Source organism: Pavona decussata, unplaced genomic scaffold, assembly GCF_977016875.1.
Source record: "Pavona decussata unplaced genomic scaffold, jaPavDecu1.1 SCAFFOLD_58, whole genome shotgun sequence".
Taxonomy (NCBI): Eukaryota; Metazoa; Cnidaria; class Anthozoa; order Scleractinia; family Agariciidae; genus Pavona; species Pavona decussata.
In genome coordinates this window covers 6364458-6436546 of record NW_028145480.1, presented here as the reverse complement: position 1 = coordinate 6436546, position 72089 = coordinate 6364458, and the positions used below count along the sequence as shown (strand labels likewise).

General features: G+C 39.8%; 3 long non-coding RNA genes and 3 pseudogenes across 4 annotated transcripts; 3 read left to right on the top strand and 3 right to left on the bottom strand.

Annotated features, from left to right (window-relative positions):
* LOC146479935 (uncharacterized) lies at positions 1-11935 on the top strand. Its single transcript, XR_014864837.1, has 3 exons — positions 1-127; positions 3533-3752; positions 11843-11935. It is a non-coding gene; the product is annotated as an uncharacterized LOC146479935 (long non-coding RNA).
* Positions 6697-8211, top strand: LOC146479936 (zinc finger protein 862-like; annotated as a pseudogene).
* A 1081-nt stretch (positions 11936-13016) lies between the features above and the next one.
* LOC146479931 (uncharacterized) lies at positions 13017-64619 on the top strand. Of its 2 annotated transcripts, XR_014864835.1 has the most exons (4): positions 13017-13647; positions 13739-13818; positions 14595-14753; positions 64519-64619. It is a non-coding gene; the product is annotated as an uncharacterized LOC146479931 (long non-coding RNA). The 2 variants fall into 2 exon arrangements; XR_014864834.1 differs by lacking the exon at positions 64519-64619 and having other exon boundaries at positions 14595-14875.
* LOC146479934 (uncharacterized) lies at positions 29117-30647 on the bottom strand (annotated as a pseudogene).
* On the bottom strand, positions 31651-35469 carry LOC146479933 (uncharacterized; annotated as a pseudogene).
* LOC146479932 (uncharacterized) lies at positions 44414-48366 on the bottom strand. The gene is made up of 2 exons (XR_014864833.1): positions 46870-48366; positions 44414-46476 (listed from the first exon to the last, which is right to left on the bottom strand). It is a non-coding gene; the product is annotated as an uncharacterized LOC146479932 (long non-coding RNA).
* Positions 64620-72089: the final 7470 nt, after the last annotated feature.

The following is a 72089-nucleotide window of genomic DNA, read 5'->3' as shown; positions in this document are numbered from 1 at the left end:
TGGCGGCAAAGTCTCTCATGGTTCGGTGCTGTCAAGAAGCGAGCAGTTCGTCATGTAAATTCTTTCCTGGGAGCCGGGCTTCTAGAATATTTCTCCTCTGAGAGAGAATCACAGTTTTCTAGCGATGGTGAGTAGAATTTTAGCTTGTAATGTTGTCGCGCTGGTACACAAGCGTTCGCTTGCCACCTCGAAGCTGCAAATAAATCAGAGTAAGCTTATGTCGAAACGAAACGTACTTTGGCCGTCTTTTCGCTTCGCCGGTTGCAAAGCCCTTCTAAATTTTCTATTATTTGGCTGGGTTGCGAGAATGTTATGGCTGTTTTTTGTCGAATTCGGTGAAATGAACGCAGATTGCATTCTAACAGTTCCTGGCAATTTGACACTTTGTACAGTTCATAAGTTGAATGAATGAATGAATGAATGAATAAATGAATGAATAGACGTTACCCCAAGGTCAAAAGGATTTAGCAATTCTGCTCTTTGGCGACACTTGTAGCAAGGTTACTAATTACAACGATTTTTAGTGGAACTCAAATTTGAACCGTTGAAAATTTAAGGTGGCTTTATAAAATTCCCCAGGAGGGTACTCTGGGTTAAAAGTGACGTGGAGGTGCGAAGAATTTTTTTTGGTTTAAAATGTTCACGATTTCAAATTCTTTTTGGTAAGAAAATTCTGGCTTGTATTTTTTGGGTATTAAAAAAAGTTGGGAAGATTCGAAGAAAATTGTATTCAATATTCACTGACTGGCTTGCATTACCATGTTTCTGTTCTTGAAACCAATCAGAACTTAAGCTACACAATAGTCCAGGACAAAGCCCTAAATATCTCTGCCACTAGACATTTCTACAACACGTTTTCTATTTCTGTGCATCATCAAACTCCACTTGAATTCTCTTTTGTTGCAGTGAGCGCTTGTGTGAATGTGACCTTTTTCCTATCCTTACAGTATGTAATTGGGAGGGTTGACAGTAATTGCAATTGTTACATATACATTACTTGCACTTGCAAGCAAACACTTGCAATTAGATTCCAAACAATTCTTAGTTTATGTTTGCATAATTGTTTTAATATTTAAGATCATTCTTCCACCAATTTTGAACCCTATGTTCTTATTATTAACACAGTGGCTATTCGTACGGCACCCGTACGGATAGCCACTGTGTATTATTAATTCAACTTTGTACTTTACAATAAATATTTAAAACTGAGGATGTCAGTAGAGCTGCCACAATATGTCTTTGAAAATCAAAACTGTTGCCATTTTTGTAAAATTATTTAAGGGAAAAAATTGTGGGTTACAGTGTATGAAATTGTGTACTTCAAGAGTATTAAACATGATCAATCAAATTATAACTGAAGGGAAGTGCTGGAGTCACCTTAAAATTAATTAATGTATTATTTCTATTCTTTGGTCTGTTCAGTTGTCTTTCAACTGATTTGATTCAGTGTTGCCTGTAATTTAGGAAATTCTTTGCATTTGTCCCCATGCTCCCCTGAACAGGCTGTTTTGTTGTCTCAAGGAAAGTGAAAGCAATCAGGATGCCCCATTACATGTATAATGTATCAAAGGGACCTTAAAAATCCCACCCACATGTACATGTACTTCAGTAATCACTTTCTATAATTAGTCCAAGCAAAATGACTGATGACTAAAATTCACAGAAAATGTTAGTGGATTGTACTCATATTGTCAATATTGATTGTCGATATTGAATTTAGTGTTGACCCGTAGGATTTATTCCACAGTTGATGTGTTTACAGTTATTTGCATGCGAAATAATGCAATCATGTGAAAAAATTACCACCCGAGTTACCTATTGCCTTCCAAATGGTTCATAAACAACAAATTAAATTAAACAGGCTTGGGTCATAGCGAGCAAAGGCGAAAAAGTATTTTGATTCATGGACATGCGCAGAACCATGAACCCCTACCTTTAAAGTCTCAGGGTGTACAAGAAAAAATGTTTTGTCATTCACCTCAAGATCATATTTTTGACACAAAATGTCAGCTACTTTTTTTGCATGCCCAATAGTTCAAGAGAATATTTTTTGTCTGCCAGTGAAAACCTGGGCCGGGTTGTTCGAAAGCCGATTAACGCTTATCCACGATTTGAAGTTAATTGAGGCTTTTATTTCACTAATTAAAAATGGTTTTAAAGGGTAATTTCCAGCTAAAGGTAAAGATAAGTGTAAGTGAAAACTGAGGGCCAAAAATCTTTTAGAAGAATCTTTATTGATTACCAATTAAACTTGAGTCAAAGTTTGCGTTAATCCAGGATTAGCTTAATCGGGCTATGAACAACTGGGCCCTGATCTAAATCTCTATAAACAACCTTTACAACTGCATACAGATGAGGCAAAATGGTTTGCATGGATCCATCCGCAAATCAAAAATGGAATGCATTTTGGCCAGGAAGAGTCACAGTCAATAGCACCTGAATGGAAAGCAGGCTAGGTTGAAAAACTTTTTAGGTTACTTTAGTTTTTGCAAGCCTCCTTAGGAAAGCCTCTGTGAAACAATCCCTGACAGACTTCTTTTGAAGTTTGAATACAAACATACATACGTACGTACGTACGTACGTACGCACGCACGCACGCACGCACGCACGCACGCACGCACGCACGCACGCACATACATACATACATACATACATACATACCACTTCCCCAAAGAGGATCTTCATTAGCAAAAATATACAGTTAAGCTAAAAATTAATCTTCAAACTTAAAAAAATGCTCTAATAATCATATAATAATTATAATAATAGTCTAGTTGACTTAAATAGAGCAAATAACATAGCATAATCAAGTGGAAGTGCAAAAGTTACCTAAGAGGCAAGGCCTACTTAAGGCTGTGTTTAAACACAATAACCAATTCGCAAAGTTTAAGATCGTTTGATAAGGAATTCTGTAAAGTAACTGCTCCGTAATAAAATGGCATTTGGCCCCTTGCTGTTCTAATTCAGACTAAAGTGAGGTATGTTAAGCATTTGAGAACTTCTTGTTCTATGATTTGTGACATCACATCGTCTAATGAATTGTGTGGATAAATAACCAGGAGCACATACTGTCAAACACTTACGTGTAAATTACATTACGGCATTACAGTAGTAAAGATGCTCCTTCACTGTCAGCCAGCGCAGTTCCTTTAAAATTGGAGATGTGTGATAGTATTTATTTTATTTTATTTATTTATTTTATTAGCTTCGCCAACATAATGTAAATACATTCAGGTAATCAAACAAAGTAACAAAGAAAAAGTGACAGGGATTCCGCAACAGCGTGAGCCAGTAACAGCGGGCCCAGAATATGAAAAATATACATGTAAGAATAGTTAAAATACATAATCACAAAATTAAAAGCAACATAAGACAGGCTGAGCAAGACTACAGCACTTATTACATGTACATTCTTCTTCCAGTCAAAGCACTTTTCAATGTCACCATCCTTACTTAAGCTAACCCATTTGAGTTTACTCTTAGAGTTTCTTTGGGTCAATTTAGAACAAGAAATCCTTTTGTCTTATTACAGTGTTGTTTATGCTGTCTGCCTCCTTCGACCATTCAGGCAACAGTGCTGCCTCATTCACAGGCCCGAAGAGGCCCAGGACGCCCTAAAGGAGGTGGATGGTAGTCCACCACCAATCACCACCCACATGAAAGAAGTGGAATTCTTTTCAGCTGCCTTCCTGTCATCTGTCTGCCTCAATCCTTCCCTTCATTCAGTTTGTGTGGATTATCACTTTATACAGGTATCATTTTTTTTTGTGAGTATATGATTGTGTGTGTTGGTGAAGTGTCAGAAATAGGAATGTTTCAGATCTCCAAAGAGCAGTTACAGCTTTAATCATATCTATAACAAAATTCTCGAATCTGATTGGCTATCTGACAGGGCTCGAAATTGCGCCTGTATCGGGCGCATTTGCGACTAAAGATTTTGCTTTTGCGACTAAAATTTGTCCATTAGTAGCGATTTTGCGACTGTTTTACGGCCCAGCATATAAATAAATTATATTCAACAGTCTTGTGTCTTACTTGTAACTGGTAGCTGTAATTGTATCCGAAAAATTCTGCGAAATTCAAGTTAGATGTTACGTGACTTAATCGTTGATTTCTTGCTCCATTAAACGCGGTTTATCTAAGAAGTGTATCACGGGCGCACTTTTTTGAGATACTATGTCGTGTAACGCTCATGAAATTTAGCCATACTCGGAAATTTCCGTTCTCATTTCCGGTTCCGGTAGTAGAAGGTTGAGCAATATTCCCCTCTTGTTTGCAATAGACCCTTATCACAATGTATGCAAATGACCAGGAGTTATCCGCTTTTAAGGCCCTTCTTATTAATGAGAATTTAGAAGAGGCAAAGAGGATATTCACCAGTAAGCTCGACATATTCAGGAACGAGATTAGAACTGCAAGTGACCTTGTTCTTCAAAATCTTCCCCGCGACGACTTCGCCAAGTGTTTGATCCCAGCAGATGTCAACCAGGTCAAAGGTGAATTTTTTTCTGCACTCAAAGCCACAGCAAACGGAGACTGCTTGTTTAACTCCAGTTCAATTCTTCTGCACGGGAATGAATCTCTTGCAATATATTTGCGCCTCTTAGTTGCAGGTGAATTATATTTTAACGCGGAGTTTTATAGTGACCATGACGCTTTTAAAGAAACGAACAGAATTAACACGGATCTTACCTTGGGAACACTGTTTTCAATTGCTTTAACCAAAGAAGCCATGGATAAGTTTTCCGAAACAGGCAGCAGGGTCGAGGCAGTCAAGGCTGAAGCGCTTGTTGCCTGTACCAGATATGAGTGGTCTTCTTTCGTACATTTTTTGGGGCTTGCCTCTGTCGTTTCAAGACCAGTACATTCAGTGTATCCTGACGTGAATTTCCGTTATCGGATGCTCATACACAGAAGCCTATATCCAAGAACATCTCCCGCGTCTTTCCAGCCTCTGGTAGATGCAGCGCCCATGTACATCCTCTGGTCAAGAGATGGAAATTTTAACAATACCCCAGGTTCATGGTTTGAACCTAACCATTTCGTTCCTCTCATTAGCGAGAAGAAAGAGGTTACAACCTGCCCTACGACCTGCCCTAAAAAACAAGAAATCAAGGACTGCACTGGACAGAAAGCCAAACAACAAGCGACGCTTTCATCCTTTCTCACGGCAAAGCCCACTGGTGAAAGCAGTCAGGCCAGTAAGTCAACTTCTATAGGAAGTCCATCTGGGCAAAAACGAACAGCTGCAGCTGCTAAACTCAGCAAAGAAGTTCAGCCAGATGCCAAGAAATCACCTGCGCCACTCACAAAGCACATTGACAAGAGTAAGATGCTATACAAGTGGAAAGAAGAATTTCCATGGCTAACTATAAGGGATGAAGACCAAGCCTTCTTGTGCAGCCTGTGTTGTAAAGCCGCAGACGTAGCAGGCAATACACAGTTTTTGACAGGCTGTTTTTCCATCAAGGAGGATTCCATGCAGAAGCACGCAAAAAGTAATGGCCACTTGCGCGCAGAGACTGCTGTACTAGCTATGCAGAAGCCAGTGCGCGAGACTGTTATAGCCCAGAGTCTCAGCAAAGGCAGGAAGGATGAGGAAGAAAGAGATCGGAGAGAGGTAGCAGTGAAGATGACAACAGCCTACTTCATTGCGAAGGAAGAACTTCCTTTTAGCAAGTTTCAAGGTCTTATCAACCTACAAAAGAAGAATGGATTAGAGATATCGTCCACTTATGCCAACGATAAATCTTGCGCTGAAATGGTTTCTGTCCTCGGAAAGGTGTTTAAAGAAAGAACGACTGCTGAGATACACCAAAGTAAATACATCAGCGTGATGGTAGATGGAGCCATGGATGCAGGCGGCCTCGAAAACGAAACTGTTTTCTGTCGATATCTTCAAGATGGCCGCCCAGTTAATCGGTTGATTGGACACAAGGCTGTCGAACATGCACATGCAGAAGGTAGGTAAAATAAATAACGAACTCAAATAGGCATGGTGATGAATTCAGGCAGTCTGCTAGCCAAGTTTAACACTAAAGACTACAAACCGAGTACCTGGAGTTAAACATTACTCTACAGTTTTTCTTGTATTGTTAAGTCAATACATTGGCTTTAAAAAAGTAAAAATTCCAGTTCTTAAAAGTGTAGTTCTTAATAGTCTGCTTTCTTCAAAACGTCAGGATGTTTAAAAAAATTACTTAAAAAAAAAAAACGCAGAAACGTCACGGCAATTGGTGTGTTCCAGTAGGTGGTCGAATATCATGAAAAGCTCGTTTCTATTCCGTAAGGTAATCGATAATTTTCAGTGATTTGGTCCCACAGGATTATTTAGTCAGTGCAATAATTATAGTATTATCGGTAAGAGTACATTTAAGTTTTCAACTTCCATCTCACACCCACTAGAAGACGTCGGCCGTTATACACTGATGTAGTAACTCGGACGGTTCGTTCTTTTCTTGTCTTTGGTGTATCAGCTAAATAATAAGCTCGGCAAGGCCTGTATGTAATTTTCTGTTATTTTTAGGACTAAAGGATGCTATCTGTGCTACGTTCAAAGACGCTGACGTGAACTGGGAGCAAAAACTCGTTGCTTTTGGCGCGGACGGTGCATCGGTAAACCTAGGCAAGAAAGCGGGGCTTGCTGCTCTCCTGCGAAAAGAATTGCCCTTTCTTGTGGACTTCCACTGTTTCAGGGTCGAGCACGATATGTTGTTGAAAAAATGAAAGATGTTCATTTCGCTGCATTTTGCCATTTCTTAGCCGATTTATTTGCTATTTTAAGTCGACTAAGTTTACAGATGCAGCGGAATGACATTATTCTTCCGACTGTCGTATCTCATCTGAAGGAAACCAAGCTGCGCGTTGAATGCCTCACCAGTCGTCCTGTTCCAGATGGCCATTTGGAAAACTTTCTAAAGAAGGTGAACGAGAGCCAGTCATTCCAGGGTGTGGTTCTCAGAGGCACGCTTGGGGAAAAAATACACGTGGGGGGAGTACGACAGGCAGCCTTCAGTCTGAAATTGACACTGCAGTGAATCTCTGCATTAAAGGCCTAAGCGAGAGGTTTGACATTTTGCTGCAAGCAACTGAGTGTCAACGACCCATTAAAACGCCAACAACTGTTTATGGCCCCAAGGAGGTTGTCAGAGATATGCTGGTCTTCAATGTGGATGTCTGGCCTACACGCAGCAGTGACCTAATGGACTATGGGAGGGAGGAGATCCAACGCCTGACCAACTGGTTCAAAGTGCCCTTAGAAAGATCAGGCTGTGATGTCCAGAACATCCACGACCAGTGGGTTTCCCTGAAGATCTCAGTAAACAGCCAATTTCGCAAGATGGATTACGCCGCCCTTTGGGAAACCTTGTTGACCAAATTGCCATACAAGGAGGACTTCGCAGATGTTTTACATCTAGTGGAGATTCTTCTTGTACTGCCAATTTCGGCAGCACAATGTGAACGAGCTGTGTCATCGCAGAATCGGATCAATCCAGTACCCGAGCAACCCTTAACGTGGCGGTATTAGAGGACTTGATCCGTCTGTCTTCCAAGGGCCCGCCTGTGGCTGACTTTGACCCAGCTCCTGCAGTTAACCGTTGGTTTGAACGGGACAAATCAAAGGGAGAACGCTCGAGGAGACCTCACTTTTCGGTGAAAAAGTTGTGACTTAAACTGTGAAACTGAACACAAAAATCTTGCTTTCAGGTTTACTAAAAGGCACTTTGCCAGTTTAGAATGCGAGACGGCTCAACTGTTTGGGATATCGCGAACGATGCCGGCTTTACCACCTTGCAAACCCAGCATTCGCGCGCGATAGTCATACCCTAAACAAGGTTAAATTGCACTTGATCGCATTTACATGAAATGCTCGTGGCATTGTTATTATTTACATAACTATGTAATCATTTTTTAAGGACGGTGCCTACTAAAGAGAGGTATTTTTTTGCGGTTTGTGACCATGCGACAAAAGCAGATTTTAGCAAGAGCTATTGGATATCCAAAAATAATTGGGGCAACAACGCATTTCTCAGAGATAATTAAGCAACAATAATTAAAAAAAAAAAACAGTAAAATACAAAGCAATGTATGGTGGTTTTATTTCCATGTTAAAACTTCATAATCTCTGAAAAATAAATGGCTACCTCCAATTTTCTTTTTTAGGATACCAAGAGCACCTGCTGAGTTCTGCTTGCTCTGCATAGTTTTATACCGTTCAAAAATATCCCTGTATTGTGTGGTTCCAGAAAATATCCATACCCCCACCACGGAGGGAATTTCACATAGGACCCCCCCACCCCCCTGGATTTTCCATTTTCAAGGTATTTTCTTAACCCCCCCACCCCTTCGGAAATTCCTCAAATACAGAATACACCCCCACCCCCCTTTGGAAAAGTTTTATTTCAAAAGAACACCTCAAAAATCAGTTTGATGTGAACATTTCAGAAATATCAAGAACTGCCTACACGAGGAGAAAATATGCGTTATCGAAGAGCGCGCGCGCTGTTCAATTTCACCGGTAGAGTTTGCCAAAAAGCTCTTGATACTGAAATAATTGTTGTGTTTCATATTTACCTGTGGTCATTGACATCAAACTTTACCATTAGCTTCACGGAAGATTTTAAATCTAAATTGTTGGAATAAGTCCGGCAATGCAAAAATGTGTTTTTCATTTAATTTGCATATGTCATGTTTACGTTCCTATGCAAATTTTAGGAGATCAAAAAGATTATCGCTTTAGTTCTACTCAATTGATGATTTTTCTCCTGGTAATCATTCAGTCAAGTTATTTTGGTCAATAGTTTTCCTATTGAATCGGAATAGCATGGACAAAATAAGCATAAGCATGCATGCAGGGCAGGGAGACAAATAGAGATTTCAGATCGTAACTTGAAACCGCAGACGAAATGGAGCCGCAAAACGAAATTAGCATGTTCACGTTCTTATGCAAATTTTGTATGGGATCAATAACGCATTAAAAGAATGTTGAATTGGCTCTATTTTGTTGAATTTTGGCATAGAAGTTAAGTTAATAGTTTTGGACTTTAAGTTGAAATACTTTGGACAAAATAAGTTTTAACACGGGTCAGTTTTGACAAACCATAATTGACCCCGGGAATTGACCTTTGCCCGTAACTCTACACAGCATACAAAAATAACAAACAAATATTTCAATGTTTTATGTAAAATTGTGGCTTTCACTTTATAGCCCTACAAAATTTTCCCTTTTAAACATTGATACAAATTCAATTGTTGCCAGTAAACAATATTTTCTACGCAAGAAAGTTTCACAAACAACAGTTTTATAATAACTGAGTCACGCAACGCAGACATACATTTCTTGTCTCAGTTGGAGTACTTCGCTTACAAAGGCTTTTCGGAGAAGAGAAACATGTTTTTAATGTAACAAGCAAGGGTTTCTTTAAAACAGTTAAACTAAGTAATGTCTTCAAGAAAGATCTACGAAGTTGCAAAGTTGGTAAGTTACAATTTTGAACATTTATGTCTGACATGAACGTGAAGTTGACCCTCTGGAAACTTATCCAACCATTCACCCCTCCCCCCCTCTGGAATTTCCTGGGCCATTGACCCCCCCACCCCTCTGGAATTTCCAATTCCCTCTGTGGTGGGGGTATGGATATTTTCTGGAACCACACATTAGTAGGCACAACCCATAGGAAACCCGAGTATCTCGGGATGCGCAGAACGTATGCGCAGTAACAAAAGTAGGGAACGTTTACTGCATTGTAGTCAATCTCGTTGCATTGTAGTTTGAAATCAAGGGGTGATGCGTCGCACGTGAACAACGAAAAGTATTGAATCTTCCATTTTAAAAGACAAATTTTACCAGCTTGCAATTTGGCTTTTGTTCTAATGTTTCCTTTATTCAATTTCTAATTTCGTAGCTATGTAAATGCTATCACGTAAAGTTTCCGTTCACGGTATGACACGAAAACAAACATGGCGCTGGTTGTTCGGCACATGTCGGAAACTGACAACGAAAAGCGCTGAGTCGTGGTTACTGTAGGAAAATTGATATCCTGACTTTGACAGGTACAAAAACATTCGCAATATATCTTCATGCTTTAAAATAATTAGTTTTTGTGGAAGAAAGAGTAAGTTCGTCATGTTCGCACCACGAGTGTTCGTAAATATTAAAGCTAAAAAGTTTCGCGCGATTGCGTTGTACATCATGTAATTTTTAATTGATAAACGTTATGATTCTATGACTACTGAATTGTATTTTTTGTCTTGTTTACTCAAGTAAGTAGTTTGCCTATGGCTGAATTGTATGCTGTTTGTTTAGCTGCTGAAGGCAGGTTTGGATGTTTTGTTTTCGAGACACTGGTGCGGCGAGTACTGGATATTTAGGTTATGTTCTTGTTGAACTGGGAACAATTCAGATGATTGCATTTGTTTATTCAGCGAGTATATGATTAACCCTCCTTTGATTGTGATTTATGGAAGCTGTTGAAGCAATAAAACAAAATGATGTTAACTTGTAAATAACTGTCTAATTACTTTTATGATATTTTTGGTTTGGGTTAGCTATTTTAGCGACTAAAATTTTCGAACTTGCGACTAAATTTTAGGAATTACTCGCAAATTGCGATTGAGAATTTTTTTTAATTTCGAGCCCTGTATCAGCAGCCATGATTTGAGCATTAATAGGACAGTGTACGCGTCATGCCTAAGTAATTGGACAGTACGCATCATTTACGCGCGCTGTAATTAAATCGATCTCGAAACTTAAGTCAACTGTTGTCCTCTATTTATTTACCAAAAAGTTAAATTGTAGGCTATTTTTTTGTCAAATTTTGTTAGAGTTATGATTAATTGATAACAGGACTTCATGTCGTCCAATTCTGTCTGTAATCATACTCGTGATTAAACAAATCGGACTCCCGCTGCACGGTCGTCCGATTTTGTTAATCACTCGTGTGATTACAGACCGAATTAGACTCCACACAGTCCTATTACCATTATTAAGCCAAAAAAGTTGAAGGTTGTCAATATTATTTCCGTACCTCAATTTAAGTAGAAAAACAACCACAGTCAACTCTCACCTTGCAGACATAAAACAAGCAAACAAACACCCCCCCTCCCCCCCCCCAAAAAAAAGAATGAAAAAGAAAAAAAAGAAAAAGGATTCAAGGGAATTTTTTAAATATAAGTTGCTACAACCCTCATTCACCACAGGTATGATTAATTATTTTTGTGACTGTATGATTGTGTACTTTGGGCAAGTGACAAAAAGGAATGTCTCAGATTTCCAAAGAGCAGTTGCAGCTCTAAGCCAAAACACTTGAAGGTTTTCAAGAGTATCTAAATCATTTTCAAGTAGAAAACCAACAATGTTTGTCATCCCAGTTGGGATTTATAACAAAATTTGTTATAAATCCCATAACATTTAATGTTATGTTCAGTTTGTATATTTAATTGATTTATAGTGTCCCCAGTTAGCACTACAGTGCTAAATACTGTAAGACACTCAAATAAAGTCATTAATTTATTTAAAAAAATGTTTATTCAACAACGACAACAACAACAAAAAGAAAAAATTAAACCAAAACAAACAAAAAAAAGAAACAAGAAAGGGAATTTTGCCAATATACATGTAAATTGTTACAACCCTCCTTCAATAGCCCCATTGGAGTATCTACCATAACTTAATGCACTTTAATGAAACAAAGATAATAATAATCTTTATTTGTGCTTTTTTTTTCAATTTACATGTTGATTCTTACAATCTTTTAGTGGTGTTGTATAAATTAAATTAATTATTTGTTAGAATAATGTGCAAAGCAAGGAAGCTAAATGAACCATTTGGTTATCTTGTTAGCTCCCTAACAAGAGGGCAAAGGCATGGTGTTGTACACACAAGCCTTGGAGGAAGTGAACTACATGTACAGTGTATGCATAAGGAGGAATTGACTATGGGAACTATGTATTTGCAACAGCTTAATTTACAATGCTATGTTTTATGTGAAACACAGAAAAGCAGGTGCTGGGCAGATAAGATAAGTTATTATGGATAGTAACGATGTACTGTACATTGGATCCGTCTTATTCAGAATGTATGAAAATTAGTCTTCTGCTTCATTACACCACAGTCTCCAAAGCCTGGTGTGCTCTACAAGAACTCCCCAGCAGATTGAAGAAATACCTTTCCTGTAGTTTTGTAGTAGACCAAAATACTATTCTGTCTCCTGATTTCTTTTCCTCTAAAGTTAAAAGTGTTTTACCCAAAGTATTTGCACACTTTTTAAGTCCAACAACGTCATGCAACCAAGGCTACTTACCACTTACTCACGAACGTTAGTTTTGGATGTACACCTCCGTTACATGTTTGTGCCTTTCAAAGTTCATTGTATAGCAATATCTCTTTAGGCATTCTGATGTAGACAAATGTTCAGAGCCTTTGGTGGTTTCCTTGGTTGCCGCTAGCTGAAGGGTGTGGGTGAAGGGTATATAAGCCACATGAAGGGTTTAATATTAAATGTGAATTAGGGAGAAACAAAGACTTGGAAAAAATCCAAGTCCCAGATGGGATTTGAACTGACAACCCTCCGTGATCTAGTCGGATGCTCTAACCAATGAGCTACAATGTACTAACGGAGAAACAACAACAACATGATATTAAATGTGAATTAGGGATAAACGAAGACTCGGAAAAAATCCGAGTCCCAGATGAGATTTGAACCCACGACCCTCCGTGATCTAGTCGGATGCTCTAACCACTGAGCTACTGGAGACTCTATGGTGAGCAGGGGTCAAATTGTGGGTATTGACTGGAACCGCATCGTGCGGCTACACAGTCACATACTGACTCATATGAACTCACTAACAGCATTGTGCTGTCACATTAAGGCATGTAGAAGGGTTTAAGGTGACATAAGGCAGTCCAATTGAAAAGTCTCTACAGTTTTCTTGTTTTTTGGTTAGGAAAGAGTATTGTTTCCTTTAAGTTTGCTCATTTTCTTTTCTAATTGCAGGAGTAACAAGACATGACTGGAACAAAATAGGCCTTATCACGGTTTTCGACGCCATTTTGACGAGTAGGCAAACAGGCGTGAAATAACAGTGTTTGTATGGAAATCTGATGTCAAATAATTTTCATAAAACATCGCTTCTGAAAAATTCATGAATTGGAAACTTTTGGCACTTGGGAAAGGATTTTAAGAAAAAAAATTGGAGGGATGTAGCTGTGCCAGAACGCGTCCAGTTGTGTATTGAACTTTCCATACATTTGTCTGTATAGCGAACCAGCCATAAACTGCTCTAAAAATAGCTCGCGGGAAAAAAATACAGGGAAATGTATGGAAAGTTCAAAACAGGACTGGACGCTTTCTGGCACAGCTACATCCCTCCAATTTTTTTTCTTAAAATCCTTTCCCTAGTGCCAAAAGTTTCCAATTCATGAATTTCTCAGAAGCGATGTTTTATGAAAATTATTTGACATCAGATTTCCATACAAACACTGTTATTTCATGCCTGTTTGCCTGCTCGTCAAAATGGCGTCGAAAACCGTGATAAGGCCTATTTAATAAAGTTAATGATGCCTCATGTTCAAGAGGCATGTCTACTTTTTGTGGACTTCTGCAACATACACTGTACACAGGATAAAGGATTGCTTACATCTAAAAGGTTCTTTTCCCATCTCTTGCAAATTTTAAATGCTGATGTAACCTTTGAAGTTTTTACAATAATGTTGTTGCTATTATGTTTCTCCCTCTAGAATAAATGTGTAGAGACAGTGAAAAGATTGACCAATGAGAGGTGTTACTGATGGCATTGAAAAAGGATTGAATGAATCAGGTAACACATTTCATGAATTGTTTATCTTTAAGGTGCTGTTACACTTTGTCTAGGCAAATTAATTTTTCTTGCAAGTTGCCTCGCAATTTTGCTGCAACAAAATGTACATGAATAAATTGTTGCCTAGTGCAACACGCCCCAAAATGAACATGTCTCTAAACTTTTTTATTGCTGCAATTGTCATGTGAACTAGAAGTCGGTTCTACTTTGTGCAACAGTGACAACAGCAAGAACATTGCTGGGCACATTCATGTGGAACAAGATTTTTTCACGGTTTCGTGCTACTCCTTGAAGTTCTTGAAAAGCCCTGGAATTTAATTTCAGATTTCAAGGGCGCTTGAAAAGCCCTTGAAAAGAAGAATTTTTGCTGAAGGTGCTTGAAATAATTAAAAATCCTTGAATTTTTGTTCAAATGGAAAATAATGTAGGATTGTATCAAAGTAATTCAGGGATTGAGCGCAGATTTCAAAATCGGGGACAGATTATATCTGGAGGAGCTTTTTTTAAAGTTGCTATTGACCAATGAAAACAGTTCGAAACATAGTGCAAGACAGAGTAAACTTGCTTTGAATACTCCTTGAAAACTCGGTTTTTAGTGCTTGAATACTCCTTGAATACTGCTTGAATTTTATGTCCAAAAACCAGCTAAGACTATGTTTTTTGTGTACTGTTTAACTTTTTGTTTTTATTTATTTATTTATTTATTTTTTTTTTTTTTAATAAACCTTATTTCAAACACATGCAACACATAAAGCCTTGTGTACTGTTTTATGCAGGTTCAAAACATGATGGCAAGGACCACTTGAATGGCATAAGGCCATTTATGGTGGGATATCAGAAGCCTCCTGACCATTGCTGGGGACAAAATAAATCCTTCCGCCTGGACTTGCACAAGCAGCATCGTGTACCTTTTCCTGACAGGCCTGAGTACCTGGGTAAGATTTGCATGTTAGTGTTTTAGAAACGAAGCAGGCAATAGAAGGGGCTGTAATATTCAGTTGATTGGTAAATAACGATCTTGTGACTGTTTTTGGTTTTTTCTTTTAATACGTGTACATGTACTCGCCAACCTTAAGAAGTAATGACATTTTTTTGGTGCACCTTGTGTCACAATGGCAGAACAAAAATTGCGAGACAAGTCGTAAGAAAAATTACCTCGTGTAACAGTGCCTCTCAGCCAACCAAATAACTTTATCCCAGACACTTCTTTTTAGTGAAAGTGGGTTAGTGGTTTAGGCACGAAAAGGAAGGGACTAAAATAGCATGATAAACTGAAGTATAACTTGCAAACAGTCACATTATGGTGACAACCTACTCTCTAAGGCTATCCCAAATAACCTTTTCTCAGGCACTCCTTTATAGTGATAGTGGGTTGGTGGCTAAGACATGAAAAAGAACGAACAAAAATAGATAAGCTGTTCAGTATAACTTGATGGCTCTATATTTCTCACATTCAGAATCACAGTCAGGTAACTTAAACAACCTTCATCACACAGATAACTCTGAAAATTGTGAACATTTTGGGCTAAATGATTTTTTTTGCAGTTTGTCTTGCTTATTAATTATCAATCAATCAATCAATCAATCAATCACTGAAAACAAAACAAATATGTTCAACATTTTAATGTATGCTTAGCAAGATAAAATTCTAAACAAAACATGGAATTGAAAACAGTTACACGTGCAATTGTCAAAGATTAAATTCTAAAAAAATGAAAATAACTGGAAGAGTGGAACTGTAATAATTATTGAGAACTGTACAGTACAAAGAAAAAAAAGGGAGAAGTACAGTAAAAAGAATAAATTCACTTCAAGAAAAAAAATGAACGACCAAAGATGTTTGAGAACATTTCTTGAGCATGCAGTATCCACACGTCTCAATAATCAGGAAAAGGTAATGATATCACAAGTACATGTATTTAATTAATTTCAATAAAACAATACTGAATAGGTCTTGTTAGCAGCAGGCTACAAATAATTTTATGTCTCTTGTATGTTAATATAAATATTGAAATTCACTCTCACAGTGTAACTGAGGATGACAGTTGGTTCTGTCGAAACAATAAAACAACAGTTAACAATAAAAAAAAAATGGGAAATGTGATGCATGCAAGGCTCACTTAGTAGCAATAAATAATATTGTAATAAAATGTGTCCTTGCATTACCATTAGGGTAACTAGGACACATCAAAGTACAACAGTTTAAATCTTAAATTTGATGGAAGATACTGTTCATAAAAATCTTTGAACACTCCCTGGTGGTAGAGAAGGAGATCACCTTGTTGTTGTCCTTTTTGAGTCTGGGAAAGACAAGTCCATCAATGGTCCAGGTCTTGTGAAAGAGGTCTTTCCCTCGTTCCTTTAAGAGCTGCAGAGTATCAAGCCTTTTTTTGTGATATCTTCATATACGTTACGTACATTTTGGGACCTTTCGTTTTGAGACCATTACTTTTCTTCAGGATTTTAACCTGGGTGTTATGGTTGGTAAACTGTACAGTGATCTGTTGTGGCTAGTTGTGCGTTGTTTCTCATTTTGTGATCTACAGATGTTGGGTTCCAGAATTGAAATACAATGTATTAAATTCTACTTAAAACTAAAAAAAAGTTAAGAAAGATAGCGAATCAAGTCCAAATGAATCAAATTAGAGAGAGTTTACGGACTGTTTCTAAAAAATAAAAATAAAAAAATAATAAAAAATAAGTGCTTTGTTTATAGTGGAAATGCACTTAGCTACCCAAAGCTAGTTTACAGGCATTCCACTCAGGAATAGTGGGAAACAAATAATAATCAAATCAAACATAACATGTTAAAAATCCCAACTGGCAGGAGGCAAACCAGCTGGCTATTTACAAGCGTGGCCGAGGCGGCACTTGAACCCGGGACCTCCGGATTTCAAGTCCGGTGCCCTTACCACTGGGTCATGCCGCCTCCGCCTCCTTCTTACTGTTTCTAAAGGTTGTAGTACACAGTCCAGATTAGTAGCAGTGCAATTGATGGATGTTAGTTATGGGCAAGGTGATGTTGATCTTTTTGGTTTTTAGTGGGGCTAGACCTTTTGTTATGGTTCATTAACTTCGGTGATGATTTCTTCATTGAGGCCATTTGACAGTGTCATTGGCATCTTGGGTTAGTGCATAAGTTGAGAGTGAAGTATGCATTCAGGCAATTTTGATGAACATGCCTTGGCACTTTGAGGGCCGACTTTCTTTTGAGGCTACCACTGCTGGGATGTTTTGTCATATGTCCCAGGAATTTTGGAAAGGTAATTAAAAATCGGTTTACAAGATCTTGTCCCTGGTCCAAAATTGTTGTAAGCTGAGCAGGAAACAGGACCTGTGTTGCTTGAAATTTTTGCATGCCTATTGGTTACATACCTGTACAAGGCTTCCTCTCCAGAAACCATTATTGACAGAGAACTTGCACGTCTCCAATGGGGTTCTCTTCATCTGACTTCAGTTATATGAATAGGTCGTCATAGACTGTATCAGGTAAAGGGAACGCTAGCCCTTGTTGTCTGTGACTGTCATGATAAGTCCAGAGGATGTGCATTTTTGAATAACAGTGTTTGCTGAATCCGTTTCACTGAGAACTGCAACCACTGCAGACACAGCACATTCTTTAACCCGCTTGTGGCTTTCCAGTTGTTTTGGGGACCAACAAAGATAGCGTAAAGATTCACAGGCATTGCTTGTGTTTCAGTTGTGAGTGTAGCTGAAACCCAGCACATAGCTGATCCAGCTATGAAGGCCATCATAGTTAAGAGGCTGGTAGATATGTATCCTGGATGTTTGCTTAAGGAATGGGACTTGTGGACAATGAAGTTCCAAACTTCTGGTGTGAACAGTTTTTGAAATGGCTCAGGGAGTGCGATTAAGCGCTTTTGAAGTAGTGCTTAAGTGCCAAGCCCTGTCTGTTTGTTTCCGAAGCTTCGTAAGATGTGAGATGTTGTTGATCTATTTCTTTAAACTCTATATTGAGCTATATGTAATAATTTATTAATTGTGTGCGAAATGGAAGAAACACACTAATCGTGGTATTAGAGAACATAATTATGTAAAAGGAGTGATTTGAAAAACGAGTTTAAAATAAAAAAAAAAATTTGAAAAGATTATAAAACTCGAAAAACCCATGACGTTTCAACGCTACTTCACGTCATTATCAAGTCAAAAAGGTAAGATAAACGCAAGAATATATAGGAGGTGAAACAATACAGAAATATTTGATGTTCCTATGAGAATAATTAAAAAACTTATACTATTCTGTTAAAAAAGTAAAAAGTTTCCAGTAAACAGTTTTGTGCAAATCAAGTTACATGTAGTTTGGGTGTTAAGAGAAGGCTTTGATGTCCTTTATCAATCATATTAGTCCTTCAGCAATCATACTTGCTCCTACATTTCTTTACTACAGTATACTTCAAAAAGATGGTCAGTCTGTGCTTTTCCATGCAATCCATGTTGTGTTGCAAGATGTTTCCTGACGACAGAAAGACGATGTTCGGTGATGTGTTGGTGCATGTAAGTGTCGGGTAGTATACCCAACATAATTTGCATCACAAATTACATTCAAATAAATATTTCCATTGTGTGTTCACAATCGCAGGCTTGTTTTCCTTTACGCTCAGAATTGGTGAGAGTTTTCTTCTTATGAAGACAGGTTTTATGTCAACATCAGTCATGGATCCCAAAGAATGGATTTCTTTGCAAACATGATTGGTTGATTGTTGATCTTTGAAAGGTAAAAACAGGTAAACAGGTAGATCTGGTGGAATTGCGTTTGGCTCTCTGTCAGATTGCTGGCTGAATCCATGTATCGTAGAGTCAACTTATGTTTTTGGATAGCACAGTTTCGAAAACATGGCATGTAATTTGTGACATTCTTTCGAAAAGGCTCCTTTTGTTGAGGATAGCCTATTTTATATTTGTTGTCTTTTTGGCTTTGAAAATGGAGTAGGAGCCCTGCATCAGTTTGTTTTCTACAGACTTCTGTAGTTAGCGTGTTGCCACATCTCATGATGGTTGTGCCAAGGAATGAATAGAACCCACATGTTCAAGTTCCATGGTCAAACTGGGGTGGATGTTAAGCACTTGGAGAAAAGCTGTCGCTGATTCTGTGTTTGGCATTTGCGACAAGGGTGTCGTCAACATAATGTCGATGGGAAGATGGAATCATGTTTCTTCGTTCCAGTTGGTTCTCTATTATTAGAGAACAGAAAAAAAAACCTCATAATTACGAAGAAATAGAAAGTAAAAATGAAAAGATGTTAGTCTTGAGATTTTTAATATTTTTTTATCTTCAGTTCTTGTTACTTTTTCTAAGTATTTATCACAGCACAAAAATGTTTTTTGTTTCTTTGCTATGTTCAGGCATTTAAATGCTTTTTATTGCCGTTTGAATGGGTAATGTCATTTTTTCAAATGGTTGAGCATAACTATTTAAACTGGTAAACAAAATTTGCGATTGGATGCGAAAAGCCATTTAAATGATCCAAAAAATTTACGAATGGATGGGCAAAAACAATTAAACGGGCAAACAAATTAAACAAACGATAAATAACGGGAACTCCTAAAGGAGCTGTTTTGTCTTGTTCTGGTAGAAAACGTAACTGTGCTGGAGAATGGAGGTCCTCTGTTCCAGGCTTGCAGAATTCTCGAATCTCATGGTACAGGTACTTTTTGCATTTTTGATCCAAACCCCTGAGCCTGAGCTGAGGTGGGAGGACAGATCCAGGCATCAGGATTTAACATTTCTTCAACAGCATCAGGGACTGTTCAGGAGACGTACTGAATTCTTTAAAGTAATGTTTAGCAGGCTCATCTTTCAACAATCTGCAGTAATGGTACTTTCTGATGTTTCAGTTTGGTACTCTGACGAAGTATTCCTTAAGAAATGGGAACCAATAATTTGTATACTGGGACACTGATAACTCTTCTGTCGTGTGTTCCAGTCAGCTGAGCTTTGTTGACTCCAGCGGTGCTTGAAGTCTCCTCCATATCAGCAAGGTCATATACAGATGACAAAAGTCACTTTGTATGGTCTCTTGATTGTGCTGAAGCAGCGATCCGGGCCAACCTTCGTGTGTCAATTCAATGACTCTACTTACATTGACACAATGTCGATTGTCTGTAGTTCTTTTGCGGGAGGGATTCTACATGCAGCGGAGTGGTCCCCAATGATGGCACTAAATTATCAGGATCTTTGATCTGCGTAATGGAGAAGAGTGATATAAGTTATACGAGTGTTAAGACCAATAACTTGAAAAAAATCGCTACTTTCTGGCTTTCCTTTGGCTGCTACCGACTTTTGTCGTGTTGACGTCAGTAAAATAGCAATATGACGCCAATCAAGGGACTTTGAACATAACTAATTGTTGCATTTCCTCCTTTTCCAGCTGAAGAAGCTTCAGCAACAGGAAATTGACCTGTTACAGGATTGCTTCAGACATTATTCCAAAAATACTGCATTTCCGGGGAGTTTTAAAGTAAATGGGGCCTGGTTGCATGGGGTTTCTTGGATAATGTACTTGCTGTGCATAGTCAAACGAGTAGTGCATTGTTGTGTTTAATGAACAGGCATTTCCATTTGCATGGTTGAAGGCTGCATAACCTCCCACCGCCTCCAGTGTTTCCTTAGAGTTCGTGCAAAAGTTCTTGTAGAATTCCCTTTCCACTTATACACAGTTTATGTGATCCTGGTGGGCCCTGATACATTCTGCTTTCTCATCTTCCGAAAGATTGGCAGCTCGTTGAAGTTTGTTGTTGTTCTGGTGACAAGTCATGCATAGGTCAGTCATTCGCTTTGAAACCACAACATCAGGCAGGGCTAAAAATTAACTCCAGTGCTTGGTGGCCAGTCGGGTTAGTTTCCTTGAATTCTTTGTGGTCCATCCCTAAATGAAGTAGCCGTGTATAAATGCCCCATGGCTTTTAAAACTAAAAGGAAAGAAAACAAAAAGGCAGTGCCCCCAGTAATGCCATGAGACATATTTCTTTAACATTTCGGCCATCCATTTGGCACTATAAAATTATTAGAGGTGTTGAGTGTTTTTATTTATTCAAGTAAATAAACTAAACTGAAATAAAGTAACTTCAAGAATTTATTTGCACTTGTAAAAATAATTGTATAAAAAGCTGGGTTTTTTTCAAGACATTCTTGCATGCAGTGAATGTGGTTACAGGTATTTCTGGATAAGCCTATGAATAAATTCTTCCTCAAAGTCACTGTGATCATCAGAGTCACGTGGCAATCACAAAATCAAAATGGCGTCCATATGTTGTGATTGTGGATCGCTTGTGAAATCACTGTTAAAACGGCTCGGAATCTCCACTTCAGAACTAAAAATTCACTAAAATAGATGATGTTAAAGTCCAGGCAAAGAAACGTGGAGAAAGGTAGTCCGATTAAACTACATATTGAGTTTTATTGGTAACTTTGTACTTTCCTTAACTTACATTGCAACTTTTCGAAATTCTGTGGCATAGTCGCACATCAGCATTCAAAACCTTAACTTTTGGTGGCCCTGGTCAGTTTCAACTCGCCAGTGCGAATGTGCAACCACCAATTTTTAGCCCTGTATTTGGGGTGAAAATTTCCCCATACTTCAAGGAATTTAGAGTTGCTAACAGCGCGCCTATTGCTTGCCTGACAAGCTGACTCGTACACATGCCAAGCACTTTTCTTGGTCTCACGGCTAGCAAAGGCTGTCAGGCTTATTGGTTTATGAGAAAACCAGTCCTAAAGTTGGAAAATGGAAATTTTTGTAGTCGCATCAGGATTTATCACGTCACCGAAAATAAATTTTGAATTTTGTAAAAAAGATGAACACACTTTGGCGCATTAATATCTGAGGAACATTTTGGGCAAATTTCGTTGAAATCTGGCAAATCTACGTACCATATTAATTCATTGGAAGATGCGGAATTCACGTAGAAACAAACGCTGTGTTTTTGGCCTTGAAACATTTTCAGAGTTTTTGCACGCCATTAAAATTCTTGTCAACGCGCTTATGCTGCCGGCCATTGAAACAAAAAGTAGCATTCCCTGCTGACTTCTATTACAAAACAATAATTTAAATTTGCGCGAAAGCATTCAGTATTACTGCAATCGTAAAGTGATATCGTAATGGGAAAAGTCTGGTGCGAGGACGTCAGCGGCTAAATGAATTACATCCATTAGTTCTGCAAGCTGAAGTTTGCTACTAATTTTTGAGTCAGCCAACAACAGTGAAAGTAGATGGATCGTCGCTGGCATCTTCGAATTTGGACTCACCATGAACACCATGTAAACAAAATATGCAAATTTGCCGGTAAGGTGTGCCTTTCTTGCCATCCACTGTTTCTTTTGGGATGTGTTCTTTCCATGACAGCAGATCGTACTTCAGCTTCTTCCATTCCGTTTTAAATTCCTCTGCCTCGCTGTCATCATGAAAGTAATGGTGGGCTAGAACCTTCTGTATCTCAGTGGCTATGGAATGCAGGACTTTGCCTGTCTGGTATCAGCATGGGATCAAATGTGAAAATGCACTGAGCACTGGCAGAGATGACTTAAACCTCTTGTCAACGGTCTACTTCACAAGGACTTTGATGTATTTCTGGAGAAGTCTCTGTAGATCTATGACATTACTTTTGCTGCAAACAAGCTCAAGGGTCTCAAGTCCACCAACACTACTATGATCTTGCTTAAGTTGCTTGTTGGGTTCTTCTGCGATCTTGATGTCATTCAGCCTGTCTTTGCTGTAGTCATTTGAGGGCTTAATTGAGGCGTAATTGACGACACATTTCTGAAAGGATTTGCTGAGGGTCGCCAATATAGGAAGAACCCACTTCAAAATGTATACTGCACCACTGAATTTCACTTTGTTGATGTTCAATAAGCCATATGCTGCAGGTTGATCTGGGTCTTGTTTCAACTGCTTCAGGGTTTGAAGAACAGCAACAACACCAGCAAACAAAGACTGGATTGTGCTATTGAATGATAGCCACCTTGTATCATAGGCTACTTTTAAAGCTCAAGTTAATGTGTTCCAAACTGCTACTAATGCTGAATTTAAAATTCTGAAAAACCAGTCTGTAATGTGACTGTAATGATGTCTGTAACTGTAATGTTGAAGTGGATGTTTCATCATCCTGTAAACTGTATCGAAGGTGCACCTGTTAAATCTTTCATCATCTTGTAAATGTTTTTATGAAGATACCCCATAAGCTTAAAAAAGCATCTCGTTGGAAAACAAAAATAATTCTATCATATTTTACACACCTGACATTGAGCTGAGATGAATATTGTGTTTTGCAATTTGTGTTTCTTGTCCTATCTTCTTCTGCACAGTAAGTCTGTCACCCTTGAAGGATTCAGGGCCATAAATTCTTAATGCATTATTTGCATCTGTCAGCGAATAGATTTTGTAGGCAACCAGCCCAATGGAACAAAGAAGCTGCTCAGTATTCCTCATTTCAGGGTTGTTAGTAGGTTTCTGAGTAACAGGTTTTGTCCATAAAGTAGGCGGCTACAGGAAGGCATGCACATCGTTCAGGGAGGGTATGGAGGGATGTCGGTCCCCTTCTATGGGGGTTCCTGTGGGGCCTCCCCCTGGAAATTTTTGCCAAAAATTATACTCTGAAATGCAATCTGTGTATATTTTCAGCAAACATTGTGTAAATTTCTACATGGTTTTCCGACTGTTAAGTTGATCTTATAGTTCTGGAATCCACCTTTATGTGATACCTGAAGTCATGTATAACTGGCATGGACAGCTGTAATTCACCATGCCTGCCATTATCTTTATTTTCTTTACATCAACATGCCATGTGATTAAAATTCCTGAGATACTACAGCGCACAAGAAGGAGACTTCTATTCTCTCACACTGTATATTGTCTTCAACACAACTTTTCTTTTTCACAGTATTGTACGGTTTCTGACAGTGTGTACTCTTTGAATTCCCTGTTTGAAACGTAAATTACTGTAACATACAAAATATTGAAGAAACCATGATGCTTCAGATTAGACTTATTTCATTACAGATTAGATTGCTCTAATCATCTTCAAAATCACTGTAATAATCAGATTCATCTGATTCATGATCATCCACTTTATCATCATTATGTAAAACCCGGTGAAAATAAAAAGTCAAGAGCCCACAAAAATGAAATGACTCTCTTAGTCCTTTGAGCCCCTAGTGGGGCATAGGGCCGCAGCAATGACTTCTTTCCACTTGTCCCTGTTCTTAGCGGTTGCCTGCGCCTCTCCCCATGATAAGTCCATCTCCTTTAGCTCATGTTCAACTGTCTTCCTCCAGGTGGTCTTGTGCCTTCCCCTCTTTCTTTTGCCTGCTGGTGTCCACCTAAGGGCAACCTTGGGTATCCTCTCTGGTGACATATGTAAGACATGCCCCAGCCATCTGAGCCGGCGTTTCTTTATTTCTTGCTCCATACTTGTACACCCGGTCTTCTGATACAAGTCGTTGTTAGAAATTTTGTTGGGCCAGAAGATGTTGCAGATCCTTCGCAGACAGCTGTTGTGAAAGGCATTGACTTTGTTTATGTCTTTCTTGACAATTCTCCAGCATTCAGAGCCATAAAGTAGCACAGATTTGACGTTGCTGTTGTAGATGCGTACTTTGGTACTAAGGCTGTACTGTTTAGACTTCCAGATGTTTTTTACTCTACTAAATGCGCACCTGGCTTTGTTGAGCCTGGCCTTGATATCCTTCTGGGCACTGTTATCTCTACTGATCACACTCCCAAGATAAGTGAACTCTTCAATGTGGTCCAGTGGGCAAAAAAAAAACAAACAAACAAAAATGAAATGAACATCTTACTAATAAACAGAGGCGCTGTCACGTCTGGCGGATAAATTTGGCAACTTAACATGCATTCGGCTGCAAGTTTCGTCTTGCAAATAAATCTCAACTTTTTCTAAAATTATCCTTCTTCGTTTCAATATTAGTTTTAGCCTTGGTATTTCTTTTTCATTGCATAAGGGGCTATTCACATGATACCGGAATGAAACTGAGTTTCGTTCCAGAATGAAGTTTGTGCCGCATTCGCATGTGAAAATCGACCAACTCTGGCTCATGTGGTTTAAAGTTCCCGCGCATCAACAAACAAAGATGGCGCAAGTCTTGCACGAAACATTGTTGTGCATATTAATGGCAATAGCTGCCACGATTTCGAACAACTTGACCACAGGGCTGCTTCTTTGGGCCAGACAGAAAACTCAATCACGTATGTTGGCGCTGAGTCCAAACTTGGCTTCCTGTAACCCAACTTTTGCCTTTTATAGCTAATGAAAACGTCCCGCAATTTTCTGTTTTCGTTGCGTCCCATTTCCATCTGCAAACCGAATCTCTCTTTACTTAAATATCTGCCATCTTGGAAAAGATACGCATGCGCTGCTCGCCCCAGGCGATTTTTCATCTTGGAACGAAGTTCGTTCTCACTGTTCATGATACCAGAATGAAATGTCATACCAGAACGAAAATTTCATTCGGATTTCAAACCGGAATGAACTCATTGCGGAATGACTTGTGCCAGGGCAATATTTCGTCTTGGCATCATGTAAACAGATTTAAAGAAATATATGGAGAGGGAATGAACTCATTCCAGAATTATGTGAATAGCCCCTAAGAGACACTCCAGCACAAAAAACGTAAATGTAGTGAGTAAATTTATTCAGAGTTTACAAAATTTTCACACTGTCATAATACACAAAAGTGTTTCTAAGGCGACACAAAAGAAAGGATAATTTGAATGTAAGAAAAAAAGTATCACGAAAGTAATGTTACTGTTAGTGCCAATACTCAACAAGATAACCAGTGAACCAGAACGACTTTTCTTTTTGCCGTATCGGCGTATTGAATCCATGGTCTGTCCACTGACTGATATTGTTTTCCTAGACAATGCGAAACGTGCAAAGGACAAATTTTTATCAATGCTAACCTTGTTCCCCGTCGTCTTGCTCATTCTCCTCATCTTCTCTCATCTTCTTTTTAATCAAATTGAAATCAAGCAAAGTCCTATTTTGTTTCGCTCTGCCGCCTCCGCTCGCCATAAGTTTGTTAAACCTCGAGCATTGACTGACGCGTTCCCAAGCGCGGCCAATCGCGTCGACATCTGTGTCACGCACACAATTTATTGTACTTTTTAGGCAAAATAACTGTTTTATTGCCTCTGTTCCGATTTGGCTTCCAACGCATTATTAACTGAACAGCTTTTGCGCTGGTTGGCGGCTTATTTTGACAACCCTGCTTATTTCCATATGTAAAGCACAAAGTTGGATACTTCTCAGTTCCTCATCAATTGGAAATGATAAATCATCATGGGTTCCTTATAATTGTGAATAACAACACCAACCTTCCAATGTTTGCCTTGCACTTTAAACAGTCAGTGCATGTTTCATTGGGTTCAACATCACGACAGGAACATCTGTTGGACAAAAGAGTAAATTAAAGTTGCTATAAGTAACTTCATTGTCCTTATACATTCTTATACATAAGTTCTTAAGGGGTTCATGGTTGATAAAGGTCCGTACCTGAGTAAGCTAAGGATTCAAGGAGGATTACAACAAAAATGGTAAATGTTGAATGACTCCTATTTTATTTATTTATTTATTTATTCACCACGACATACAAACATAGAAAGTTACAATGAATAATAGACTAGGATTGTACATAAGTTTAGAGTACATAATAATAGTAAAAGAAGAAGTAAGAAGTGGTGAGGAGACCTCAAGAAACCCCCGGGCTTATACTGAGAGGTCTCCTCGGAGATATGTTAGGACTTTAAGACCAGTAAAGACATTGTATTGAGATTTTTTAACATACGGTGGTAAGACTATAAAGGATTCAAGGAGGATTATAACAAAAATGGTAAATGTTGAATGACTCCTATTCAAAATAACCAGATCTTTTCCTTACCAAAATCATTGGGTTCAACATCATGACAGGAACATCTGTTGGACAAAAGAGTAAATTAAAGTTGCTATAAGTAACTTCATTGTCCTTATACATTCTTATACATAAGTTCTTAAGGGGTTCGTGGTTGATAAAGGTCCGTACCTGAGTAAGCTAAGGATTCAAGGAGGATTACAACAAAAATGGTAAATGTTGAATGACTCCTATTTTATTTATTTATTTATTTATTCACCACGACATACAAACATAGAAAGTTACAATGAATAATAGACTAGGATTGTACATAAGTTTAGAGTACATAATAATAGTAAAAGAAGAAGTAAGAAGTGGTGAGGAGACCTCAAGAAACCCCCGGGCTTATACTGAGAGGTCTCCTCGGAGATATGTTAGGACTTTAAGACCAGTAAAGACATTGTATTGAGATTTTTTAACATACGGTGGTTAGACTATAAAGGATTCAAGGAGGATTATAACAAAAATAGTAAATGTTGAATGACTCCTATTCAAAATAACCAGATCTTTTCCTTACCAAAATCATTCTGCTGCCAAAGTCAATTCAATCTGTTAGGTAAGTAATCTAGTCTCCTAGATAGCAAAAAGTGGACAGGTAACCAAGTTGTATTGTGTCACAATATGTAGCCATAAAACTCCACACAAAAAGATGAGCATAAGACAGACTTTAGTTCCAAATCACCAGCAATCATACATGCTCGATTCATGCAATTGCTGTAATCATAGAAGATAAAATTCGTGATTGAGTGCACGAGCAATGCCACGTGCTGTTATAGGGTAACGGTATAAGATTACCATCCTAAACAGAAACAAACAAAACCCCGGTTCAATGTTCAGTGTTCAATGAGAGTCTCAATGCAAAAGGCAATAAAAAACAATGTTCAACGTTCAGTGTCCATTTTAGTCTCAGTACATTTTGATAAGCCTGATGCCAAACAGGTGGTAGCCTTCTGCAGTCCGATTGCGGTGATGCGTCTCCAGTGGCTCTTTCTCCGGTCCTGTGTCAGCAACGGTAGTTCCTGCCACATACTTCTACTTCATATGACCTATTCTTCAGAATTCTGTTGCAGGTCCCCAGGGCCCATTCCTACCTCCCAGGAAGTCTCATCTGGGTAGTCTTTCCACATTTCAAAGGTTCTTATAGGCGACACTTCTTGTTGTACTGGCGCACTTGTCTTGACTTGTTTGGCGGCGGTACCCTTGTGAGATGGGTGAATCAGGAGATTTTCATGTGTAGGCAGCAAATTTTGAGTACGGCATCCCATTAACCTCTGCACTGGTGATGTTTCAATGCCTTCTGTTGGAGTGTTCCGCCAATCTAGGAGGGCTAACAGGGGATCCTGCCCATCTGCTTTCTCTTTCTTCATTAAGTTCTTGCAAGTCTTCACCACATTTTCAGCACAACCATTTGAGTGAGGGTAGTAGGGACTTGAAGTCTGATGCTCAAATTGCCACTCCTCAAATCCACTGAATGCCGTTGATGTAAACTGAGTTCCGTTATCGGTTACAAGCACGTCTGCTATCCCATGTCACGAAAACTGGACTTTGCATGTAGTAATGATTCTCATAGACTACATAGACTTCCAAGTATGTACAGATTGAACTTGTTAGTTGACCACACAATTGCTAATAATTCTTTTTCGATTTGGGCATAAAGGGTTTCCGTGTCAGTAAGTGCCCTGGAGGCATAGGCGATGTTTTACTTTGGTGAATGCTTTCTGATGCTGCTGTAACCAGCACCACTCCACTTCCTTGTCTTCAAGTCTTCGCAACGGCTCAGTCATATCAGACAAGAGAGACAAGAATTTGGCCAAATAATTGACCATTCCAAGAAAGCTCTTCAGGCCTTTAAAATCAGTTGGCGGGGCATAGCTAAAATGGCTTCAGCTCTGGCAGGGTCAGCCTTCAGACCTTCAGGGGCTAGGAGATGTCCCATAAACCGCACTTTGGTTAGTGCTCGTTTCATCTTGGCTTTGTTGAGCTTCAGATTCCACTCCCGAAATTTCTGAAAAAGGCACGTTTGTGTCTTTCGAGGCTTGTGTTGATCTCTTCATCGGACTCACCAAAACCAGCTATTAGAAAATCATACACGATGAATTCAGCACCCTTTAGCTCTTCTACAATTATGATATGATACCCACTCGGTGGGTTCAGTGACTGGCACAATTACTTAACGATCAACCAGTTCATCTAGCTTGGTTTTGATGCGAGTTTGCAGGGCTACTGGCAGTTGTCTGGGGGCGCGAACCACTGATGGTACAGTTTTGTCAACTATGATCTTGTAATTTCCTGCTTTCTTGCATAAATTCTGGATTATTCTTGATTTCTCTCGCTCTGACTGAGTTAATTTGCTGGCTGAGCAGATGCATGGCTTAACAGCTACTCCCATAGCTTTCGTAGTCCAAAAATCAGATATGTCAACAGGAGTGGTGTAACTGACAATAATACTCTGTTGACTTCTTGACTTTTCCCTGGTGTGGCTCCGAAGATCACACATCCGAGAGGCGAATTTCTGGCTACTAGATGTCCTGATTGCTTCGTCTCTCCTGTTTGCATACGAGCGTGCTCTGTGCCGATAAGGAGATCCACTGCTCCTGTGCCTGTAATTTCTGCGACATCTTCCTTTGTGATCCTGACAATATTATTGCTGATTTGCAGAATTCCAACAGCCTTTATGACAAAACTTTGTTTGTTTTCCAGAGACGTTACTCGTACTTTGAACTCCTTTGTCTTCATTTCTTCTTCCTCTCCGCCAATCTTGGTTATCGTGATTGAAACATTCTTTCCTTCTAATCCAAGGGCTTCTGCAGTGTCTAAATGAATCAAACTGATTTGTGCTCCCGAGTCAAGAAGTACGTTGCCACGCTTGTAGAGGCCATCTTGTCCACCGATGTCTGAGGAAATAACTGGGAGCAAGGCATCCTGGTTGTCAGTGACTGACGAAATGGTTTCTTTCTATTCTGTGCTTTTATGTAATAGAGGATGGTGATAATACTTGCGGCAAGTACCGTTGTCATTTTCTGTACATTGTTTTCTTCGGCTGCAGTTGGACATGCTGTGATATCTTCCAGCTCTTTTAAGGCAGCTAAACAGGCATGATTATCCTTCACAGCTTTAAGACGTTCGTCTTCATTTAGGGTTGACAATTTTTGACACTGATCTGGCAAGTGGTTCATACTTTTGCACATCCAACACTTTATCCAGTTAGGAGTTCTTTTTCCTTTGTCATTTGCTTTGTTTACTTAATATGCGGTGTAATGTGTAGTGCTTGCTGTCCGGAGGGGGGCTGTGGCTTGCATACGAGATTTCATTTCCACTGTCATCCATGTCATCAAATTTTGTAGAGTAGCGGGCTGTTTGTTCCTCTCGAGATCTCGTGACCACACTGTCCTGTCATCCGGGCACATATTTTGCTCAATAATGGATAGCATGCGACTTGTCAATATCGCTGGGAACACCCACTTCTTTAAGAGTGTTATAACACCGCTTAACTAAGTGTACTAGATCGCAGAATCTAGTGTCTTCTCCATTCTGCAGTGTGCGAAACTTCACTCCATCTTGCGTTATGGTGCCTGATACGAATCTTGGATCCCCATAAATGGAATCTAGATATTCCCACGTGGCATCATAGTCTGTCCCAGTCCCTTTAATTAGATCTAGGGGCTTCCGTTGGAGACATGTACGTAAAAAGGCAATCAAGTCTCGTTTGGTATACCAGCCTTCGATTGCATGTTTAAAATCAGCTTTAAAATTGCATATTCTCTCACGTCTCCAGCGAACTTTGGTGACTCGGTTTTTCCATTTTAAACCTACAGGCGTTACTTGGAGGACTTGGATTTTTAAGACCGGGATTCGGGACTTGAACATTGTCATTGACACCTTCACAAGGCTGCAAATAATTTTTTTTCATAGGCAGGTCATTTGTCAGGTGAGAGACCAGACCTGACCTGACCTGACCTGACAAAGAAACAATCTGGTCGAACAAAAAAAATTCCAAGTGAAAGAGCAAAATTAAGAATTCAACAAAACAACCTATTTAACTGCTTTAATTGCACGATATTAATCACAGACAGGAGCTGTAACAGTTGTATCAGTTCACCGATCAGTCTTCACTGACGTCGCACTTAAAAAGACTCTCCTCAGATGATTCTTCTGATGAACATTCATCACAAGAATCTTCGTTGAGGTAAAGGCATTTTGTTGGGACCCTTTTTTGTAGGCTTTCCTTTTTTTCTGATTTGCCTGTCTTCCTTTTGCCCTGTCCCACTCCTTGATGGCATTGGTAGGGTCATAGCTCTCCATTGGTGGCCCTTCAGCCTGAATCCTTAAGATATCTTCAAGAGTTTGTTGGGAGAGTGAAGCTCTCTTTATGCTCTTCACTCGTCTGAAACTGCTGAAGAACCTTTCCAACACAGCATTAGATACACGAACGCTAAGCAATAAATGAATCAGCAGCAAAATGTTTTGCCATTCAAACTTCTTGAAGAGTGGAAAATTTTAAACCATGTTGTTCTGTAATGATGGCATGATGGTGACAATTACTTTACAGTGTAGTCAAGCATGTCATGCCATTTGTCGACTACTTCGATTTGTGATGCCTGGAGTCGTTGGTGTGTGAGAGGTTCTTCAAAGTGGCAAAGGTGACCCAGAATGACTTGATCCATGGACTTGTTTCCACTGCTTTTGCGGTCCCATGCTTCGCAATTCGGGATGTCTGCCATTGTTGCTATGTCATTACTTCCACTAAGGCGAATTTCTATTGCATTTTGTAGCAACTGCACAAAAGATGCTGCATGTTCCTTTAATTTTGTCATAGCTGTTTCCAAGTTTAGAAGCTCTACACCTTGATATTTGTCATTGTCAATCTTTTCCAAGTAGTGCCTAAGTGTTTGGAGGTTGTCTACTTCTTTTTCCTAAACATTGTTAAGCTGTTTCTTTGCTTTCGAAATGGCAAGTGAAACTGTCACAGCATCGACATCTTCAACTTGAAATGCCTGGCTAAGAGGAGCTGCTGGTTGTAATAGAGCAACAAAGAAACAGGAGTAGACGAACAGCTCTCCACTTTACCATTTTCTTAGGTAGCCTTTCAACTTTGCTTGGCCGATTGGTTTTACGGATTTGTCACAGCTTAATGTTTCCAAATGTTCAATAAATAAACCAAACTTGTCAACTAAGAATCTTTAAAGCATCAAGCTTGTGGCTGATCCATCTTGTACCAGTGGCTCTCTTCAGTTTTAGAGAACCCTCTTCAAATTCAAAGGTCTGCTTGTATGCAGTATGGAGTTCGTAAAGTCCTCTCAGCCTCTTTGAGCTGTTCTCATACAAGTAATGCAACCTCCACAATAGTTTGTCGACCTCTTTGAAATACGTATTGGAAATTCTTTCTTAAACAAAGCTTGTACGCCGCTAGTTTGACCCCTGTTTGTGCTACAACCGTCCCCTCCAAGGCCAATAGGGGTAGGGGAGATTTTCCCTTCCTGTGAAATTCCCAAGTTTTCAATTGACATCTTCAGTGCAGCTAGTACTCCCAGGGCATCCGGACTTCGTAAGTTTTGTATTGATAGGAACCCTGTCTTTACTTTAGTCATTGGCTCTGAGTCATTACTTAATTTTGGTTCATTTGGAGCAGGATCGAAGTAAAGGACAAATACTGCCTCTTGTTCTGCAACAGCATTGTCAGTGGCTGAGTCAAATAAGATGCTATAAAACTTTGACTGAGAAATGTCCTTCGATAGCTTGGTAAGAACTTCGTTTGACTGAAAGGATATAAACTCTGTTGCCGCTGTTCGGTTAGAGTACAAAGTCCCATGCGGAACACCATGTTTTTTCTCAAGCGCAATTATTTTTTCATATTTTGAGAGAGGCAGTTCTTCTTTAACCACACAGTAGGAAATGTCAAATTTCTTTTAAGGTCTTCAACCTGTTGTGAGTTAGGATAAAAATCCAACTTTTGTTGATTTGGCTCTGCTGCCAGTGACGTTTCAACCTTTCTGCTTATTGTAAAGAGAAAATGCTATCTCGTGGATATCCGAGTTAGCATGGTCTATCACACTTGTTAGTCTAAAGGTGGTTGAACCATTGATAAATACTCTTGAGAACTTCGGTCTGTTCTTGATCATGGGCTCAACAACAATACAACAACAATACTTTATTTACCCACGCTACATCTAGGAGTGATAAAAACTCATTAAAACATGTGCGTGAAACGAAAAGCATTAAACTTAGTGCATACCTTGCATTTCAATGCAGAACAGTAATTTCCCTTGCCCGTTTTTTTGCTATCGTAGGTTAGCCAGAACTCTGCCTGGAAATCAGCTAAGTCTTCGCCCTTCCACTTTTCAACTGTGGCACAAGTCAACTTTCTTGATGATCCTTGTGGTATCAGTCTTCATCAGAGTTTCAGAGTTATCTTGCACTTGGAAGTATGTCGATGACGTATCGTTGTCTGAAGGGCTTGTAAGAAATAGCAACTCAACTATCCAAGCTAGCCTCGATACCATTGCCTCTTGGAGCTCCAGTAACTGGATGAAACTTAACGCTAAAAAATGCAAAGAAATGCGGATTTGCTTCCTAAAGGATCCCATAGAACTCCCTCATTTGAAGATCGATGATCAACAATTAGAGCTTGTAACCTCGCATAAAGTACTTGGTCTGGTCATTCAGAATAATTTAAAATGGAACAATCACATTGAATCTATTTTTACCAAGGCTTCTAAACGCCTTCATATACTCCGAGTACTCCGTCGAGGGGGCGTTGAGATTAATGATCTAATTTCTATCTATTCCGCCCTGATACGATCCTTACTAGAATATTGCTGTGTAGTATGGCACCACGCTCTTCCCTCCTACCTCTCACAAGAGTTAGAACGCATACAGAAACGTGCGTTCAAAATCATAGTTCCCACGCTTTCCTACTCAGAAGCTCTTCATTTCCTAAATTTAAGAACATTAGACGAATGACGTAGTGAACTTTGTGTTAAAACTCTTGAAAAGATCTCAAGAGGAGGACCTCTTGTTAAACATCTTCCAGTAACGAGAGAGCACATGCATCACTATCAAACGAGAAGCGCTAATAAATATACATTAATTAAATGCAGGACAGAAAGATTGCGCCATAGTTTTTTCCCAAGCACTATTTTAGCTTTTAACGATCTTTAGATTTTGACTTTATACCCAATTTTTAACTTGCATAAGTATGAATTTATTTGTAATTTTGATATGAAACTTATTGTAACCCAGTCCCTCATTGATTGATTAACAGTATGTAATTCTTATAGTTGTACAATATTTATTGTAACCACATTGTAATTCAGATTAACTGCGATGATGATGGAATTAAACTTCTTTATTATTATTATTATTATCATTATCATTATCATTATTATTATTATTATTATCCACAGTGACACCCAACTTAATTTTCTTCACACCTGGGGAGTTATCCAAGTAACTTGGCAATTTCACCTCATCGCATGGTCTCTTGATCGCTTTTTGGTGCTCTCCAACTTCACTTGAGAAATAACTGGTGATAGTTCCCTTTGTTGTCCCTTTCTTTATGAGAGATGGCTTGGGGTTAGCTACATTTTGGGAAGATCCAGGTGTCTTTGACTTTGAGTCTGCCGGTTTATGAAAGACCCTGAAAATAGCAATGAAATGGTTCGGTTCGTACCAGGTCCCAGGAGTTGTATCTAGACTTCCATCTCTTGACCACATTATGTATACAGGGCTTTGTGCCCCCTCATTCAAAATGCGTGGGAGAATCTTTCTGTGAAGAAAATCCCTTATTCGACTGCCTAGGTTCGGATATACTGAATACAGCGGCCTTCCCAAGCCACTGGTGAGTGCCATTACATGAAACATACCACATCACACTCTCCCCTTGCAACCATTATTTGCCTCTGCTCTTATCGCTTTAATCCGATCCCGTCCGAGGGAAATGGCGAATTTTTCTAAATCGCTAACTATGAACTGGGAGACCACATGTGATATACCATTTAAAAGGTATTTTCTGGGGTGTGCTATAAATCACAACAACAGAGATGGAGGAGGTCACATGTGAGAGTGAGAAAAGTCCAAAACGAAAGAAGAAAAACATTGAAAATTTTCTTATTCATTGTACATACTGGGTATCCCCCTAAACTATAGCTTAATGTACAGCTCTCAGTACATTGCTTGTTGTAAGATATCAACTGGACCCTTAACGTACAAAGGAAAAAAAATCCAAAAGTTTGAGGGGTGGTAAATCAAGTCTCATATAGGAGGGGGGCATGATTTTATGCCTTCAATTTATAGATCTTTCAAAGATCTTTTGGTTGTGCAAATTTCACACACATTGACCAAATACTGAGCTCATAATTGTGTCTTGTGCCATATGGCACTCTTGGTCGGGAAAGGGTTAATCCGATCCTTGCCATCCCAGGAACCCATTCCACCAGCCGTCAAACACATAGTGAACAGTATTTGTTCATCATGACTGTTGGCTATACCAGCGTTTAAATACTCTTGAAAAGCAGAGTGCTGAGAGTAGAAATTGCTATTGATGTAAAGCTCAAGAGTCGTTAACCGTCAAAGAAAATGAGACAAGGACTGATCACCGACCAGAGTATGTGAGGCGGAGTGAAACAAACGTCACCATCTCCAGTCGCGTTGCAAGCAAGAAATCCGCTAGTTTCATCTTCCAAAATAATGTCCTCCAGAATAAGTGTTTGGCCAACCTCATCCTTGTCGATCATTTCTGGATTTTCGATTGATGCCTTTTGTTTTATCCAACTGGAAATTGATCGTATTTGTGGGAGAGAGATTTACAGTAGCCTTGGAAACCTTCGCCGAAACCTTGGTCAAGATGTTTCTTCAGAGATATTAAATCAGTTCGTGGGTCGCACTGTAAGTGCAAAAAATCCATTTTTGCCGTCGAACTCAAACTGAAACTCAAACAACCAAGTAATAAGATCAAGAAAACAATACTCATATGCAATCACTGACACAATTTTCTCTCGCACTCTCTGTTTTCCAACGCAAATGGAACAAACGGCTGTAATCGAATATGCTGGGAAAAAACTGAGTCAGACGTTTAGATCGTGCAGATTTGCCACAAATATCAGCATGCAAAGAAAGTCGTGTCCGATAGCCCGGGGCTAGTGGATTCTGACCATCACTTGCCCGACGGGCAAGTGAGGTTTTTTTGGGAATTAAAATTACAAAATTACTGTGAACCAAAAGCCGTTTTTCAAGCTGATCTCACAAAGGGAATTTTTTTGAAAAAGTATCGCATTACATGTACATAATGCATGAAATTTTTCCTTTGTAGTCTAGTCCACGCAATTCAAGTAAAAACAATTTGAAATATGACTAACCCTTGCTAAATAAGAATTATTTCAGAGAAATCTAGTTGTCTGTATTATGTTTCATCATGTAATGAACGTTCCATAAAGGTTTTGATCCTTGTTATGAACGAAAAACGACAAGATTTATTCCCAAGAACATGTGACTACAATATAAGATCAGGTGATAGATCCACACGCGATACACTCACGTGGGTACACGCAAAAGTCTATAACACTCCCAGGGGTTCGATTACCGGAAGGAAATCTAATGCAAAAATGTTGACACAATGAATTACAATGTCCATAACAACAACAATGAAAGGCACCAATAAACAAGTAACTGTTTCAAGAGACAATGCCGAGTCTGTTCATAAGTGTCTCTAATCAGTCTTGACTTGTCAACTTCATAAACCTTCTGAACAAAAAACTAGTATGTAACGGTTTGAACTGTTCAACTCTGGAGCAACCTTGAAGACAATGTTCACTGTTCATGTCTCTATGAAGCTTTAACTTCCAGTGGTATCAGGTTCTGCATTGCACGTCTCAGGATAACTGGTCTCCTTTGTGATTCAGCTTTGTTAAGGACTTGAATTTTTGCAGCTCTGACAACATTGTCCTTGCTCCTTAGCAACTCCGTAACTTTAGCTACCTTCCACCATGAACGTGCTGGTATGTCCTCCTTCACAATCACAATGTCACCAGCAGCAATTGACTGCTGGCTGTTTGTGTTGGTTGTTCTGTGGGTTTCGCGTATTCCCAAAAGGTACTCATTACGCCACTGCTTAGTAAAGCCCTCAAGTAATCTGAAATGGTACTTTGCTCTCCTTGTCAGCGTCTTGAATGTACTGATGATATTGCAATGTCTCTGACATGAAGTGACGGCAATTTGATGGCCATAGATCAAGTCAGTTGGGGTGAGTGGGTATGAGATCCCACCTTCATCATCATAGATGTACGTCAGAGGCATATTGTTCAGCGTAGCTTTAATCTCTACCATTAAGGTACGAAGCTCTTCAAACTTTAACTAGGATCTCCCAATAGACTTCTTCAAGCACGGCTTAACGCTTCTCACCAGTCTCTCCCAGAAGCCTCCCCACCATGGGGCTTTCTCCATGATGAATTCCCATTCAACTTGTGTATTTGTCAGGTACTGCTGCACTTCGGCAGAAGGAACAATCTGCTTGATCTCAACAGAGGCAGACTTAAAAGTCTTGGCATTGTCCGTCAACAACTTTGACGGAAGTCCCCTACGACTAGTGAAGCACCTAAATGCTTGTAGAAAGGATGCGGCTGTCAAGCTTTCAGTCAGTTCAAGATGAATGGCACGAGTAGATGCACACGTAAATAGGCAACAATATTCCTTGCTTTGTTGACCAGTTGATGTTCTCTTAACATACAGAGGGCCTGCGAAATCTATGCCTGTGTACATGAATGGTGGTCCTTCATAAACACGATCTGCAGGCAGGTTAGACAAGGGCGCTACTGGAAACGGTTTCCCTTCATATCTTCTGCATGTGGTGCAGTTTCTCACCCAAAGTGTTTCTCGGATTGAATTCAGTGTATCTTTCACGCCATTGTGGTGAACATGCTCATGTCTCTCTCTAATCAACAGTTCCGTGTGTCTATGACGCGCTAGCAGCAACGCTGGATTCTTGTTTTCTTGAGGTATAACTGCATTGTTAAGTCGGCCCTTGCAGCGAATAACCCCATCACCATCAAGGTACAGGTTAAATTGCTTGATTCACTGGTTTCCTTCACCACCACGTACAAGGATATGATGCTCTGTAGCAAGTGAACAAGCTTGCACACTTCTGACCCACGTAACTTCTGCCAGGTTCACGTCATCCACATTCAGATCCCTACTTTTCACCACCTTGTTATCTCGCCTTAACAACCGAATGAACTTCAAAATGTAGCCGGTCACATGCAGTAACTTCAACTTAGAACTATACCATTCTATGTCCATTATGCCTTCCAGGTTCTCAAAGGGTGTCTGATTGACTTATGCAGCTGCTAACGAGTAAGTGATTACAGGTGGGTTCTTGATTAGCTCTTCTGATGTCATTTCAGCAACAAATGTAGTTGGTGTATCTGGCCACAATTCCGGCAGTTCCTTTAAGAAGCTCGCTCCAGACCACCACAACTCATTTTCAACAAGATCCTTGCCTGAACAACCCCGTGATGGAATGTCTGTTGGATTCATTTTCCCTGGACAGAATCTCCACTTCTCCTTGTCAGTCAGTTTGCGAATCACATCAACCTGATGCGGGACATACTGTTTCTATGGCTTGTGGTTGTTGATCCAACACAATGCTGTGAAAGAGTCCACCCAATAGTAAGTGTCAACTTCAAACGGGAGTGACTTAGGAGCGGTACAAATGGTATCCACTAGTTTGGATAGAATGTAAGCAACCAGGAGTTCTAACCGGGGAATGGACTGTTTCTTCAATGGTGACACCTTTGTCTTGGACGCAATAAGGCGAACGTCAACATCACCACCTTCATACATTGTGAGCAGGTATACCGCCGCCGCAATGGCATGCTCAGAGGCGTAACTGAAACCATGCAATTGATGAGAAACTGGCCTCTTCTCACGAATGAAATAACACCTGGGAACGTTAATCTTGGCCATTGATTCAAATTCATTAGCGAGTAGGTTCCACTTCTTCAACAATTCTCCCTCTAAATGGTCATCCCAGTCGGCCTTGTCTGAGCACAGTTTCTGGAACCACATTTTCAAGTTCATTGTGAATGGACTAATTAACCCGAGTGGATCAAATAGCTTTGCTGAACACTTTAAAACTGATATCTTGGTTGGGGGCAAAGACTTGATATATTCAATGAAATGCATTGTTCACAGTGTCCCAGTTCAAACCCAGAATTTTAACCGCTGGCTCATGCTCATCTTGACCCTCTTCCTTGCAGATTCTTTGATTCAGGACACTTGAACTTGTGCTCCACTTGCGAAGGTTGAACCCTCCTTCATGCATGATAGACTTTCCCTTTAGATACACATAAAATGCAGACTCATCATCACTGGCTCCACCAGAGAAGTCATCCACGTACAATGAGTTGGCTAACAATTCTGCAACTTGTGGTTCTGACTGCTTGTATTGTGATAAATGATGCTGAACTGTTTCATTAAGGATCGCTGGACTCGAGGTCAGTCCAAGTACAAGCCTACAAAAACGATACTGCACAATCTCTGGCTTCTCGCCCTCAATGTTCTCAAACCACAAAAACCTTAATTTGTTATGGTCCGCTGGATTAACTGAAATTTGATGAAAGGCCTTCTCAATGTCTGCAATTAATCCCACAGGATATTCTCTTACCTTGGTCAACACGTCAAATATGTGTGGTGTCAAGTTTGGCCCCTTTTCCAAACAATCATTTAACGAGTGCTGATTCTAATCCGCCCTTGCTGACCCATCAAACACGATACGCAACTTTGTGGTTTGCCTGCCATCTCTCAAAACTCCGTGATGTGGCAGAAACTGAGTGCCTTCAAATTTCTTCTCTGATTCGGGGACACACTCTATGATTTCACCTTCTACTGAAAATGCTGTCATACTCATGAAATAACTTCTCATCTGTCTTTAAACGTGACCATAAGCAGTTTAGTCTTGAAACACACAGGTCATAGTTATTTGACTGATGACAGGTGAGTTCCCTCCAGGGAAGGTTAACCTCGTACCTTCCTTGAGCCTTGTCAAACTTCAATCGTGGACAATACAGTTAATAAAACGTACCCTTCCAAGCATTTTTACAAGTAAACAATCAAACGACCATTTTTTTCCCCGCCCCTCCCCCCAACTCAATGTTGTTTGGTGGGTCAGGAACAGTTTCCCGGCAATCAGCACTTCCCAAATCAACATTGTATAGGGGGAGGGGAGGAGGGAGAAGTAACTTGTAGAAATTCGAGGGGAGGAATAGGAAATAATTGTTTTTGGTGGGCCACGTTGAGATTTCTTAACGAGAATTGGCCACGATTGTAAAACAGACAAATTGTTAAAAAAAACTGAGATCTAACCGTGCACAGAAACCCGGCCGGGTGATATGTAATTGGACATTGGGTACTAATTAACGTCCGAGAATATTGTCGTTAATTGGTTCTAATTCGCGGAGATAATGGTTCTAAGTTATTACGCAAAGAGAGGCGTTATCTCATCACTTCGCCATTTATACAATGGTTTTTACGGGCGCAATTGACTCGCAAAGAAAGGCGTATATTGGATATTTGGTGTGGCAGAAGATATTACCAGCCGTAGAGGTAATGAAACAATGCAACATTTCACTTGCATCGGTCTACAGAATTTGAGACGAGTTCATATCGGTGAAACAGACCGGCCCGCATAAACGCGCAAGAGGACGTCCGAGCAAGTTGTGCGCGCGCGACCAGAGAAAAATTATTTGCTGTTTGCGAGCGCTACGAAGAGGAAGGACATTTTTCTTCCAGTAGAATTATGGAGCGGGCTGGTCTAAAGCCTAACGAGGTAAGCAGCAGGATCGTTAGGCGTTTTCTGCACAAGGAAGGCTACCACTACCTGCAGGTGCGTAAAAAAGGCTTGATGTCTGAGGATGACATGCGTCAACGTGTTCACTTTGTAAAGAACATAAAAAAATAACCACTCTCGGGATATTTGGTGCAATACTGTTGCTTTCTATTTGGATGGTGTCAGTTTCTATTATAAAAGAAATCCGGCGGATCAAGCTAGAGCGCCACAAGGGAGAGTATGGAGGAGAGCATGTGAAGGGCTTATTCAGGGATGCACAGCTAAAGGATGCAAAGAGGGGAGTGGAGGTCGTGTTTTAAGATTAATGTAGGCCATTAGTTACGGTAAAGGAGTAATTGAGTGTCATGCATATGATAATCTGGACAGCCGTTCATTTGCCTCTTTTGTTATGATGGCTGAACACAGTATGCCAATAGGGCGGTCGATAAAGTGATCCCTCAATTTCACATGAAATAGATAATAAAGTTAAGTTTTGATCCTAAATAACTAAGTTTCTCGTTTCTGGACTCTTTTTCTTTTCTTTCCAAGCCAAAAAAAAAACCTTCACCAAGACCTTTCGCATGCTTTTTCATCTTTGCCATGAAATCCAAATTAAACCATGCATGCGCATTTGACCAAAAAATTGCGACTGGTTGATTTCGTGGAAATGAACTGTTTTCTAAGGAACCGCTCATTAGAATTCCCTGAAATGTGGCGTGAAAATAGTTCCCTTAAAGCGTTACTCGCGTACAAAGAGAAACCTAAATCTAACAGAGGGTATCTTAACAAAACATTAAAATCGAAAATCAATTGTGTTACATAGTACAGCATGCGTGACAGGCATGTCACAAATGTCAACAAATACATTCTTCGAGAGAAAATGTGTCCATTTCATAACATCTACATTTCTTCAGTTTGTTTACATATAACTCTTAATAACGATAACGTCTGATTCTCCGACATGATTTATAAACACTGTAAAAAGACTGTTAAAGGAAAAAACTCACAAGTCTCTGCCCCACGTTGGGCGCCATGTTATGAACGAAAAAACAACAAGATTTATTACCATGAACATGTGCCTAAATTAACAGATCACGTGATAGATCCACACACGATACACTCGCGTGGGTACACAATCCTGTACTCCGGTAAGAAAGTTATTCAGTGGCGTTCATGGTTTTTGCATTGTCACATGCATTTCAATAAATTCTATACGGTATGTATTGAACAGTTGATGAAAATTTATCGATCACATCCTATCGCTTTCCCATAACTTATCAGATGTAACTTTCAAAAATGAAATAATTTTTTTCCTTTGAAACCTTTATAGCTCTTTATGAAAGCTGACAAGACCTAAACATGTTCATTTCACCTTCACCAGAAATTTGCATAATTTTGTTTACGATGGCACTTTCCGCTTTCGACAGGCAAACTAATTTTTTTTTTCAGAAAACTAGTCTACTTGATGTAATACTTTTGTACGAGAAACAAAAATATGATGAAAGATGTCAAGTTTTTATGTATGCAAAAAGTTATGATTAGCTGTGAACTTTTCAGTTAATAAAAGTGCTCCTTTTAGCTGAAAACATTTTCTGGCGAGAAATATTTTTGGCGGCGAAATGCACAATCAAGTTGTGACTGTGCTGTTGCTGGCAGCTTTCCTCGTTGTTACCTTTGCATGTTGTGTGGGAAGTTGTTTTGTTTCAAACTAGTTTTTTTCAGATGTGCATAGATTATTTTCAAATTGCAAGATGTATGTTAGCAGTCCGCATGTTGCACGTGCTGAGATTCATACATATACATCACTTGTTTTTTCATGAGACCTTACTGTTTAGTCAAAGAACGGAACAATGTTTTGCCGCAAGCGTCATTAAAGTATGATAATTAAAAGTTTAATTTGGATCAAAAGTGCCCAGTCAGAGTGAGAGACCAGACTAATATTTTACTGGTCAAAATGTCAAATTTACCGGACAGTTGTCCGATGACCAACTGTTATTTGCAGCCTTGCTTCATTGTCACCACTACTAGGGAGATGTTGCAAGTTTTCTTGTACAGCATTGACGATAGTGACCTGTTCGTTATCATGAAAACTTCCTCTGGAAATCAAACCCCCTTCAAATTGAAATTCTGATCATACTTGACTCATTACTTGCAGTTTTCTCCTTATCTTCACCATTTTCTAAGGTCTGTTTCTCTTGACCTACTAAACTGTCCAAGTACAGGGCCATTTACACAACCGAAAAAATTGGAACGGCTCAGATAAAAAGACGAACGGCTCCAATAAAATTTGACGTGTAAACAGTACTTGACCCATTCCAGTCTTATCTGTTCCGTTCCTAAAAAGGTCCATAGGCGGCCATGGACCCCTTTCGGAACGGAACCAATAAAAAACGGTTCAGTACCCACATTTTTGTTTTCTTTTAAACGTGTGAACGCTCGCCCTTTTTTCGGTACCGTTGTGTTACGTTTTTTCTGAGCCCGTAGTACTCCATGTCAGTTGTTTAGCATACCATTGATCGTCAGAGTAAGTGCTGTATGCAAGATCAAACTAAGCGCTTGTTCTTGGACTTTTCCACAAGCTCCGTGCGACTGTGAAGTGCGATACAAGGGCTGTTAATAGGAGAACCGTAAGCCTTGTTTTTCTCCTAATTCGGTACATTCTCTCAGAAGCATTTCTTTGAAGAATCACTCACGCTGTCAAACGTGAATTTCGTGTTCCCTTCTTCAGAAGAAACCAGAAAAGTGATTGTAAATCCATGATAGTCGGAGATACGCACAGTGTACTGTATGTGTAAGCGCATATGAACAACTAATCGAAGCAGTTTTGTTTAATTATTGCGGGCTCTATCGTTACCGGTCTCGAAGAAAACAATGTGTAAACGGTCTAGTACCCGTTCCAAGGGGCTCTCAAGTACCGTGTCTATTTCTGTTAGGTACATTACAGAATTTGTACGTGTAAACGGGAGATTTCGTCTGGAAGCGGTACTTGTTTCTAACCGAGCCGTTCCTTCTCTTTTAACGTGTAAACGGGCCTTACATCTTAGCTTGCATTACACAGTTCATGAAAGAACCCTGGCATTTGTTCATCCAAATCTCAGCTTCTTCAAACTTTGCATCATCATCTATAAGTGTCGTGTAATTTTCATGCTTAACTACCAGGTCGTTGTTTGCTTCTTCGACTTTACTTAAGTGTCCCTGACTGAGAAAGTGGTCCAGATGTTGGAAGTAGGGGTCAACCGAATTTGATGAAACTTGCTGCAGAAGTTTGCCTTGGTGAGATATTCCAAACGCCATTTGGGTTTTGTTTTCCGACCTTTGGTTTAAACGTTTCAGGGGGGGTCCCATTTCGGGCCTCCAAATCAGTGAAAATCCTGTTTTTGAGGGGGTATGTTTGTACTAGTATAAAAATAAACACATTAAACATACTGAATATTTTTCTGCATAGTGTTTTTCTACTATAAATACCCTTTCAGTTGATATGCAAGGATTCAGCATAAAGGCATCTGACTGTGTGGGGCCTGGTACTAGTTTTGGCCAAATTTTAAAGAGAAAATTACCACCAAAAATTGCCAAAGTTGAGCAGTTGATAATTTTTAACTGCCAACTTAGCTAAAACGGATTCTTGTCAGGAGTTTTTCCAATGTAAGTACAACCAAAATCAACTGTGAAAAAATTGGCTCGCTAAATTAAAGGGGCTTTAGCAAAGCATTTTAGAGTCCCACCCTCATAAAATTTACATATTACCAAAAGCAACAATTTAACAATCATGGTAGCTTTATTTATATTTTAACTTTTCAGTTTGCTTTGTTAATGCTTCCTTTACTTACAAAGTCTGTGATAAGCAATAACCAGTGATTAAAAACTACCTGTGACCCTTGAATTGCCTTAGAACTGGCAAATAGTACTCACAAAATCAACGTTTGTTCTACTTAAATGGGAATATTCGTACAAAACAACTAATTGGAACTCAAATAACTAAATAGGCGGCATGAAAGGTATACTGACATTTCTTCCAAGCATAACCTTGCTTGCTTACCTTTAATTAACTGTGTTAAAGCTTATTCGAAGGTCCTTAGCGAGGAGGAAAATTAGTTCAAAGTAAATGCAAATATACAGCTCCGGATCCATTCCTAAAAATCATGGAAAATGAATCATCCTGGGCCTAAAGCACTTTAGCTGATAGTCAGGTTAACTCAGTTTTTTGGACAATTAGATATTTAACAATAGTCTGATGCAATTTAGAAGCTACTTACATGTAGTTGTTTCGAAGCACCGCAGCCTCTTATCGAATTTAGTCAGGAGTACTCGTTGGAGGTGAATCATTATAAACATTTGGCGTAGGAGGTGTATATCATAGGCATATTTTCTCCAGGGATAAAACACACATCATTTTACTGGATTGCAATGCATAGAAGATGAGTTCAGGCATCACATGCTTACATCCTTGCCATTCTTTGGTCACCGCCATTTTGGACCGTGGCGCGGGGGTACTGGGTCGAGGGTAACTTCAGTACCAGTCTTTTTGAAAGTGCTCACCCCACATATGGCACCGACATACCTATTTATTCAATCTCCTAGAAACAAACCTAAGAATAGCTATGTCAGAGTACGAGGAAGTAGTTTCATGCCAATATTCCTATTAGGCTAAACGATCCCGACAGTCATTTACAAATAGAATGTAATGAAAAACAATTAATAGCTAACTTAATAATACAATGGTAACATTAGTGATAGCATGCAGCATGGGTAGATAAACCCTTGTCACAACAAAAATCGGTCCTAGATTATCCCGGGATTATAATATATTCGTTATGAGCCTCCTGAACTAAGATATTTGATATCAATGTACAAAATTACAGGACCTGCTCGTAGTCTAAATTCCAGCACTGGTTTTTGCATCTTTACCTGACAACTAAACAACTGAATTCAAAGGTCGCTCATTGGCACTGACAAAACACTAATATAATAGACGGGAGAGAGACCGTTTTGACTTTTGGTCTCCAGATTGCATATGTGTTATGTGTCTCTTCGAGGGAAAGGTAAAGTACAAACCCGACTTCCTAACTACAGGAGGCTGCCAATTAAGGGTAAAAGATATCCCAACAAGGTTAGACTGTTAGTAATCGTTCCTTTCAGTTCTTTAAAGCAGCTGGAAAGGCGGACAAAGTTCCCTCCTTTCGGACCGCCATTCTAAGACAATTGGTAATCATGGCGTTAAAATTATTTTATTTTGTTTCATGTGTCAGGGTACCACATGCATATTAAGAACTGCACGTTTACGGGGCAGCCCAGTGTTGCAATGCAATACTTGTTTCTAAAGAAACACTTGAATAAAGCAGAAACGACAGAGCATCTCAGGTTTGAACTTTATCCATCGTCAACGGCTTTATTTGTGTACTGATACTGTTGCATGTTAGTCTCTAGTTTCGAATCGGGTGTTTATACCGCATACCCCCCTGGATATAACCACCCCCCCCCCCTCCAAAAAAAAATCTGTTTACAAGTCCAGGGTTAAAATAACTCAGATTTTACAGCAGGAGATTTCTGGGATACCTGTGCCTATAGCAACAACAATCCCTGTCTTCTTATAGATCGTGTTGGCCATGGTTTGTTCACCCTTCGAGGGCGTTTCAGCATTTTGCTAACACTTGTCTTTATACTTGAAGGGCCTTTACTATTTACTTGAAATGGATGACAGCACTTGTCCTATGAAAACAACAGTACGAAAATTAACTGTTATCAGCCAGTTATCACTTTTAAAAAATACAAAAGCCGTTGTGGTTAACTCTTCTTGCCTTTGCTTTATACAGCGTTGTAAGGTTATAACGATGTTTGGGGCAGATAGTAAGTCCCGTTGCATTTACATTATCACACGCTATCCCTGCACGGTTCAATATTAGTTCCCATTCACAAACCTCATTGCCTAAAGGGAAAAAGATTGATTCAACACATGTAAACAACTCGGCCTCCCTGATCAGTTCCGTGTGAATATCACTACTCCCCCCCCCCCCCCCAAAAAAAAGGGCTTTTAGAGAAAACTACATCAGCATGGAAACATTTATACACAGTTTATTTATGTATTAATACACAAACCTTCTACCTTCTAAAGTGACACGCTTTTACAATGTAACTTTCGCGGCGAGAAAACCGAGTTGGCAAGATTTGTGATTGTAACCATTTGGTCACGCAAATGACGCGTGACTGCATGCCAACTGCAGAAAGTTGTCCAATTGAACATATATTAAAAGTACATTAAGGAATGTCATCCTGACATTTCTTATATATGAATATATGAAAGGTTAAATATATTTCTTACCGCCACTTGTCAGCAGCACGTCCCCTGCTCCCTGAAGCCCCTGAACCTTTGTATTTATCCTTGAGCCACGAGCTCATATCCGCATTACAGCTAAGCAATGGTACCATGGAACTTTCTTGTTTTGCCCATTCTATAGCACCACATGGATTGTCTTCCCCCGGCCCCCCGAAAGAACAAAACGCCATTCCTTTCCTTTCCTTCCCACAAGATTTATTGTTTCCGACATCGACAGGTGCTTGTAAACAAAGGAGCAGTTGATAGGAAGACTGGGAACCAGTACCGACCCAGTCCTTCTTTGCCTACATCCAAGATGGCGGAACAAACAGTGAAATTTCATTTACTGTACAGTAGCAACATAAAATGTGGACGTAGAAATATCGGCTATGGCTATAAGGATGCAGGTACCGACAAAGAGAATATCTCTGCCTTTTCACACAAAATGTGCATAATATTACTTACACAGAATCACGACCTGAATATCGAAATCTTTGATAAAGAAAAGAGCTGCCTAAACAACTCAGATCAGTGGCTTGAGAAAGCCTTCTCCGAACATACATCAGACTGTGGACTTGTCTGTAAACAAATACAACAAGAACTGTTCATCGGGCATTATGAATTGGCCGTAAGGTGCTGTCAATTATCAGGAATATGGCTATTCCTTGACATAAAAAGTACCTTGGAGACATTTCTCGAAGCCAAGGGGACTTACCACTGTAAACATGGCTAATATAAAGTGATATAAGGGTAAGCAAGCAAGGTTATGCTTGCCAGTATAACTATCATGCCGCCTATTTAGTTATTTGAGTTCCCATCAGTTACTTTGTGCGAATATTCCCGTTCAAGTAGAACAAACGTTGATTTTGTGAGTACTATTTGCCAGTTCTAAGGCAATTTAAAGGTCCCAGGTAGTTTTAAATCACACAGTTATTGCTTATCACAGACTTTGTAAGTAAAGTAAGCATTAACAAAGCAAACTGAAATGTTAAAATATAAATAAAGCTACCATGATTGTTAAATTGTTGCTTTTGGTAATATGTAAATTTTGTGGGGGTGTGACTCTAAAATGCTTTGCTAAAGCCCCTTAAATTTAGCGAGCCAATTTTTTCACAGTTGATTTTGGTTGTACTTGCATTGGAGTAACTCCTGACTGAAGAATCCGTTTTAGCTAAGTTGGCAGTTAAAAATTATCAACTGCTAAACTTTGGCAATTTTTGGTGGTAATTTTCTCTTTAAAATTTGGCCAAAACTAGTACCAGGCCCCACACAGTCAGATGCCTTTATGCTGAATCCTTGCATATCAACTGAAAGAGTATTTATAGTAGAAAAACACTATGCAGAAAATTTTTTAATATGTTTAATGTGTTTATTTTTATACTAGGACAAACCTGCCCCTTCAAAAGCAGGTGTTTCACTGATTCGGAGGCCCCAAATGGGACCCCCCCAGACACTTTTAAACCAAAGGTCGGAAAACAAATCCCAAATGGCTTTTGGAATATCTCACCAAGGCCAACTTCTGCAGCAAGTTTCATCAAATTCGGTTGACCCCTACTTCCAACATCTGGACCACTTACTCAGTCAGGGACACTTAAGGTGCCTCTTACCTCCGATCCAGGCCTTTTTGCTTCAACAATGCTAGTCAGCCAGTTACCACCTCTTGCAAAGGTTTACTTAGTATTTCTCCGGGTTTTCTTTGCTCCTTTTAATTCGTCTTTTCCCATTATCGGGCTACGCATCAAATTTCCACACCAGGCCAAAGTACACAGGAACCATCAACCATTCATCCCGTAGTCCAACGGGTCAGCAAAGAAATCGAATGTTCTTGAATAGATGACTGGACACGGAATCGTATAATCTTTAATTTTAGTTTTATGCGATCTGTAAGAAACAATACATAATTCTGTTTAAATCTAATAGCGTCGGCAGGTATGCTAATGGAACTGAAGATGTCCTTGGGTTGAGTGGAAGTGGAGGAAGACAGGGCCTCACCTGCCAGGGAGGATTGAAAAGAGGCAATCGCACCCTGCAAGGACGTTTCTACCTGCCCAGCCGCCCCCTCATGAGATGATGCCACGGGGGCCTCTGTGGTGGGCTCCTGTGTCTCGCCGAGCTTCTTGGTGACTTCAGCCGTAACCGTTGCTATGATGTGCTTCAGTACACCAGGAGGGAGAGCTGCGGATGAGGCAGGCAGAGAAACACTGCCACTGATCGCAGGCAATGCATCACCACTATGTTCACTACCCACTCCGTCTTCGTGCACTTGACCAGGGTCACCTTCTGGTTGCTGATGGTGACGGTGACGGCTTGGCACGGAGACAAGGGACTGTAGGGCCTTTTCGCTTGGACGTTTTTGGCGTTGTGAACGACGAGGAGGCATCTGTGAAAGAAAAACCACAACAAAGGCAAAGAGACCCAGAGGCCTAAGGGGTATTTGATAATCGACTAGGAAAAAGGGGGGGGGGGGGGGGGGAGAATAAATTAGAGCAGCAGGTGCTCAATACAAAGAAAAAATAAGATACACGAGATCTCAAGTAAGCAAATACAAACAGAGCAACAGGGCTCTAAACAATGTAAAACGACATAAGGCTGCAATGTTAAAATTTGACACAAGGCCTCGATGAATCAAATGATAAACAGAGCAACAGGGCTCTAAACAATGTAAAACGACACAAGGCCGCAATGTTAAAATTTGACACAAGGCCTCGATGAATCAAATGATAAACAGAGCAACAGGGGCTCTAAACAAAGGTAGACATGGGACACCATGCCTCAAATAAACAAACAAAAACAGAGCAACAGGGGCTCTAAACAGTGTGAAAAATGAGACACAAGGCCTCAATAAATCGAAATAAAAACAGAGCAACAGGGGCTCTAAACATGTTAAAAAAATCAGACATGAGGCCTCAATGAATCATAACAAAAACAGAGCAACAGGGGCTCTAATCACTATAAAAAAAATGAGACACAAGGCCTCAATAAATCAAAATAAAAACAGAGCAACATGGGCTCTCATCATTGCAAAAAATGAGACACAAGGCCTCAATGAATCAAAATAAAAACAGAGCAACAGGGGCTCTAATCATTGTAACAAATGAGACACAAGGCCTCAATGAATCATAATAAAAACAGAGCAACAGGGGCTCTAGTCATTGTAAAAAATGAGACACAATGCCTCAATTAATCATAAGAAAAACAGAGCAACAGGGGCTTTAATCATTGTAAAAAATGAGACATAAGGCCTCAATGAATCAAAATAAAAACAGAGCAACAGGGGCTCTAAAAATGAGACACGAGGCCTCAATGACTTAAAAGAAAACAGAGCAACAGGGGCTCTAAACAAATGTAAACATGGACAAGCATGGCTGACCAAAGGTCGCCGCAACAGCAAGTCCGTAAAAAAGAAACCGGGAACACAGGTCCCCAAATAAACATGATGCGTATAATAAAGTGTTAAATAAAACATGAGGCAAAAACCGCTAGCTACCAATGAAGAAAAGCAATAAAGGGGTGAGTGGGGAAGTACCAAAGGGGAAAAGACAAACGTAAACGCCCTAAATTTACTTAGCAAGCATTGTTAAAGCCTTGATAATGGCGCCTTGATAGCTGCGATACAGCCAGTACTGGCCCACGGAATTCACGTGAACGCCATCAGGCAAATATGGATCAAAACTGGGTTTGCAAAAGCCGACATGGCGTCAACAGAAAACGCTTTCTTGTTCGCCTAAAACAACTCGCAGGTAATTGTTTAAAATCGGCACCGCCTTGTTGAAATCCGACCCATGTGAATATGTTGTTCCACGAGGGAGGACCTCACAGACGCCAATGATTTTCACTGCAAAGGAACAGCGAAGGAAATGAACAAAATCATCAATAGCGGAACTTACGACCTCGGGTGCACTGACAGTTAAATCATTGGTTCCAATTTCTAGAATAACAATGTTTGGGGCAAACTCAGTAAGGACACCCAGGTCGTATTTGATCAATTTCTGGACCGTGCGTCCGCCGGTGCCATGTAAACGCACGTGGACTTGCCCCTGTAGGTTAAAAGTCTCAGAGGCTTGCGGATCGAAATCGTTCTTAAGATCATGAGCTAATCGACGTACGAAAGAATGACCTAAAACAAGAACTTTTGGAGAAAGTGTAGTTTCCATCTCGCCAACAGAAAAATTGCTTAACGTAGCGCCACGCGGTCCGGAAATAAAGCAAGGCAAAACGAAACAAATGGGGAAAAAATTGGTAACTAATTGCAATGAAGGGGAACGTAACCCCAACAAAGAAAATTCAGAACACAATAGAGTGAAATAGAGCGGAAAAACCGGGAACCGGTGGATTATATAGGCTTACCTTGAAAGAACAAAAGCACGTCTTAATCCGCTGCTGAACCGAGACGAATGACTATGGTATGATCATATTGATCATATGACTGAAACAAGCATCTAAACGGGGCTATACCTTATTCCAATTACTTCTTCCCCAAGACCCAGGACCACTCGATCCAATTGATTACTAACAAAAGCGGGAAAAGGCATAAAAATTCTATCTGCGGGCAAATATTTTATCTGTTTAAATCTAATAGCTAGTGATTCATGAAAATTGCATGTGAGAAATATAAAATTACAACACTCAAAATCCAATTGGCTACAAAACATATTACTTAGTTCTGTGGCATTCCCCAGTCCTGTTTCACTGGATCTTGCAAACACTTGATCATAGAGCAGTTTTGTAGGGCTTGACCAAAAGTGGTATGTTCTTTACACTGTCATGCTGGAGGTTGACTGGCTCGCCACATTCTGTTCTGCTCCTTGTTGATGTGTGACAGCGCATTCGAAGTACTTGGGCAAAGCGGTAGGGTCTTTCATCATCATATCGCCGCTCACTTTCAAACGCAACATAGTCCCATAGTCCAATATTACTGTGACCATCGACATCAACCCCATCGTCAGACTCGCTTTCTTGTGGCTCTTGGGCTTGTTGGATGCGAATGAGGCGATCAGTAGACACCTCTTTGTTTTGGGCAAGCTGCTTGATCACCTTCGCCTTGTGAATCATTGAATTCAACTCAGGGACTAAAATGTGGGACTTGTGTTTGTTTCATTTGATCTTTGAACTTCTATCGCATCAGCATCGTGCAAAGTGCTGCCAATTAAGTGTTGTGACTCGGCAAACAGGGCACAGTCCTGTTTGTCTTGAGTACCCCAATCAGAGTTTTGGTCTGAGGTTGAATCCCCAACCAATGTTTCCTCTGTACCGTCATCTGGAGCCATGTTCTGAAATAACTGAGCTACATTTGTATAGTTTCATAAACCACTTTGGAGGGCTTGGGGTATCGTCATAGGAACTTCCGTTTGTGGTGTATTGTTAGCCTGCAGCCACTCTGACAGCTCAGACTTCTTTTTTGGAAAGGCGCAATTTATCACCATGTGATAAGGATGGCGGACTTCCCTGGTTCCCATGCTTGAAAATTCATTAAGGTCACTGTCCCTGGTTTGGCAGGATATGTACAGCCTGGCAAAAAGTGAGCAGTCGCTCTTCATGGATGGAAGTTGCTGTGCTGCCTTAGATTGTGCCTTTGGTGGAGGTGAATTGAACAAAGTGAGTTTGTTTCGCTTTATCGGGTCATATAATGACTTCTTTTGATTCACGAGATGCTCAGTTATGAAGGTATTACACTGTTCCCTACCAAGGGCCTCCATCTGACGCACACATGTAACTGCCGGTGGTCCAGCAATTTGCTTGGTGTCCAGAACTATCAGATCTTCACTTTCTTCCAGGAAGGGTTTACCTAGATCTTCCATCGCTGCTGCAAGGGATTTGACATCTTTGAAGAATGACACCTAAAAAATTCCTTGTACCTCATGATGATCTTCTCCCAGAGCTGCCACCTTTTTAAGCACACCAAATTCGTTCACCACTTGCCATTTCAGGCCCTGTAATCATGCATCGACGAAGAGCTCCGTGGTTCTCTGTCAGACCAACTGCACTATCTTATCCTTTGACCATGCCATTGTTCTGTTCATGCACCTGGTCAATAGCAATAGCTGAGAACTTTCTCGGGGACTCGTGAACTGTAAACAACTCCTTTACAAGATTTGAGAAGACATCTGGGGCTGTCTGCTTAAGTGCTCACATTTCACAAAGATGAACTGGTAGCCAACGCGCATAGTTGGTGTGGTTCAGTGCAAAAAACCAAGGTAACATCTTGGAGAGGGCATCAATGTAAAGGTAGGTAAGGTAGACCAACAGCAAAAGCTCAAGCTGCAAGGTTGTATACCAGAACTGGAACTGGGGTGACGCTGATACCTGCTAGTTACACCAGTCATCAAAGAGAAGGGTGTCATCTCCATCATTTAGGCCCTCTGTATACTTGACATATGCCTTCTTGAGCAGCGCATAAAGACAGGACACCGTTATGTGGTGTGCTCGGCGTGAACAAGTAACGCTTGTGGCTTTCACGAATGACTCTGCTGTCCCAGCCGAGGCAACATTAGCGTCCACCTGTGCGGCTGTCCTCCACTTAACTCCAGCCACTCACCAATGACTTAAAAAGGTTATTTCAATGTGCAGGCCACCAAACATGATGACAAACTTCGGCTCTCTGTAACTGTCTGGCCAGGTCCACTGTATCTGCTTGGCAACAGCAAAGAGTGGCTGATCCGTAGCAATAACAGGGACCTGGCCAGGGTTCAGGTAGTTTACAGACGCTTTGATGACATCCATTGCATGCCAGATCATTGCCACAGATTTAGCTTGGTCCGGGAAAAGAGGCAAAAGTGCAGATATGACAGACAGACTGGGACTGGTATTTTGTTGCCGGTCTGTAGTGGAGTGATGTGCTGGCCATGAAACGTTTTTCTTTTCCTCCAGACTTGTTTGATTGGTAATGGTGTCACTCACATCTTCGAGTCAGATCATTTCCTTTTCCATGGCGTGATTAACAGTGCTTTCGTCTTCTTGTAGTCGACCAGTCGTTTCTGGGATTGGATGGGTTTTGTTAGGAAGAGCAGCTGGTGCAACTTGAGTATACGACACGGGTAACTCGACCACAGATTTTGTGTTAGCTGCGGTTTGCGACATGGTTACGCCTTCTTGAGAATTGCCAGGTATGTCAGTAGTGGTGTGCTGAAACAAAGAGATCCCTGTTCCATGAAATGAATCTTTCGCAGTTGTGGAACTAGGGTTGTGGTCAATGTTATCGACAGCAGCCGTTGTGAACAAACCCAAATGAAGATTAGATGGACACAACGTTTTCTTCCTGGTAGCGACGACAAACAGCATTACCCAGATTAGTAGAAATGGCAAGAACTCTGTCATACGAGACACTTTAAGTCTTAAAGTGTGCATGGCTTCTACAAGGTAATGACTACGGGTGTTGGCATGAATAGATAACCCTACATAAATGGGTAATGGGGTTTCATGAGACTTGTTTCTTCACTCCTGCTTCACTTCTCAATTGTGGCGGCGATGATAGCTGTTGTACTGTAGCAAATGTGAGAGGGTAAGACCGAATTTAGCACTAGATAAAGTGCTCATTTGCATTTCAATGTTCGGACGGATAGCATCATGTTGATGAGAAATACCAAACAAGCTGGAACAGAGTTCACCGGGCAGTTCGGTTTAAATGATCCGTGAAATGTATACTTCTTTGACAGCATGTCTTTGCGAACAATACTTGCGGCCTTTGCTAGATGCATAGCTTCTTCATCACAGTCCTCCTTGTGAGCTTTTTGCAGCACATTGGCAAGATCATTTTTGAAAGCCAGAAAGACATCATGCCCTTGCTTGTATGCTTCAAGAGCTGGAATATGTGAAAGAATGCGATCTTTTAGCTGTGTAGTGTGAAAGCGCGTGTCCTTGTGTTCACCAAGTTGGTCCAAATGGGATGTGTACTTTTTTAGCAAATTCGGACAGTTTGAAAACTGGGAGCTCTGTACTACTGACCATGCGCGACACTTCAATGAATGAGACCAGTTCCGCAAGTGTGATACCTTCAGGCCGTCTTGGATTCACTTCATCTTCTTCGTCTTTTTCTCTGACTGCCTCCGCCTTTTTATACAATGATGTTAGGCAAACGGCATGATACTTTGCCTCCAGTGCTACAAAGTCGCCTGTACTTAGTTTTGCCAAGAGTGTTTGATCCTGAAGTATGGCTGCACACTTCCTCACATGAGCATCCTAGCCAAGCATTGATACATTGTGTAAAGGGTTATTAAGCTTACAATACCCATCAGATAAAAGCAAGCTCCAGTATTGTCAAGAGATGCAGGGGAAACTGAGCGTGTGTACTTTCCATCAACTGGCTGTTCATTTTCAAGTGCATGTCGTTTTTCTACTCGTTTAAGCTTATAGTCCAGCTGCTAACGAGCAAAATTGTTCGTTTTTTGATAAAAGCATGAAACTTTGTGAGGTTACTTTCCTCCCTAAGGTAAATATTTTAAGCCAGCTCAAATTAGGCACTGGAGCTGCGTACAGCGCATGTTCCAAATCATAGCTGCATGAAAACGAGGCTGAGGCAAATGTTCGAAATTTTGATGCTGTTTCCATGTATAAGCAGCCTTTTGATGTTGGACCGTGTTTGCTTTGCCATCTATAACAGTTTGAGATCACGGGCCCAATCACGTGACTAATCACGTGACTGCTCAGGATCGTTCTACTGAATTCTTCTTTAATATGTGACCTAAAAAAGAACTTAAAATTATAACAGCGCATGTTCCAAATCATAGCTGCATGAAAACGAGGCTGAGGCAAATGTTCGAAATTTTGATGCTGTTTTCATGTATAAGCAACCTTTTGACATTGGACCGTGTTTGCTTTGCCATCTATAACAGTTTGAGATCACGTGCCCAGTCACGTGACTAATCACGTGACTGCTCAGGATCGTTCTACTGAATTCTTCTTTAATATGCGACTTAAAAAAGAACTTAAAATTATAACAACTGGCTGAACTCAGCGTAAATTGGCATACGTAAGGCGTGGAAAATGACAAATAAAAATTTGTAATGTGTCCTTTATTCAAATTCCACTGCTCTTTAGATTCACTGAGTACTACATTCAACACATTCAACCTGAAGAGTTTTTTTAAAAAATATTTCGAAGTAGCGCCTGTCATTATCACATGCTATTTTGAAGTACAAGAGATGATGCTGCTCAGAAGCTACAATTCACGTTTTGTAGTTACAGTTGCCACCACAGTTGCACAAGCCTGTGCAAGCCTAGCTTGCCTTCACACACTTGCATCGACCTGTACACGCAGTCTTGCTGCGGCAATGGATCAGTTCGCAGCATGTGTCCTTCATATGCGGCACAGTTGTCCACATTGGTGTCCGAAAATTGTCGTTGTACTGCCATCCCCATTTAGAAGGGCTTGGAAGTAGTGGCTGCTTAAGAAGTGCTTGGGCCCAAACAAACCCACCTTGATATACAGAATGCTTGGTGTGCTGCAGAAGTGCTGCTTTGGTTGGGGGCTGGACTTCTTTGAGAACAGCTCTTGTCTGGCTTCGTTAACCTCTGTTAGGTTACTTGTGCGGTCATAGAGGAGGACAACAAAACGCTCGATCACGACCATGCAAGCGTCACTGATGACTTCAGGTAACAAGGTCAGGGATAGTAGTGTAGATGTAAGCTCGGGAAATACACCCCACACGTCCCATGCTGTCTTCTTGCCTCTACCTGCAAAGAAAGAAATTGTATCTCATCCAGTAAGTGCGTGGAACATGGGTAGAACAAAAGCTCTCTCTCGCCCTAATGTTGCAGCAATGGTATGGGCAGCAAGGTTTTTCAGTTGTTTCCTGAAACGTATGTAACCCACAGGGATGGTGCTAACAACGGATACAGCTAGAACAACCACGTCTGTATCGTTGGTCCTGATCACCACTCTTCGATGACCGAGGAGGCTGGCATCCAAGATGTGTAGCAACAGTTGCTTGTCTGCCTCTTCGTTGGTACATGGTGACAGCATGGTCAAATCCGTTCGGTTGGTGGATTACAAAACACTCTCTCCAGAAGTGCTACACAGCTCCTTGTCATCGGGTATCTCCATAGACACTACGTAGTTTGCTAGCAGTAGGAAAAGCTCATTCTTATTCTAGTCAACACAAAGGAATCCTTTCCAGTCTGAGAGGATTCGCGTTGATGACGTGACTTTTGGCTGTTGACCTGTGCCGCTTCTTTCGCGGGCTGCTTTCTTCGGGGAGCCTTCTCCATACACATCCCATACCAGATCTACTTGCTTTGCAGACTGGAGCTGTCTTGCAATATGAGGACTGGAAACTGTCTGGCAGTACCGTATTTACCCGTGTATAATACGCACCCCAATTTTGGACCATGCTTTGGCAGAAAATAAAAATAAGACAACTCAAAACGAAGGTTAAATCGTATGGATATGAATTTATTCTATGAACGTGCGAAGTACCAGTAACCGGAGTTTACAATAATGTTTAGCAATGCCGCTATCAGTAATTACGACAGCCTAATTACAATTCTATTCACAAAAGCTACTGTGAAAAAATACGAAATTACTTAGCTACAACAATAATAATCAATGCCTTGAACTAAGGTTTCTGTCGTGATGCTAACTGTCTTAATTTTCTTACGCGAATCAAATCTACTCAGTTTCAAAAATCACTGTTCAACTCAGCGGGGCTCATCGGTTCATGCTCAAATGTCAAATCCTTCAAACTCTGACTCAGAGTCTGACTGAAAAAGGTCTCTTACAAATGAGTCGTTGAGTTCGTCGTTGTCCTCGGCCTCATGAAACAAGTGGTCTTCTGTTCCATCAAGATTGTGATTCCACATTTCAGAAATGATGCCTTGATCATTTCTTCTGGAATTTCACTCCATGCTCCAGCAATCCACGAGAGAATAAGTTCTTCAGATGGCTTCTTTTGGCGGACACCAGTGGTAAATTCGTGGATTCCTTCGGCCATCCACCTCCTTCTCACATTATCTTTAAACGGCTTGCTTAAAGAAACTTCCAACGGCTGCAGAATAGAGGTTAATCCGCCGGGAATTACTGCTAAGTTGGTATTCTCTCTCGCAATCGCTGTTTCACGCTGTCAGTCACGTGAGCTTCGAAGGCGTCCAAAACAAGTAGGCTTCTTCTCCCCAATCCCCAGGATTGTTTTGTTGATCAGCTGTTGCATTTAAGTACTGGTTTTAATTTATTCACAGATCAGAGTTGTTAAGTTTCTATTGGTAGTTTGTTTTACTGTTAAATTAAAGACCACTTATATCGCATCTTTCAGTGTCTTTGTTATGCTAAATCGCGTGTGGGCCTAAACAAAGGATTCCGTGTACGATACGCATCTCAATTTTAGACGCTAATTTCAGGGAAAATAAGTGCGCATTATACACGGGTAAATACAGTACTCTTCAAAGGTACGCACCGTCCCGGGAGGCAGCATCTGAACGATTATGGCTCCATTCAGTATGATTGTATCTAGTGTTGGCTGATCTGCTTCTGGGGTTATAATGGTTTTAAGACACTTAACAAGATCTGCCTTCTGTCCTTCTCTAAGATTTCCCATTTGAGAAAGGGATGGTGGCCATGATTTGCAAATTGAAAAAACTTTCAAGATTTCCATCTCAACTCTGACATGCGATGTAAAGTCTAGAGAAAAGGGCACAATCCTCTTTCAGAAGCCCGATCCTTTCCTTCTCCTTGGTGATAACTTTCTAGCTTGAGGCATTGAATGTTGGCAATTTGTTTTTTTTAATGGTGTCTGTTACCAGCTTGCTCCGGTCGATAAATCGTTCCTTGACGAACATGTTTAAATGGGACCTCCCCGATCTTGACAACATTCTGCACAGTGGTAACATCGGTCTCGTCTACGACATCCTTTGTGTGAACTGCTATTAGATCTTTACTCTCTGCAGTAAAAGTATTCCCATGCTCTTCAAATGATGCGACTACGTTCAAGACATCGCTAGCGAAGGCGGTTTGCCTAGCTGGTCTTTGTTCATGGTGTCGATGCTTTGGAACTGGTGTAGAATCTTTAGGTATTTAATATTTAAGTACATAATAAAAGGTGTTGCCCTAGACACTTTTTGAAAAGGAGAAAGGTAAACTACACATTACATTAAAACAATTAACAGCAATGTCTTTGCAAGTGTCTATTTATATATTGAAAAGAAAAAAACATTTCACGATACTTACAGTTCATGTAGTGAGAATCATCACGTTTTTCGTCACTTCTTTCATCACGTTATTGTCTTTTTCCAACAAGCACACAAACATGGGGGAGCGAGGATGATACTGACATTGGCATTCTGGGTAATAGAACCCACCAGGCCACCATGACTCTTTTTAGGTAGAAATATAGCAAGCTCGACAGTATCTCTGCTATCGGGTATTTTTTTAAATTTTAAATTGAGAAGATCAGCGTAGGTAACTACAACACACATTTTGTTTTAACAAGAAATATTTCCACGGAACGGTTTTCTGTGTAGTGACAAGAGAGCCCAACAATTAATCATGTTTACTTTCTAAAATAACCGATAGTGAGACACAACATACCGCTCTCTTGGGTTTATGATCATTTCAGTTTGCTTTTCTGAAAGTCGTACCTTTGCAGTGATGAGTTAAAATTGCATTTCATTAATGACTTTGTGTGAGAGTGAAAAGATCTTCTGGTCTAGTACAGAGTAACACAAAACTTTAAAATTCGTCAGTTGTATAAATGCTAGCTTTATTATTTAAAAAACAAAGCCTATAAATATAATAAATGACCAATTTCTGAAACTATGTTGTATTATGAAAGCTTTTAAACAAAAATATGACTACTTCCAGTGACGCATAATTTAACTTCCGGTCAAGATGGCTGCCCGTTTTAAAACCATCCCCTAAATTCTGTCTCTCATTTACGATGAATGAATACCAGACAAAGGAAATTTCAAAACAAATTAATTAGGTTGAAATATTTTTTATGGCTTTTCTCCCTTACAAATAATTAGCACAACCCCAAAATGCTGCCTTGCCTGAGCTATGTTTACTGGGCAAAAATACCACATTCAATGACTGGAGTAAATGGCTATGGGTAAAATCCCATAGCTGCATTTATTTTAAAATATTTCTCAATCAAATCCTTGATACAAAGTTTCGCCCAGGGAAGGTGAGGGCACTGAAAACGCCATAAGTATAATACAAACCGATAAGCGCATGAAGAGTCTCGGGGCCCTTCATAATGCAAAGAAAAACCATACCTGAAGCCATGGGATAAAAGCTGGACTACTGAAGGGATATACCCAGAAAGAAAAAAATTGCAAAGGATCAGTTTACGGGCGTTGGAAGCCAGCCCTTGTGGAGGTAGGCTGGAGTGGGTTCTGGCTGCTGGAGGGTTTATTGTTTCGTTGATTGAGAAAGTTTGAAGCACCTTTTTTTCCATAGGCACGAAAATTACAATTTATGGCCCTTTGGGGGCCATCACATTTAGAACATGAGTGTTTAAAAGAGCATCCTGAGCAATGGCCCCCTTTGTGATACTTGAAATAATAAACTCGAGGGACATCAAGGGACTTAACAGCGCAGATGGTGGAATGAAATTTCTTAACAGTACCCTGAGATCTCAGCCACAATTCCCAATGTATCGTCCCTCATGGGAGAGATGTGTCCTGAGACTGGTGCAAAAAACGAAAATTTTCATCGTAAAAACGCCAATTTTGCCCTCTAGCAGCCAGATCATGAATAGTAGCCCCATACTTCATGAGGCCTGGGGCCTCATGGGGATACTGTGCTGTAAAAATACCTACAAAGACATGAAAAGCCTGTAGCCAAACATCTATTGAAGTACTTTGCCTTGTTAACTGGCTCAAGAGCTAGAGATGGGGAGGTGCCTTCCCGTGAGGGTTGGAGTGTAATTTGAAATTTGTCTTCAAAAGCCGGGTTAACAAAGGAGAGCCAAAATCAACAAATTCACTTTGAAGAATTTTGCACCAATTGGCAAATTGACAGACATAAATACATCATTGGGACGCTGGGTCCCAGGGAGCAAATGCTGCTCACCTGACAGGGAGACTAAAACTGATTGGACCCTGTCATGCACAGCTGGCACCTCCACTGCATCCTGGATCTGTGAAGCTGGGCCCTGAGTGGGCTGAAAGGTGGACCCAGAGGAGTACGGAGCTGGTACATAGTGGGGAGTCTGCGCTGGCTGGGACAAGGAGCCCAAATTGTCAAGCAATGGCTGGAACTTCCTTGTAACTTCCTCCTTCACCCGGGATACAAGTTGATCCAACACTGGTGAAGAGAGAATAGTAGTGGCAGTATCCACCAGGGTTGAAGCAGGTGTGGCGGAAGAGGCCGATACCAAAACCTACGGCATCAGGGAAGCCTGTTGTTCAGATGACGATTATGGCAAGTGGCCATCCACAACTGGATTCTGCCTTCTGGCCCGCCGCAGAGGGGAGGTTACTAATGCCTTCAAGGCCTGAGACGACGGGCGCTTGGATCTTTGAGAACAGCGAAGGGGAATCTACAGATAAAAAAGGAAACAAAATGAAAACCGAGAATCAACACTGCTAAGGAAAATTACAGGCACTGAATATACTAAGCAACTTCACAGGCATGGCTGACAAAATGTCACCGCAGGCGCCTGTCAAGGCAAATAATGTTAAGCAAAATAACCTGAGAGCAAAAAATAAAATAAACAAAACAAAATTGAGAGCAACAAGGGCCCTCATTTCAAATAAACACGAGCAACAAGGGCTCAATATAAAATAACTTGAGAGCAACAAGTGCTCTAAAATGAAATGAAACAAAATAAAATTGCGAGCAACAAGGGCTCTAGTATAAAACAGCGAAGAGCAACAAGGGCTCTAATTTAAAGAAACATGAACCACAAGGGCTCAACATAAAATAAAATTAAACAAGAGCAATAAGGGCTCTATTATAAAATAAATTGAGAGCAACAAGGGCTCTAATATAAAATAAATTTAATATAAAATAAATTGAGAGCAGCAAGGGCTCTGATATAAAATAAATTGAAAGCAACAAGGGCTCTAATATAAAATAAATTTAATATAAAATAAATTGAGAGCAACAAGGGCTCTAATATAAAATAAATTGAAAGCAATAAGGGCTCTAATATAAAATAAATTTAATATAAAATAAATTGAGAGCAACAAGGGCTCTAATATAAAATAAATTGAGAGCAACAAGGGCTCTAATATAAAATGAATTGAAAGCAGCAAGGGCTCTAATATAAAATAAATTTAATATAAAATAAATTGAGATCAACAAGGGCTCTAATATAAAATAAATTGAGAGCAACAAGGGCTCTAATATAAAACAGTTTAGAGCAACAAGGACTTCAACATAAACCAACTTTGAGTAACAAGGGCTCTAAAACAAAACATAAACAATCAAGAGCAACAAGGGCTCCATAAAACACGAATGAACAACACGAGCGCAGGGAATAAATATAACCAGAGCCTTAAGGTGCTCACAAATAAATGAACTCCAGGCACGAGAGCTCAAATTCCTAGGTATAAAGAAGATCAAAGCAAGTGAAGGGCCTTCAAGATGGCTCCCTGATAGCTGCGATAAAGGGAATACTGACCGCGAGAGTTCAAGTAAACACCATCGCACAAATAAGGACTGACAGTTGGATTACTAAAACCCCTGTGACGCCAGGAAAAAACATTGGGGCGAAGCTCTAGAATACCGTTTAGATACTGATTAAGGATCGGTGCTGCCACGTTAAGGAACGACGCGCGAACACGAGGTATCACCTCGCAAACACCGATGACACGTACTGAATAAGATGCGAAGAGCAATTGGACCAAATCATCAATCTCGGAACCAACAACCTCATCGATCATCAACAAGATCATTAGTGCCTATTTCAAGAATAATAATATCAGGTCGAAGAGCCGAAACAACACCAAGGTCATCATCATCATCATCATCAATCTTTATTTACCCTCGGATTGTAGAGTAGCTTAATGCAGCTAATATCTCCGAGCATTTTCCCACCCAACCATGATAATATACGCACAAAGACCAGACCACAACACCGGGAACTACGTACCCTACTATGTCATAAAGGCGAAGTTTCTCCACAGTACGACCACTAACGCCGTGCAAGTGAATCACGATGTCACCCACGAGATCAAAATGCTCAGAAGCATGAGCATCGAAATTGGATGAGAGGTCTGAACTTAGACTTCGAACAAATGAATGGCCCAATATAAGAACTGCAGGAGGTGAGCTAACCATGGAAGAGACCAAGCCAGAGAAAGAACCTAAGAAAAATTGTGAAATCGACTATGCACACGTGGAACCAAACTACAATCCAACCCAACCGATATCCAAAAAAAAGACAAATCGAACGAAGATGAAAAGCTTTTAGCTTGCAAAAACAAATGAGCCAGGAGAAACTACTAAAGGGGGTAAAAAATGATGAAACTCACCTCGAATGAAAAAGCATGTCTTTAACCACCGTCAAGATGAACTGAAGTAACACTCACGTGGATGCCTGGTCACATGGCCAGCATACGATACCTAAAGGGTATCGGCTAAAATGTGAATACCTGCCACCCCAAGTCCCAGACCCCCAGGGAACTGAAAAAATACTCACTTGGAAGAAGAGGCATACAAATCCTATTTGCAAGCAAACATTTCCTTTTCCTGAAGTAATTTTTACCTGCAATATCAGCATCGGTACATTTTAGAACATAATATTATGACAGCTTACCCTTGACTTCCCTAGGTTGGTGATCCAAAGGATGACGCAAAAATTTCATTCTCTGAAGACACTTTTCCTTGGTACGTTTCTCCTTCTACTGTCTACAGAGCACTTTCCCTTTACAAGGACAAACTCCTCCGGAAAGTGTGCTGGTAGCTTATTCCTCGAGAAATATTTAGGGGGACGGTGTCTAGTACAAATTGCTTGTACAAATCACTGTTAAATTGGAAAAGCTGATCTTTGGTTGCGATTGTAAGCAGCTCGATTAGGTCGCCCTCATAGATGTTAAAGTTGTGTGTGTTAAACCAGTTCCCATTGAATTTTTTCTTTGCTAAAATCTGAATAGTTTCTTCTAAAGGTACGTTAGTAAATAGGGCTGTGATGTCATATGACACCAGGAAATCATTCTCACCGATTTGTAGATGTTGGATCTTTTCTGAGAATTGAAAGATGTTGGATATCATGTTATCATTGCTTGATAATGGTTTAACTTCTCGTCCAGCCACTTTGCCAGAGCATAGTTGTATGTGTCTGTTGCAGACAAGACGGGCCGCATCACAAGCTGTCTTTATGGGTCTTGGGGAGGCCATAAAGATGGGCTAGCCTGGAGTCTTTCTTGCAGACAGAATCTGCAATTTCTTTGGGAAGAATCCTCCTGATGACCGTTTCCAGGTGCTTCTCTCTCTCAAATAAGGGTGATACTGAAAATTCAAACTTTTGTATAAGTCGCTCTCTTAGATAAGCCCCAACCCCAACTTTGACACTTGATTTTAAGAAAAACTAAACACTTTAAAAATAGTCAATGATGTTTGATGCCGCTACTTTGTGAAAAACATTGTTTCATGAACTTATTTAGCAAATTTGAATGCTTTTTACCGTTAAGGCGTGCTCTTCATACCTTTCCTGGATGCTATATTTCGATATCACAGAATAGAGAAGCCCTTTTAATAAGATTTCATCTACATTTTCAAAGGCAGTTATCGATAACTTTGAAACTCGTTTTGGTCTGAAGATGGATTATACCATGAAATGAACAGCAGCTAAGTAACCAGGCATTTGGGTAAAGAGAAAGGACTAGGCGCCAGTACAGAGAAGTGAACACTGGATGTTTACCATTTGAAGGAAAAACCGGTTGGTTCACAGTTTGGTCAAGTGGTAAGTAAAATTCCGCATTGGGATATATCTTTGAGGACTGGAGAGAGCCTGGAACTAGTTTCGTAAAATATCCAAGTTTCCCATCATTTCCACTTCTGTTTTTGTGGTCCTCAACTTCTTGTTGCTTTTAGAATAGTTTCAATTACCTTCCTGTGCCTGAAAAAAATTAGGCTTGAATTTTTTTTCAGGCTTTCTTCTCACAACTGCTTAAGTTGTGTAGAAACTGCGAGGAACTTTCTTCTATTTTTGTTTTTTGTATTTAAAAATGATCTTTATTGACAAAACACAACAAGAAGCTAGGTACAATGCAAGTACGATAAAGAAAAGTATGTAGTAGCAAAAAAAAAAAAAGATTAAACTGGAAGTATTATTTACAAAAGTACAATTATGAGGTGAACAATATATTTAGTGGTATTACAAAAATATGTATAATAACTACAATACAGAAAGAAAATTATTAAATTGATTATTTGCTAAGTAACTTTCTTTTATAATATCTAATTGGTGTTTAAGGCAGATCAGAAAGCTCTCGAAAGTTAACTTGCTGTCGCATGCGCTTGTTGAGAAGATATGTTTTGCGATAAGTAAAGTAACATTAAGTGTCTTTTTATTCTCGACGTTGTCATGCCAACCATATAGGACAACTCATATTCTGTTAAGTAAATAAATTTTTTCGTTTTTTGATACCACCAGGTATTTGGTCTTGTATCCTCAGTTCAAAAGGTGTTTCATATATTTACATTTATTTATTCATCCTTCACGGGTATATTACGAACTCACAATATGACCAGCTCCCAGTTGGCTTGATAGCTTAGTTGGTAAGAGCACTGCACCAGCCTTGAAGAGGTCATGGGTTTGAATCCCATACAAGCCTGAATTTTTTCAGGCTTTCTTTTGGCAACTTTTTAAGTTGCATGATCTTTCATCTGCAGTTCGAAATATATGTTTGATATATTTACATTTATTTATTCAACTTTTAACAAGTTAAAGTGGGGTGTATGTTCTTTCACATATTTGATTGTTTCACTATAAGTAAAATTTCGACTACCGTAATTAATGAATGTATACGTAGCACACCTTTCAATAAATCTTTGGACGTGTTGGTTATGTCTTGATGAACTACTTGCTGAATATCTTCTGACACTTTACTGGATATCTTGTGCTCAGCGGGCTTGGTATGATTGTGCTTAAGTTTTCCACCATCTGAGGATAACACGCCAAGCCATCTACGATTATCTTTGTCACTTGACGGCCAAACATAAATAAAGTGGACTGGGCATTTTCCAGTTTTGGTCAATGCGTTGCTTGAACCACGTTCTTTACACTTGTTTCTTTATTTATTTATTTATTTATTTATTACAATTTAATGGTACAATAAATCTATATACACAAAAAAGAAAGAAAAAAAAGCCATAAGGATAATCTGTAAAAGAGTAGAACACTCCATACGAGACAGATCACCAATTAGCTAATCTAAAGAAATAAATATATAATTTAAAATCACCTCACAATGATGGACGTGAACAATTGGGCCTTATTCGAAACCAAGCTAATACCCCTAGGGTGGGAGTGAGGGTAACAACAGTATGGGATCACGTGCTCGCTATGACCTCACTCGCTAAATGACCTACTCGTGAATGACAATATTACTGTACTCCAAATATGATATCAATAAACTGCACGGAGGCACAACCAGATTTTAAACTACGATAAACACGTGTTCATCTATCACTTAAAACCACCACACAATGATGAGGAGTTTTGGCAGTTGGCTTCTCTCACCACCAAAAACCAATCACTCGGAAGAAACACTGTTGCACTTGCCTTCCTCTTTTCGATTTGGGTAAAGTCAGAGTCGTTCCTGAGGAAGGTGTGACCCCTTGTAAGGAATTTGTGATTAAGAATGTCATAGACCCTGCTGACACTACTGGAGTAAACCATGTGAAAAGCATGTGAAGATCATGTAAAAGACACGCGAAAATTTCACCTGCTTTTTCACATCATGGATGATGTGAAAAAACTATGTGAAATAGGAAATTCACATCATGCATAGTAGAACTAGGCTTAATGATATGATGTGAATAACTATGTGAAACCTGTGATAAACCTATGTGAAACAGGAAATTCACATCTTGCTTTGTATAGACTATATGATGTGAAAAACTTTGTGAAACTTGTTTTGATTGACGTGTAAACATGTGAAATTTCAGTTTCACATTCTTTTACACTTTATCTTGGTCATCTCAGATCTGGTATGGTACCTGGCCGGACATATCACATATATATGCATGCAGATCATGCGCATGCCCATGATCTATGCAGTCAAATCATCGTTGCAAGTCCGGCACCAAGTCCTAGCCTCTAGTGAAACCAAAATGTAGCAATTTCATTAAGTAAATTAAACACAGGCAATTTAACTCTGAAACAACAATTTATTTTTAGTTAACGATCACCAGAACAGGCTAATCAAAATACAATGTTTCATTATTAAAATATAAAGTTATAAAATCTAGAAATGTTTTGTAAAATAAACCAAACTATCTATATTATTATAGAAACCCATCACAGTTAATAAATAATTGAAATAAGGTAATGATCATAATGAAGCATATAATATAAGTAATTAAATAATCAATCCACTGGCCAGCAGTAATAATAATAAATTCTTATAAGCGGCACTAGTACGTTTAAGTTCAAGATCAAAATATGATCCTGTAAATAATGTTTTAATAATTAAAATGTTCAATTAATAAATCAATTTAGTTATCATTATAAATTTCTATAAAGCAAATTATATTATTTCTGATAATATAATGGCGTTAATTAGTAAGTATATACCAAGCCAGTGGATAGTGTGTTAATAATTGCGCACTCTGGTTGGCTACTCAAAGTTGGGATAGCATGTGCTATTCACCTCCCAGTGCACCAATGTATTTGCGAAAGACTTTTTTGCAGGATTCTGAGAGATAACAAATAAATTATTTTGGGGATTCTATCTTACTGGTTTGGTATATACTAAAACACCAGCACTAGCCACCTCCACTGCGGGGAATAATTGTTAAATAGTATGTATATAATAAATGACATGTAATCAAAATCTAAACTGACTCTTGCCATTTGGCGCCTCTTTTTTTTAATGGCTCAGGGGTATGGACAGCCTCACCAACAGATACATATACATACCCGTTATATTTGCAATTATTGTTTGTTGGCTCTGTTTATCGGTTGGTGTCACCTGCAGGTCTTGGCTTTCCTTCCTGATTGCTGTTTTCTCCGGTTCCTTGGCCTTACTTTGTGTTGCCTTTTTTCCGGTTCCTTGGGCTTACTTTGTGTTGCCGTTTTCTCGGGTTCCTTGGGCTTTTTTTGTGCAGGGTCTGGAAGGGAAGGGGGGAAGGGGGGGGGGGGGGGGGGTTTGGATCCCGAATCACGGGCTAATGTTTCGTAAATTCCCGAATCACATAGCTTGTTCATGTCATTTCCCAAATCACATACTCTGGGAAAATGTTTTCTGAATATATCCTAGTTCTGACCGTTTCTATCTGTTCATGGTTAACTGTTGTAGTCAAGAAATTACAAAAACCTCAAACAACAAGCTTTTCAAGTGTCATTGCACCAAATAAACTATGGGTATTCGCATTCATTCACTTTTAATGTTTAAGTACAGGAAGGGTCTGGTTTGCCCCTTGTTTTTCCCAACCAGTGACGTCTTTGAGGTCATGATTATCCCTGCATTTTTTCAGTCACAGCTTTCGGTAGACAGCTTTGGGTAGCTGACTGCAACAGTAAACAGACACTGGCAGGCATGGATTTTAGAGAAACAGCTCATTAAACAAACACTTGCTATATTTTTAATGTTGCTTACCTTAAATATGACGAAAGTGCTCTGTGCGATAACGTGATAGTCCTCCCCAGACTAGTGCGGATCGTTTTAGACAAAAAGTTCACATGAGTCTGAGCTGGTTTCAAACATGTCACTCCCCACTTCGCTCGCCATTTCTTCAGCTTGGAGATCCTCCTCGTCTGACGCAGAGTCATATTCTGATTGCTGTTCATCATTATTTTCAATGTTTTTAACTTCATCCGTGTTGCTGTCAAGGATGGTGGACTGTGTGGCGATCTTCTCTCCTACAGGTAGCTCTTTCCGATACATATGTAATGGCAAAGTTCCTGCTGCATGCTTTGTGTTGTTTGCCTGATGGTTAATTGCCGCACAGCTCTCTCGTGCTCCTGAGCCCATTCTTGCATGAAAAGTTGTTCGGAACATTGTTTTAACAGGCAAATGCTTCATGTTTAGAATGTTTAGCAATTTTGTTCTCTGGAACTGGATAATACGATTGGGGATGGGTGAAGTAGTATGCCACCCAGTTTGTTGTGCGTTTCAGAGATTTGTGCATTGCGTTCCTGAAATCTCTTGCATAGTCTAAAACAGTACGTGTAGGATGCTTGAAATTAGTCACGGCGTGAAGATTCTCAACTTGTATTGTCAGACAAACTTCAGGCTTGATCTTATACTCTGGGTTTGTTTCGCTGAAATTTGCGTCGAGCCTTTGAAGGCCTTTCTTTACCAGCTCCAGTGAGATTGCAGTTTTGGCTGCAATAGTACCTTCTTGGCCGTTAGTGACACGGTTTGATTTCAACGTGGTCTTCACCTCATCAACCGTAGACATGAAATAGCTGGAAACGCCCGGTACCATTTGATGTGCCTCGTTGAGTGTGTGCTTCTCAATTTGTTGATGTTTAAAATGGACTGAGAATGCGCGGTAAAACTTTCCTAGATTTTCTAAAAACTCAACAGTGCCTCTGATTGTTGTCACGAGTTTCACAGTACCAATCTGGCTATCTCTGACAAATACATTGCTCCCTTATGTACATACGCCCATACGCAGCATGGCTCCCTGAACCATTTTTGTTGCTTTCTTCTCCTGTACCAGCTATCACTGCCACAGTGCCGCATTTTCGGAGTTCCTTTGCCTGTCTGCTGTCTTGATCAGTAAACACAATGCTTCCATCTGGCAGTGGAGCAACTGAGTGAACACTGCTACATGCAACACTACCATTCTGAAGTACTGAGCCATTCATGGCCCCTTCCCTCATGCTGAACTTTGAAAGACCACTGTTGTGCACAATGAAGAGATGATTGTCGGAAAGACACATGCGCTGGACTCGTTTGCATCCTTCTGGGTAGATAGGTTTCCACTTTTTGATACAAGATGGTTCGATGATATTGCTTTCATTAATTATCTTGTAGTAATGCTTACAGCGCATGCTAGCGAGATCCGTTAGGGTACCTGGCACCATCGTTGTATTTGATAGCTCCGTTTTTTCAGTCATCGGGGCTTTCTTTTTCAAATCCGACGGAATTGCCGCCATCAATTGAAAATATTCAAGAAAGTTTGTTTTAATTTTAAATTTGCTTTGGAATTCCTCAAATGTTAAAAGCTTCCATTGGTATTTAAGATATCTTGCACAAAGAGGACTTTTTGATTAAACCAGGATTTCCAAAATAACATGTTATTTTCAATAGTTATTGCTTCATTGTTCCACAATATGAATTCACTGTGAGGAAAAATGTTAGTTATATTCTTAATCTCGTAGAAATAATGTAAGATAGGTATATTTTTGTTACTAAAGTTAACATTGTAATAACATTTCAGAAGGAACTGCAGGCCACCATAATCAGAAAAATAATAATTTGGAATTGCTTTCCATGAGTCGTTAGTATCGCTTAAAAATTTACTTATCCAGGCTAGTCGTAATGATTTAACCATCATAGTAAAATTGACGAAATGCAGTCCTCCCTGCTTGGGGGGTTGGTAAATGACCGCTCTCTTTATTTTGTCTTTTTTGTTTTTCCACAGGAACGAGAAAAGTTCACTTTGAACATTTTTAATTATTTTGGTTGGGACAGAAAGCATAGAGGCTACGTAAACTAATTGAGATACACCTAATGATTTAGCTAGTAGTGATTTTCCATAGAGCGTGAGATCTCTCGAAAGCCATAAGTTGAGTTTAACTTTCATTCTCCTGATTCTTTTAATAAAGTTTTCCTTAATATTCTTCTCTTCGTTGTACGATAGGAAAGTTCCCAAGACTAATTGGATCTTTCGGGGTTTTGAAACTTAGTACTTTAGAATTGTTGTTTTTCATTGTTCCTAACCACATTGTCGTAGTTTTCTTTTCATTCAACTTTAAGCCTGACGCATTCCCAAATGACTCGATTATTCGAAGGTGTGATTTAAGAGACCCTAGGTTGTCAGTTATGATAGTGGTATCGTCTGCGAATTGTGAAATTTTCACTTCTTGGTCACCCGGAATATGAATACCTTTACATTGTGGACTTTGACGTATCCTTAAAGTGTATATGACACGAAATCTTTTATTAGCTTATTAGGAAGAGCTTTCAAAATGATGAAGGATGGTATTTATTTTATTGCGATAGCATTCTTGGTTGCCGAGTTATTCAAGATTTAGGCTTATGCAAATTAGACAACTTGTGACGTCACAAGACTGACACAAAATGAAGGGAAATCACAAAATTTGGAATATCTACGCAAATACTACATCTACAGGGTTGAAATTTTGCAGGGTTGATGTGCTGACAAAACTACACATTGTGATAGTGGCTATGATGTCACCATAGCAACGTACTCGTTACCAGACCTCTACCTTCCCAAAATAACAAATGCCGTATTTATTGCTCCACAGTCAAACAGAATTTCTTATACTTGTGCTGTGTTATGTCCATATTCCCTCACACCCACTGAATAAACATCAAGAGCAATAAGCGCTTCTTGGGAAGGGAAACTCTGATTTTATCCTTTGGATGGTGAGGGCCTGGAGCCCATTGTGTTGCCATGGAAATGTCATAGTGGATCATATCATGAAACTTTGTGATGAGTATAACAACTCTACAAAGTTTCAGTTCTATACAGAAAAAGGCTTAAGAGATATTCCATTTTTTGTGATTTCCCTTCATTTTGTGTCAGTCTTGTGACCTGACAAGTTGTCTAACTTGCATAAGCCTAAATCTTGCATAACTCGGCAACCAAGAATGCTATCGCAATAAAATAAATGCCATTCTTCATCATTTTGAAAGCTCTTCCTAATAAGCTGATAAAAGATTTCGTGTCATATACACTTTAATGCTAACAGTTCCACTGCAGGAATGAACAGAGAAGGACTGAGTGGACATCCTTGTCGTACTCCTCTTGATATTTGAAAGTAATTAGTTGTGTATCCTCCATTTAAGACAGAACTTTGTATGTTATGAAGTACAGAGAACCACTTTCTAAAATTTGGTCCAAAATTAAAGGCTTCTAAAGTTTTTGATATAAAGCTCCATTCCAGGGTATCAAAAGCTGTTTCAAAATCCACGAAGAGGAAGATTCC